Source organism: Schistocerca piceifrons, chromosome X (assembly GCF_021461385.2).
Source record: "Schistocerca piceifrons isolate TAMUIC-IGC-003096 chromosome X, iqSchPice1.1, whole genome shotgun sequence".
Lineage (NCBI taxonomy): Eukaryota > Metazoa > Arthropoda > Insecta > Orthoptera > Acrididae > Schistocerca > Schistocerca piceifrons.
The window spans coordinates 165,580,771-165,652,859 of NC_060149.1; positions in this window are offsets into that span (position 1 = coordinate 165,580,771).

The window sequence follows — 72,089 nt, forward strand, 5'->3', positions numbered from 1 at the left end:
TGTATTGATGACGTCCTACGTGATGTGTCTGACGCGATGTTAGCGCTGCTAGCCTTGCTGTACTGTGCTCATCTGGACCATTTCGCCACCAGCAAGTCCCATGGTGGAGTACGGCCATTGCCTTTGCCATCTGTGATTGCCGTCGAGCTTTGCAACACCTTAAGAGGCACCCATCCGCTGCCAGTCTTCTTACCTTTAAATGCCTTTGCACTAAAGCCCATTACTTAATCAAACAGAGCAAACGGATGTGTTTAGAATGCTTTGTTTCTTCCCTCGGTTCTACTGTCCCTATGTCACGGGTATGGGGTACACTTCGCTCTCTCCAAGGTTGCCATCGGCAGTCCACCCTCCCAGGCCTTCATCTCCCGGATGGCGTTTGCACGGATCCATTGATTCTCGCGGAACATCTTGCGACCCATTTTGCAACAGCATCAGCATCAACCTCCTATCCGGCTGCTTTTCTTCACCAGAAACGGCAAGCCAAAGCTTCCACCTTATGTTTTACCCCTTGTCACTCAGAATCTTAAAACGAACCTTTTACTGAATGGGAACTTCTTTCAGCACTTTCTTCTTCTCATGATATGGCCCCTGGCCCAGACTCCATTCATAACCAACTGCTCCAACATCTCACTGCTCCACAACGGCAACATCTTCTCTGGGTGTTTAACAGTATTTGGCTCCAGGGTGACTTCCCTTCTCAGTGGAGGGATAGCATCGCGGTTCCTGTCCTTAAGCCTGGTAAGAATCCCCTGTTTGTCGAAAGCTATCGGCCAATTAGTCTGACAAATGTTGTTTGCAAGTTACTTGAACGGATGGTAGCCCGTCAGCTCAATTGCGTCCTCGAATCTCGGGATCTATTGTCCCCTTACCAGTGTGGCTTCAGAGATGGAAGGTCTGCGATTGATCATTTACTTTGCTTGGAATCTGCAGTTCGGCAGGCTTTTTCCCAGCGCCGCCATTTGGTTGCGGTATTTTTCGACCTTCACAAGGCCTATGATACGGCTTGGCGATGTCGCATCTTACTTACACTTTATCAGTGGGCCTTCGGGGCCCACTCCCAGTATTTATCCACCAGTTCCTATTCGTTCAGGTTTTGTGTGCCTCTGCATGGACCCTCTCATATGGGTTTCAATTCTCTCCTTTAAAATCGCGGGTGGTCCACTTCTGTCACCGTACTACGATCTGCCCCGATCCGGAGCTCTATCTCGATGCACAACGATTACCTGTGGTCCCACAGTTTTGTTTCCTGTGTCTTCTTATTGACAACAAGCTCACTTGACTGCCTCATATCAGACTTCTGAAGGTAGGATGTTTCCGTAAACTCAATGTCCTTCGCTTCCTTGCCCACACCTCTTGGGGTGTGGATCACTCTATTCTTCTCTGCCTTTATCGGGCCTTAGTGCTGTCTTGCTTGGACTATGGTTGTTAAGTTTATGGCTTGGCTGCTCCTTTCACACTGCACCTGCTGGATCCGGTCCACCATCGTGGTATCCGTTTGGCCACTGGTGCCTTCCCTACTAGCCCTGTTGATAGTCTACTGGTTGAAGCTGGGTCCCCCCCCCCCCTTGTTACCCAGTCCCCAACCCCCTCCCCCCTCCCCCCCCCCCCCCTACTGGTTAGTTCCTCAGCCCCGAATTCGGATGGATCTGTCGAGGTCCGAAAGATTCCATTCCCCCGATGGTGTTCTGTTGTTTCTTCTGCCGAATTTTGTGGGAGTTTCGGGATGCTGTTGTTTTTTACACTGATGGCTCTAAATCTGCTGATCATGTGGGATATGCCTTCACGTCCTCTGTTGGCACGGAAAATCATCTCCTGCCGTCTACATGTGGGATGTTTACTGCGGAACTGATGGCAGTTTCCCAGTCCCTTACGTTTATTAAACAATCCCAACACAACTGCGTTCTATTATGTACGGACTCAGAGTGGCCTTCTGGCTATTGACCGGTGTTCTTCCCGCCATCCCTTGGTCTCGGCCATCCATGACCGTCTCGCTGATCTTCACCGTGCTGCTTGTTCCGTAGGCTTCCTTTGGGTCCCTGGCCATGTGGGTATCCTAGGTAATGAGCTTGCTGATCGTTTGGCTGGGGGAGCAGTCACTTACCCGCTTTCTCTGTAACTCCTCGTGCAGCGAATTTACGGCCTCATGTCAAATCCCACTTTGCACAATCATGGGCCAACTCTTGGGAGGCCAACTCCCTGTCTAATAAACTTTGTGCGATTAAGGTGACACCTGTCCCGTGGCGTTCTTCCTTCTGGCTCTCCTGAAAGGACTCAACCACCGTGTGTCGTCTCCGCATCGGCCATACCAGGCTGACCGATGGTTTTCTTTTGCGTAATAAGCCACCCCTACTTTGTTGTTCGGGAGCCTTCCAGTCAGTAGCCCACATTTTGGTGGAATGCCCCCTTCTTTTGGCTCTGCGTACAAAATACAGACTTCCCCTCCCTTTTCCTTTAATATTGGCTGATGATTCCCTGATGGTCGAACTGGTCCTCAGTTTCCTCCGTGAAAGTGATTTTTATTCTCAGTTGTAAGGTTTTTTAATCTCACTCTTTTGGGGCAGGGTGGTGAGGGTTGGGGTGTCTCCCACTGTAAGCTGTGTCGGGAGATTCCCGACTCCCCTCCCTGGCCAAGATCCTCTTTCCTTTCCCTTGTATTCTGTTTTTATCACTTTTTAGAATTGGTTAGTCTCCTTTTCCCTTATGCACTTCTACATTCTAGCTGTTGAACACTTTTAAATAGCAGGTGGTCTTGCCTCTACTGCTTCATAGGTGGGATATTTCCTGCCTCTAGCATAGCCTTGGGGTTGCTCTCTTGCTGACTTCCCTCATCTTGTTTTTACCATTGACGACACAACTGCACTTTTACGTTTTTTAGCCTTTTCCCTTTTATCGTTCTGACTTTTCTGAGATGTCAAACTGTTTGAATGGACCACATTTGAAACAAGGCACTGATGACCTTGCTGTTTGGTCACTTCAACCAACCAACCAACACATTAGCAAACTAACTTCAGATTCATGCACCACAGAGAAAACAGAACACCCATGAACAAACAGAACTACACACAAGAACTAAACACAATAAAACAAATAGCTGTAGAAAATGGTTGATACCCATATGGTAGACAAGTTAAATCAAAAAATATGTAAACAGTAATAAAAGGAAAATAGTGCGCCCCCCCCCCCCCCACACACACACACAGAACAATACAAAACACATCTCAGAGCTTTAAAATGCAACAGCTCCCATAGCACATTTGCTGACCATCTAATAGCCCACAATCACCACCCAACTACCATAGAAACAGACTTAAGAATACTAAAACCCAGCCACAGCCTATACAGCAAACTGACCATTGAGGAAAACATCTGTGTACACAAGGTAATAGCAGAAGGAAAACAGATTTAAATGAATACACTACACTCTGCAAGGGCACACTATTTAACACAAAAAATAAATTTTACAACAGAGACAACACAAACAGATAAAGTCTCCCCCCCCACACACACACACAGATAAAATGTTAACAAAATTCAAATTTGGTTCCAAAGTCACTGGTGAACAAATGAACACTGACTGGGCTGGGACACACAACAACCACAGTTGCACTGTGTTTTGGTGAAGTGCAAAGTGCTTTTACGACCTTATTTGTGAAAATACGTGTTATATTGATGTGTGCTTCACAACACCTCACCATGATGCTGAGAATAAAATGGCTTGCCACCTGAAAACTTAAGTAAAAACAAATATAAGCATGAAATATCGTGACAAACTAAATCAAGTTTAGTTGATAGGTTAACTCCCAACCAAATTTCTCATCAACATCGTTTGATTGCAGATGACAAGCTACCTGTAATAAATAATACACAAGTGGTCCTGAAAAATCAAAGTGTAAAGGTATTAACAAAAGAAACTCATTATTGTTTGAACTAAATATCCACATAAGTTTGTAATCATTTAGTAAAACTGTTCACATTACAGATTAAATAAAATGGAAACCCACTGATGGCACAGTGGTGCTGAAAAATGTTTGGGAACTTGGGAAAAAAATGGTGTTTTGCATAACTGGTGTACCTTACATCCCACAATATTAACTGCAAACACTGTAAACACAAGGATCTGCAAGTCCAAATGATGAATATTATGCCTAGATATTTGAACAACTTGACCGTGTCGAGCAGAACACTAGTAATACCGTATCTGAACATTACGGGTTTGTACTTCCTAATCATCTGCATTAACTTACATTTTTTCCTCATTTAGAGCTAGCTGCCATTCATCAAACCAGCTAGAAATTTCATCTAAGTTGTCTTGTATCTTTCTACAATCACTCAACGTCGACATCTTACTGGACGCCACAGCATGATCAGCAGACACTTGTAGATTGCTGCCCACCGGTCTGCCAAATCATTTACGTATATGAACAACAGTGATCCTGTCCCACTTCCTTGTCTCCAATGGAGTAACCCATGTTTTCTATTCAACTTTCACCTAATCTTAATTACTTTGAGGGTGAAAAGTTTTCAAATAGATGGAGAAAATTATTAATAAATGTATTGCATATTATTATTATCATCAGCATTTTTAAACATTTCATTTTGTTGAGAAGTTTGACAAATTACAGTACTCAGATCTTGGCTATTAACTGCTATCTTGGATTCCGATTTAGTAAATTTTGTTTCCTGGTCAATATTACCACTTGCTGTAAGTAATTGTATGGCATCTTATTAGTTGGGAGGGGGGGGGGAGGGTTGACTACTGGTCCTGTAATATTATTTTGTTACACTTGGCTATAACAATATCATCAATTGTTGTTTTTGAGAAGTTACAAAGTTTACAGGGGACAGTAAGTTATGATATACTGGTTCTAATAAGTTCTTACAGGAACAGTTTTTTCTTTTTAAGAAAATCTGTAAAATAATTACACTTCCTGGTAAAATTGTTTAAAAGAACAAACATCTCAGTGCAAGTGTGATATCTTTTACTCTTTGTTAAATTCGACAAAAGGACTTAAAGGTGTTTTGATTAATATCGTAAAATTCCCTGCAAATGCCTTGTGTACACTGACTGAAATTTTACTTCCATTTTCCATGCTTATGTATGTATATGCTCTGACCAAAATTTATTTATACTTTCTTAAATCTATCATATTTTGTCCTGAAGGTAGCAACTCTTTTTCTCCAGATCTGTTCTACAGAAGTAACATATCATATCTATAGCTGTGCTCACATGATGATTAAGCATGCAGATTGGCAACTGGATTTGATGGATCTAATTCATGAATGTATATGAGTAGTTCACTAATTTTACTAAGGTTCTACTGCATTGAAAATAATGATACAATGTAGATAGCTGATATTTTACACAGATCATATTACAATATTTGGGGATGGAGGTTGTATTTGCAAATAAAAATGTTCTGCCCACATGAAATATGCTGGAATTATGCTGTTTAGATACTTCCAGAAACTGAGCTTTGATTTCAATCTTCACCTCAACAACAACAACTACTGATAAAACTATATCCAACTCTGGCGGCAGCAATCTTTCCATTCTGCTCCACTGTCTTCGTATCACCAGTGAATGTCTTAGCCAAGTGGCAGAGGATGTAGGATCATTGTGCAAGGGTTTTACAAAGCAGGATCATGTTGTGGTAATGGGTGGAGTGGGAAACAATATTGATAGGGATCAGGGCTACAATATTGAGTGTGACCTGGTAAAAATAGCATCTGCAACAAATTGCATAGAAATTGGCTTGGTTCTTGTTTTCATGCGCTATGATTGGCTCCAATTGAACAGCTCTGTCAGGAGGGTCAATATGGAGCTAGATCAGCTACTTCGGGCAGCTACTTTGTCAGGCATAGGTTTGGTTCCTGTTGCTGGTATTGGTAGGTGGGACTTCACAAGACATGGCCTGCATCTCAGTAGGAAAGGGAAGGGTAAACTGACTGGGATAATAGCAAAATGTTTAAGTTGGGGGGGGGGGCTGAAACTTGTGGGAGTACTTTTTTTAGACTAAGATCAATGTCCAATAACATTGATAGAAATTAAGCTTAATGGGTCAATGCATATGAAGTGGTCCATTGATGGTTGCTTGACCATTTTTAAATATCTTAATTTTTTAAATGTGTGATTGTCCTATATTTGAGAAGTTCAAAACAGTTTTTTAAAATAATTTATCTTGCACCTTTACTGGATGGTGGCCAGTTTTATTTGTAGGTGCGCGACGATTTTTCAGTCTGGAGACATTAGTGAAAATTTGAATATCTCTGCAGTGGGTTAAGTTACAGAATTGCAATTGACATGATTGTTTTCAGAAAAGTGTCGTCTACAACATTGTCTATTACACAAAAGTCAAAATGACCTCCTAATTTTAAAAAATCCACTTTTTAGGCCCAAAAATAACAAACAAGGAGTGATTTATGTGGGTGTATTTTTTTCCTGTAGTTAGATATCGTACACTACTAGCCTCATATAGAGCAAGAACACTTAAAAATGTTTCCTTAATTTTTTATGAATTTTTGAAATTTGAAAATTTTCATTTTTTGTAAAGTTTGGGGTTTAGTTCTCTCAGGTGGGACTGAATAAAAATGATTTTTGTACGGTTTGTACACCTATATGATAGCAATGTACTGTAAAAATTACAACATAGATATCTGACTGTGAACAAAGATATGGGTCCATTGATCATTACCGGGCCAAATATCTCACGAAATAAGCGTCAAACGAAAAAACTACAAAGAACGAAACTTGTCTAGCTTGAAGGGGGGAAACCAGACGGTGCTATGGTTGGCCCGCTATATGGCTCTGCCATACGTAAAACGTATATCAACTGCGTTTTTTAAATAGGAACCCCATTTTTATTTCATGTTCATGTAGTACCGCTATTGGTGAATGATGCTTTGTCGCTAAATAGAATGCTTGCAAAAAATCTGTCATCGTCCCATAATTTCTCTTGTGCCTAGTGGCAGAACTGTACACGACGTTCAGTCGTTGTCATGCAATTCCTGGTGCATAGAAATATGATATTGGTGCAATCGATGTTGATGTAGCATTCTCAATACCACCGTTTTTGAGATTCCCGATTGTCGTGCAGTTTTTCTGCTACTGACGTGCGGATTAGCAGTGACAGCAGCCAAAACACCTACTTGGGCATCATCATTTGTTGCAGGTCGTGGTTGACGTTTCACATGTGGCTGAACACTTCCTGTTTCCTTAAATAACGAAACTATCTGGCGAACGGTCTGGACACTTGGATGAGGTCGTCCAGGATACCAAGCAGCATACATAGCACAAGCCCGTTGGGTATTTTGATCACAATAGCCATACACCAACACGATATCGACCTTTTCTGCAATTGTTAAACGGTCCATTTTAACACAGGTAATGTATCACGAAGCAAATACCGTCTGCACTGGTGGAATGTTACGTGATGACACATACTTATACATTTGTGACTTTTACAGCGCCATCTATCACAAAGCAAAAAAAGTGGTCCAACTAAAACATTCATATTTCTTTACGTGCTACATGAATATGTAATAAAAAATGGGGGTTCCTATTTAAAAAACCGCAGTTGATATCCGTTTGACCTATGGGAACACCATCTAGCGAGCCAACCATAGCGCCATCTGGTTTCCCCCTTCTAGACGAGTTTCATTCTTTGTAGTTTTTTCATTTGATGCTTATTTCATAAATATTCCCATTTACACTTAGGTTTATTGTCAATAAAGTAGTACATTATTGCTGGGTGTGGCATTGTAGAATTACATTATTGCTGGGTGTGGCATTGTTGTAGTCAGTCTGTTCTGAAACCTCTGTTGGAGTGGATGTACATACTTAGAGCATGTAGAATGTGTTATGTGCTTTGTTCTGTGTGTAATTTGTGATTAATTTTGAGAAATTAACTGGAATGCAATAACATGGATGAACAGTGCTCTGTTGGACAGATAGCAAGTGAAGTGTGTCACAAAACAGTTTATGTTTCAGTTTCAAAAAACTTGAAAAATTTCAGTGGCTTCGATGAAGTTAGACAAACTTTGTTTAAATTTCGAGTAAGGTCTTCTGTAACACCAGTGTGTGAGTATCATGAGAAGAAATAATTCGGAAGTAGAACCACATTTTTGGAAGAAAGTGCTGTGATCCACTTAAAGTTCATAAAAAGCCTATTACTAAAGATTTGAATGAAATAAAACTTGAACATTTGTCCTTGTTATGTGAGAGTGGAACAGCTTCCCAAGTGAAACTTAATGTGATTCCTGGAAATTTTCTGTGCCCAAAGTGTTACTCAAAAATATTTGTTGTGAATCCAGAACCAGAATCGTGTAACCTTGTTAATGCCATTTATATTCCTAATGAGGAAGCTATTAGCATATTGGATTTTGCTTGTTCTAAGTTAGACGTAGCAGAAAAAGAAACGCAGCTATTGAAAATAAGGTACATCAAATTTCAGACAAAATTAGAATGGATGTGGAATCATTCTTTAATAATTCAGATACCAACATTATTTCTAAAGAAGAAGAAAACCTACAACCAGCGTCATCTGCCACTGAATATTTGAGCTTAATAGAGAAATCAAATGTTCAGTGACATTTAAAGAGTAAAAAGTTAAAATTTTACGTTTGCTCCCTCACTCACAGTCAAGAAAAGAAATAGTTTATGGATTCAGCATTTCTCATTGTTTGGTTGAACTAACCCAAAAATTACTGAAAGAGCAAGGCATTCTTCTTCCAGTTTTAGGAAAGAAGAAAGGAGTAGGTATGAAGAAACAATTAAAAAGATCCAGCAGTTTTTTGAAGATGATGAAAACAGTAGAATGTTATAAATGGAGTTAAAGTAACAAAGCAGAACGACTAGTGCTGTCAAATTTAAATGAACTTTATGTAGCTTTCAAAAATTCTCATCCTGAATGCAAAATTGGAAGGTCAAGATTTTGTGACCTCTGCCCTAAGTGGTGTATTTTGGCTGGATCCTCAGGGACACACTCCATATGTGTTTGTTTATATAATCAAAATGTCAAACTGATGATTGTGGGTGCAAAACTTAGTGATCTTAACTACAAAGGATTACTAGATTTAATGGTCTGTGACGCCGACTGCATGATGAGTTTGTGTAATAAATGCCCTGGTAATGTTGTTTCACGAAAATGATGAGGAAATGCCAGAAGCCCGCATCTCGTGGTCGTGCGGTAGCGTTCTCGCTTCCCACGCCCGGGTTCCCGGGTTCGATTCCCGGCGGGGTCAGGGATTTTTCTCTGCCTCGTGATGGCTGGGTGTTGTGTGCTGTCCTTAGGTTAGTTAGGTTTAAGTAGTTCTAAGTTCTAGGGGACTTATGACCACAGCAGTTGAGTCCCATAGTGCTCAGAGCCATTTGAACCATTTTTTTTTGAAATGCCAGAAAGTATTAACTTCAAACAGTGGGTCACAACTGACAGTACAGAAATAACAACAGTGGTTAAATCTCAGGAAGAGTACTTCAAATCTTTAATTGATAACTTACAAAAACTCTGAAGTCACCACTATGTTTCTAAAATCCAAAGTAAGTTTTTGAAGGACAAAAAAGCACAACTTCATGAAACTGAATGCATAGTGCGAACTGATTTTGCAGAAAATTTTACATTTGCAATTCAGGATGCAACACAAGGGTACCACTGGATCAATGACCAAGCAACAGTGCATTCATTTATTCTCTACTTTAAAAATGAGAAAGATGAAGTTTTCTGTTCTTCAATTTGCATTCTAAATGACTACTTGGGACGAATTCAATAAGAAGCAGCAGTCAGGAAGAAATTGTGAGATGAGAAACATCATTTTTTTTCAGCCAAAGCATTGTACACAAACTCAATACTGGTTATAAGTGGAATTCTGCACAGAAGGTCAGTAAGCAGTTATTATATAAGCAACATAAACAGTGCTATCAGGGAAGAGTGTGACGAACTCGTCACAATATTCGTTGACCCCAACAAATTTTTAAGTGACAAATGCTCGGGAAAGTATGGCGTGCATTTAAATGGACTAGGCTCAATGAATTTCAGTAAAATGGTTACAGACATCTGTAAAATCATTAAGAACAAGGAAAACTGATACCGTGTGGAGGGGGTAAAAATTCAAAAGTGAAAATTGAAAATAAAAATTATGTTCCAGGCAGAAGTTCCAATATAAATATAAGTACTAAGGATAGTAAGTTTCAGAACTCGTGTTTAACTCCAAACCTGACGGTATTTCATCAAAATGTACACTCACTATCCAACAAAGTAAACGAATTTCAAAGTTTGTTGGAAAGTGACAGGAAAAACACCTCTGTATTATGTTTTACTGAACATTGGCTTGACAAAGAGAAACTTCATATGCTATGCTTTCCAAATTTTGTATTGGGTGGTTATTTTTGTTGGAAATTGTAGAAACATAGTGGTAGTTGCATTTATGTTAAAAATAGCATAAATTTTAAATGTATGCCGTATGTAGAAAAATTATCCATAGAGAAAGATATTGAGGTAAATGGAATTGAAATCGCGGACGAAAAAGTTGCTATAATTTGTCTATACACGGCGCCAACTGGCAATATTAACATCATGTTAAAGAACCTTGAAAATATCCTACACAAGACTACACAAAATAGAAAACTAATTATATGTGGGGATTTCAACATTGACTTTGCATGCGAGTCCAATCAAAAAACTGCTTTACTGAACCTCTTAGCAACTTTCAATTTAAAGGCTACTATAGAAACGCCAACACACATCACAGAAACCTCAGCCACAATCTTTGATCAAATATTTACAAATGTGCCCTTGAAACATAAAACACAAACCCACAATACAGGCTTTGGGGGCCACACAGCCCAAGAAATTAGTATAAGATTAGGAAAACCACTTAGTTCAGCTGAATGTCTAACTAGGAAGTATAATGACCAGAATATACAACATTTCCTTAACAATCTGTGTAAAGAAACTTGGGAAGACATCTATGAATGTAAAAGTACAAATGATAAGTTCAACAAAATCCTAAATAGTTTTAACTATTATTTTGAACTTTGCTTTCCACTCCATAAAAAGACAGTCACAAAAAAGGATCTGAAAATAAAATGGGTCACAACAGGGATACAAATATCTGTGAAGAAAACGAGATTACTTCATGAAATATCTAGACAGCACACCACATCTCCAGAATTTGATTCCTATTTTAAGAATTGCAAAAAGATTTTAACTAAAGTCATAAAAGAAGCAAAAAGGATGGCAAATAGTTCCTTCATAGAAAATGCACAAAATAAAGTGAAAGCCATATGGGACACTGTAAGGCATGAAACAGAGAGAATACCATGGTATCAAACTGAACGAAAACACTTCTGTAATATCTGATTCCCAGCAGATAGCAAATAATTTTAACTCGTATTTCTCTGAGGCAGCTGAGTTTCTGGTGAAGCAAAACTTTCAATATGCTGTCACTGCAAATCAGATTAAAACTGTCCCTAGTAACAAGTATCTCTTCCTATACCCAACAGATGAAAAGGAAATGCTAAAAACAATAGGGGAGCTAAAATCGAAATTTTCCTCTGGTACAGACAACATACCAGACCTCCCCACCCCCCGCCCCGCCTCCCTTTACGCTTTACGTGCTTGTCTACGTGCTTTACGCGCCTTTAAACGCCACCCTACGATGGCGAATTGTATTAATTATAAACGATTATGTGCGCAGTGTCGCCGTGTTATTAAAGAAAGCAAGAAAGCCAGCTGGGCTGCTTTCACAAGCTCCTTCAACAGTTTTACTCCCTCTTCGGTTGTCTGGGGTAGCCTGCTATCTGGCACTAAGGTCCACTCACCAGTTTCTGGCTTGACAGTCGCGAATGGCGTCCTTGTGGCCCCTGAGGATGTCTCCAATGCCTTCGGCCGATTTTTCGCAGAGGTTTCGAGCTCCGCTCATTACCACCCTGCCTTCCTCCCTCGAAAACAGACAGAGGAGGCAAGGCCACCTAACTTCCACTGCTCGAATCATGAAAGTTATAATGCCCCATTCACCATGCGGGAACTCGAAAATGCACTTGCCTGGTCATGGTCCTCCTCTCCGGGGCCTGATTCTATTGATATTCAGATACTGAAGAACCTTTCTCCTGCGGGTAAAGGTTTTCTTCTTCGTACTTATAATTGCATCTGGATTGAGGGTCATGTTCCCACATGCTGGCGCGAATCTATTGTTGTCCCAATTCCTAACCCAGGGAAGGGCAAGCACTTGCCTTCCAGTTATCGACCCATTTCCCTTACCAGCTGTGTCTGGAAGGTGATGGAACGAATGGTTAACTCTTGTTTGGTTTGGCTGCTCGAATCTCGACGCCTACTTACCAATGTACAATGTGGATTTCATAGGCACCACTCTACTGTTGACCATCTGGTTACCTTGTTAACCTTCATTATGAATAACTTCTTGCGGAAGTGCCACAGTGGATGTTATCTTTGATTTGGAGAAGGCGTAAGACACCTGTTGAAGGGTGGGCATTCCCCACACCATGCATACATGGGGCCTTTGCGGTCGCCTCCCTCTTTTTATTCGTGCATTTTTAATGGATCGAAAGTTCAGGGTACGTGTGGGTTCTGTCCTGTCAGACGCCTTTCGCCAGCAGAATGGGGTGCCACAGGGCTCAGTTTTGAGCGTCGCTCTCTTCTCCATAGCGATCAATCCAATAATGAATTGCCTCACAGCTGATGTATCAGGCTCCCTTTTTGTGGACGATTTTACCATCTACTGCAGCGTGCAGCATACATGTTTCCTGGAGCGCTGTCTTCAGCATTGACTTGACCGTTTTTACTCCTGGAGTGTTGCCATTGTCTTGCGTTTTTCTGCCGAGAAGATGGTCTGTATTAACTTCTGGTGCTACAAAGAGTTTCTCCCACCGTTCTTACGACTCGGTCCTGTTGCTCTCCCATTCGTGGAGACAACAAAATTTTTAGGACTTACATTTGACAGAAAACTTAGCTGGTCTCCACATGTGTCATATTTGGCTGCCCATTGTACCTGTTCCCTAAATGTCCTCCGTGTTCTCAGCGGTACGTCGTGGGGAGCGGATCGAACCATCTTACTTTGCCTATATCGGTTGATCGTCCGTTCAAAGCTGGATTATGGGAGCTTTGCATACTCCTCTGCACGGCCGTCCATCTTACGCCGCCTCAACTATATACAACATCGGGGGTTTCGTCTTGCAATCGGAGCGTTCTATACTAGTCCCATCGAGAGTCTTCATGGTGAAGCCGGTGAATTGCGACTAACCTACCGGCGCGATATACTACTTTGTCGGTATGCTTGTTGGCTGTTATCAATGCCCGACCACCCGTCTTATCGTTCCTTTTTTGATGACTCTCTCGACCGTCAATACGGGTTGTATGTATCTGCCCTGCTATCCCCTGGAGTTGGCTTTTGTCGCCTCCTTCAGCACCTTGATTTTTCACTCCCTGCAACCTTTATAGTGGGAGAGAGACAAATGCCACCTTGGCTCCAGGCTCAGGTTCGCGTTCACCTTGACCTCAGCTCGCTCCCAAAGGAGGTTACCCCAGCTTCGGTATACTGCTCGCGGTTTGTTGAACTTCATTCAAAGTTCATTAAAACGATCTTCATTTATACAGATGGCTCTAAGACCAATGACAGTGTCAGATGTTCTTTTATTGTTGGGGCACACAGTTCGAAATACCGGCTCCATGGCCATTGTTCAGTCTTCACAGCTGAGCTATTTGCCCTCTATCAGGCTGTTCTTTACATCCACCGCCACCGACTTCTGCTTATGTCATCTGCTCTGATTCCCTGAGCGCCATCCAGAGCCTCAGTGATCCGTATCCAGTTCACCCTCTCGTGCACCGGATCCAATGCTCTCTTCAGCAGCTGGAGGACGACGCTTCTCCAGTTACCTTTATGTGGGTTCCTGGCCATGTCGGTATCCCTGGGAACGAAGCTGCAGATGCTGCAGCCAAGGCTGTGGTCCTCCAGCGTTGGACAGCTTCCTGTTGTGTGCCTTCATCTGAATTTAGCAGGGTCATTTGTCAGCTCATTTTATCGCTGTCGCATGCCGATTGGTCTGCTCTTACTGAAAACAAGCTTCAGGCCTTGAAACCTCTCTCCATGTCCTGGATGACCTCTTCATGCCCTTCTTTGCGGGAGGAGGTTGTTTGGGCGCGGTTACAGATTGGACACTGCCGGTTCAGCCACCGCCATCTGTTGACTGCTGCGCCAGCACATTTCTGCCCATGTAGGCAAGTGCTGGCTGTATGCCACATTTTAACGTCCTCTCCGAATTTTAATACACTGCGCATTAATCTTGGCCTGCCATGTACTCTGGATAAAATTTTAGCGGATGACCCAGGAGCAGCTGCTCGCATACTTAGTTTTATCCGCTTGACAAACCTGTCTAAGGATATTTGATCATGCTGTCTTATTTTAATCCCTTACCTGTTAATGTGCCTTTTATAGTGTTGTCCTTTTTAGTTGCTGTTTTAACATTGTGCTTCGCATTACATTCATAATTTAGTCTGGGCGCTAATGACCACTGTAGTTGTGCATCCGGAAAAAAAAAAACACCCGGACCATATCATTAAAAAAATGTGCACCCTTAGTAGTTAGGCCCATGGCAGATATATGCAAAAGTTCACTTTCTCAGGGAATCTTTCCAGAAAGGTTAAAAATTGCTAAAGTGAAGCCATTGTACAAAAAGGGTGAAAAAACAGATGTAACAAATTATTGGCCAGTCTCTCTACTATCTGTTTTTTCTAAAATAATTGAAAAAATCTTTTATAAAAGACTCACAGATTTCATTGAAAAAAATAAACTTTTCTCATCTACACAGCATGGTTTCCGAAAATGTAAATCCGCTGAGACAACTATTATCGATTTCTTAAATGAAGCTTTAAATGCATTAGATAAAAAAGAACACACAGCAGCAATATTCCTAGATCTTTCAAAAGCATTTGACATCATTAACCATGGTATATTGCTTAGAAAGCTAGAAAATGTTGGTGTCAGAGGCCCAGCGTATGAGGGGGTAAAGTCATATCTACAAAACAGACACCAAATAGTTGAAGTCTTGTACAAAGAAGGAAAAAAATTAACTTCCTATCAATCAGAAAACTGTGTGTTAAATACAGTGTGCCGCAGGGTTCTGTACTGGGACCATCTTGTTCTTGCTGTTTGTAAATGACCTGGAACCATCCAGCCCTAACTATAAGTACATTAAATATGCTGATGATACAAATATACTTATCAAAGGAAAGACCCCAGAAGAGCTCCAAAATGAAATGGAAAAAAAGAGCACTTCACATGTATCAGAATGGTTCGCAATGAACAACTTAATAATAAACACACACAAAACAAACACTATGCATCTACACACAGTGCAAAATAAACAGCCTTTAACTGCAACCATAGAACTGTTAGGCAAAAGACGTGAAATTGTAAATAGCGCAAAATTTTTGGGAGTTTGTATCCAAGATGACCTAAGATGGCAGAAACACACACACAACACCTATGTAGTAAATTAAATACCATTTGTTATAGTATAAAAATTCTTGCTGGATGCGCATCAATGCCAGCCATAAAAAATGTGTACTATGCCCAAGCAGAATCACTACTAGCCGGCCGCAGTGGTCTAGCAGTTCTAGGCGCTCAGTCCAGAACTGTGCGACTGCTACGGTCGCAGGTTCGAATACTGCCTCGGGCATGGATGTGTGTGATGTCCTTAGGTTAGTTAGGTTTAAGTAGTTCTAAGTTCTAGGGGACTGATGACCACAGATGTTAAGTCCCATAGTGCTCAGAGCCATTTGAACCATTTTTGAATCATTACTAAGATATGGTTTAATTTTCTGGGGAAATTCACCACCCAGGAAAAGCTGTTTTATTGCACAAAAAAGATTTATAAGAGCCATGGAATGCTCAGCACCTTGATCTTCATGCAAACCCTCATTTAAAAAGCTTCATATTCTTCCATTACCATGCCTATATATCCTAGAAAAAATGTTTGTAAGGAAAATCGTAGATGAAAATAGCAAGATTGCTCCAAAAAACCAAAATATCCATTCATACAACACAAGGAATGATCAAGATTTACATATGCAGTTTTCACATACAACATTAAAACAAAAAGGACACTTGCAAGCAGGAAAAAAAAACTGTATAACAAACTACCTAAAAAAATTAAGGCAATAACTGGCATGCACAAATTCAAAACTGCAGTGAGTGACTACTTGCTACAGAATTGCTACTATAGTGTTGATGAATATTTATCTACAATGTAAATATGTGAAAAATTTAAATAGTTTACACAATTAAGGCCAAAATAAGAAATGTGTACATGTAGATTTATCTGTGTATTATATGTGGTCTATTACATACATGTGTGTGTTTGTATAATCAAGGCCGAAAGTATGAAATGTGTGCGAGTAAAATTTATTTGTGTATTTGTGAAATGTTATTCCTGTGTGTTAGTTATATTGCTATATACTGAAAACCATACAACAGTTTTTCTGTTAAACTTTATTGCAAATTACACTCCTGGAAATGGAAAAAAGAACACATTGACACCGGTGTGTCAGACCCACCATACTTGCTCCGGACACTGCGAGAGGACTGTACAAGCAATTATCACGCGCACGGCACAGCGGACACACCATGAACCGCGGTGTTGGCCGTCGAATGGCGCTAGCTGCGCAGCATTTGTGCACCGCCGCCGTCAGTGTCAGCCAGTTTGCCGTGGCATACGGAGCTAAATCGCAGTCTTTAACAATGGTAGCATGCCGCGACAGCGTGGACGTGAACCATATGTGCAGTTGACGGACTTTGAGCGAGGGCGTATAGTGGGCATGCGGGAGGCCGGGTGGACGTACTGCCGAATTGCTCAACACGTGGGGCGTGAGGTCTCCACAGTACATCGATGTTGTCGCCAGTGGTCGGCGGAAGGTGCACGTGCCCGTCGACCTGGGACCGGACCGCAGCGACACACGGATGCACGCCAAGACCGTAGGATCCTACGCAGTGCCGTAGGGGACCGCACCGCCACTTCCCAGCAAATTAGGGACACTGTTGCTCCTGGGGTATCAGCGAGGACCATTCGCAACCGTCTCCATGAAGCTGGGCTACGGTCCCGCACACCGTTAGGCCGTCTTCCGCTCACGCCCCAACATCGTGCAGCCCGCTTCCAGTGGTGTCGCGACAGGCGTGAATGGAGGGACGAATGGAGACGTGTCATCTTCAGCGATGAGAGTCGCTTCTGCCTTGGTGCCAATGATGGTCGTGTGCGTGTTTGGCGCCGTGCAGGTGAGCGCCACAATCAGGACTGCATACGACCGAGGCACACAGGGCCAACACCCGGCATCATGGTGTGGGGAGCGATCTCCTACACTGGCCGTACACCACTGGTGATCATCGAGGGGACACTGAATAGTGCACGGTACATCCAAACCGTCATCGAACCCATCGTTCTACCATTCCTAGACCGGCAAGGGAACTTGCTGTTCCAACAGGACAATGCACGTCCGCATGTATCCCGTGCCACCCAACGTGCTCTAGAAGGTGTAAGTCAACTACCCTGGCCAGCAAGATCTCCGGATCTGTCCCCCATTGAGCATGTTTGGGACTGGATGAAGCGTCGTCTCACGCGGTCTGCACGTCCAGCACGAACGCTGGTCGAACTGAGGCGCCAGGTGGAAATGGCCTGGCAAGCCGTTCCACAGGACTACATCCAGCATCTCTATGATCGTCTCCATGGGAGAATAGCAGCCTGCATTGCTGCGAAAGGTGGATATACACTGTACTAGTGCCGACATTGTGCATGCTCTGTTGCCTGTGTCTATGTGCCTGTGGTTCTGTCAGTGTGATCATGTGATGTATCTGACCCCAGGAATGTGTCAATAAAGTTTCCCCTTCCTGGGACAATGAATTCACGGTGTTGTTATTTCAATTTCCAGGAGTGTATTTGACTTGTCCTATATCATTATGTACCCCTGTACAGTGTGAGATTCACAGGACCAATAAATATACAATACGGTACAATACAATACAATAACACTTTGGCTGTACATGTGTTTCAAAAGTATGTAATAAATTACATAAAAGAAAAATTTCCCAAGGTAGAGAAGCTGATATACTTTACAGATGGAAGTGGTAGTCAGTAGAACAACAAAAAGAATTTTTAAAATCTGTGGAACCACAAAGTAGACTTTGTGTTGGATATTGAATGGTTCCTTTTTTGCGTCTTGCCACGGTAAAAATGCATGTGATGGAGTAGGAGGTATAACAAAATGTGAAGTAAAGCCAACCCACAAAGACCAACCACAGACCAAATTCTCACAGTACAGGACATATATGTCTTTTGCGAGGATAATATTAAAGGCATTACCTATTTTTTGATCAAGAAAGAAGTGGTTTTGCATATGAAAACAACACTTCAAACCAGATTTGAAAACTGTATAGCAATAAAAGGAACAAGACATTTCCACAAGTTCCTTGGCAGTGCAGAAAACTTAGTTCGATGCTATGCAACATCAGAAACCAAAATTTATGAGGGTTATTGTGTCAGTGTAATTACATATGTCTTTAATGTTGAATGACATAGTGGCATGTGTGTATGATGGACAGTTGTGGCTTGCAGAGATTGAAAGAATAAGATTGGAAAATGATGTTTTTGTGTATTTTTACCACCCTTCTGGTCCAACATCATTCAAGAAATCTACTAGTGACTGAGCTTGGATACCAGTGGAAAAATGTTTTAAGGAAACTTTCAGTGCTTGAACTTACCACAGCAACTGGGAGCTCGTATTCTGTGTCACAGAAGCTGTCTGAAGAAATAAGTGTTTTTTAACATTCACCACCGGGTTTAGGAACAGTTGCATATCAAAGGATGTTAATTGAAAATATTTATTTTAAGTATGTCAGCATAATATAATTGTTAATTTCAGTGATGTTTCCACTTCTTGTATGTAATTCAGTACCTTACTTCAATAATAATAATTGATTATATCCTGCCAATATCACACATGAATAGGCAACAGCCATAAGATCAGCTGTAGAGTAATGTGAATTGTCCCCTCATTTTCAAAAATTCCTATCTTTGTTCAGTCAGATATCAGTGTTGTAATTTTTACAGTACGTTGCTATCATATAGGTGTACAAACTGTGCAAAAATCATATTTTTATATTCAGTCCCACCTAAGATAACTAACCCCAAACTTTACAATAACTGAAAATTTTCAGATTTCAAAAAGTCATAAAAAATTAAGGAAACATTTGTAAGTGTTCTTGCTCTTTATGAGGATAGTAGTGTATGATATCTAACTATAGGAAAAAAATAGCCCATCATAAATCACTCCTTGTTTATTTTTGGGCCTAAAAAGTGGATTTTTGAAAACTTTGATACCAAACTTTGGAGGTCATTTTGACTGGTTATTTTTGAATTTAGGGTATTTTGTGTAACAGACAATGTTGTAGATGACACTTTTCTAAAAATAATCATGTCAATTGCAATGTTGTAACTTAACCCAGTGCAGAGATATTCATATTTTTGCTAATGTCTCGAAAGTGAAACAACAATGCATGCCAACAAACGAAAATGACTACCATTCAGTAAAGGTGAAAGGTAAAATTTTTTAAAAAACTGTTTTGAACTTCTCAATTATAGGGCAATCACATATAAAACAATTAAAATATATAAAAATTGTCAAGCAACCAACCAACCAACTTAATTTTTATTGGACAGCTTCATTTAGATTGACCTTAATGAGAAGTTCAGACAGGCAGGTATTAGAGATGTTAAAATATCACAAGATTTACATAAAAGCACATTGAAAAATAATGTTAGTATATTGCATAAGAATATCAGGAGATTAAAAAACAAAGTAGATGAGCTTCTTGTTTGTTCAGAAGATATAGAAACTGAGGGTGGAATATATGTACTATGCCTGTCTGAACATCGTATAGTCACAGGTATGAAAATTGTAAATGTAGGTGGATATAAGCTTTCAGCACATGTAAGTAGAGACACTATGGAGAGAGGAGGAGTTGCCATATATGTTAAAATCTGTCAGAGTGAGAACAATTTGGAAACTAAAAAATTTTGCATAGAGCAACATATAGAAGCATGAGAGTGGTGAGCTTAAACTAAATAATGGCACTTTTATATTATAGCTGTGTATAGGTCCCCATTGGGAAATTTTGAACTATTTTTGAAAAAAAACTTGGATTCTTTGTTGTGCTATCTATCAGACAAAGGAAAGCAAATTATTGTTTGTGGGGATTTCAATGTAGATTTTCTAAAAGAGTAAAATAGAAAGCTTGACCTTGAAGTATTACATGGTTCTTTCAATTTGACATCAGTTATTGATTTTCCTACTTGAGTTGTGCAGGAAAGCAGCACACTGATAGATATTGTTTTAATAGACCAAGATAAATTTAATAAAATAAAAACTTTTCCAGTTAAGAATGGTCTATCTGATAATGATGCACAGCCAGTTACAATATATGATATAGCTCCATACAGTAATGCAAAACAGTCCTCCAAAAATAGTGCATTCAATTAACATTTTAACAATTCAGAAATTTTAGGGAAAGCTTTCAACAGTTAGACTGGGATTGAGGTGTACAGGGAACATGATGCTAATTTAAAATTTAACCTATTTCATGATACCTTTGTGAGTATATTTGAAAACTGTATCCCTAAGAATACAGTGAAATATAATTCTACGAAACCATGTAAAAAGCCATGGCTTACTAAAGGGATAAAAATATCTTGTAAACAGAAGAGGGAAACGTATCTTGGAGCTGGGAGTAGTACTGACCCAGAAACAGTGAAACATTATAAAAACTACTGCACTGTATTACGAAAAGTTATTACAAAGACTAAAAGTATGTGCATTAGGTCCGAGATTAGCACATCTGATAATAAAATTAAAACAATTTGGAATGTTGTTAAAAGGGAAACAGGGCAACTGAGAGCACAGAAAGACTGTATTTCTATCAAACACAATGAAAAGTTCAACAAGAAGTCAGAATAAGAAAACATTTTTAATAATAATGTAAGTGTTGTAGAGAAAATATGATCCAGCTATTCATTAGAAAAGCAAGGCAGTAAATGGAAGAGTCAGTACCTATTGAATTTGATAAAACTGAAATTCAACCCACCTCTCCTAATCAAATTAGGAAAATAATAAATTTACTCAAAAGTAAATGCTCACATGGAATTGATGTCATTTCCAACAGAGTACTAAAAGCTTGCTCCCAATAGGTAAGCAGGATTCTCGGCCACATATGTAGTAGCTCACTGAAACAGGGTATTTTTCCAGATAGACTGAAATATGCTATTGTTAAATCATTGCATGAGAAAGAGGATAGGTCTGATGTTAACAACTACTGCCCAGTCTCACTTCCAACAGCTTTATCCAAAATTCTTGAAAAAGTAATGTATCCAAGATTAGCATCACATATTTGTAAAAATGAAATACTAACAAAACGTGAATTTGGTTTTCAGGAAGGCTTTTCAACAGAAAACGCTATATATGCTTTAACTGATAAAATATTAAATGCATTGAATAACCGAACATAGCCCATTAGAATATTTTGTGATATCTCAAAGGCTTTTGATTGTGTGAATCATGAAATTCTTCTAGATAAGCTTAAGTCTTGTGATATGAGTGGGACACTGCACAAATGGTTTAATTCATACTTAACTGGAAGAATGCAGAAGGTTGAAGTTAACAGTACAGATAGTCTGCAAAAATCAGCAGAGTCTTCTAACTGGAGAGGTATCAAGAATAGTGTCCCTTAGTGTTCTTAATATACACATAAAAAAAAAAGTTTTGCATCATCCCGATTCCTAAACCTCCTGAAGATAGACGTTGACTGTGGATATTGTATCACAGACACAGTCCCTTTGACTGTTCAGAGATGTCATTAAACATGCGCAAAGATGTAAACAACCATGCATCAGCTGCGCCTATAAGACGGATGGGGTCCGACAGCCTATCAGTTCCAGTCATTCCACTAGGAAGGAGGTACATGGCTCGTGTTGTCTGTAGTTTGACCATGCCTAGATGGTCAATACCGTGGTTCGATCGCATCCACATTGTTACTTTGTGCCAGGAAGGTCTCTCAACAACAGAAGTGTCCAGGCGTCTCAGAGTGAACCAAAGCGTTGTTGTCCGGACATGGAGGAGATACAGAGAGACAGGAACTGTCGATGTCACACCTCGCTCAGGCCGCCCAAAGGCTACTACTGCAGTGGATGACCGCTTTGTACTGATCATGGGTCAGAGGAACCCTGACAGCAACGCCACCATGTTGAGTAAAGCTTTTCGTGCAGCCACAGGACATCATGTTATGACTCAAACTGTGCGCAGTAGGCTGCATGATGCGCAACTTCACTCCCGACGACCATGGTGAGGTCCATCTTTGCAACTGTGACACCATGCAGCGCAGTACAGATGGGCCCAACAATGTGCTGAATGGACCACTCAGGACTGGCATCACATTATCTTCACTGATGAGTGTCGCATGTGCCTTTAACCTGACAATTGTCGGAGACGTGTCTGGAGGCAACCCGGTCAGGCCGAACGCCTTAGACACACTGTCCAGTGAGTGCAGCAAGGTGGAGGTTCTCTGCTGTTTTGGGGTGGCATTATGTTGGGCCTACGTACACTGCTGGTGGTCATGGAAGGTGACATAATGGCTGTACGATACATGAATGCCATCCTCCGACCAATAGTGCAAACATATCGGCAGCGTATTGGTGAGGCATTCGTCTTCATGGATGACAATTCGAGTCCACTTCATGCACATCTTGTGAATGACTTCCTTCAGGATAACAATATCGTTCGACCAGAGTGGCCAGCATGTTCTCCAGGCATGAACCCTATCGAACATGCCTGGGATAGATTGAAAGGGCTGTTGATGGACGACGTGACCCACCAACCCTGCTGAGGGATCTACACTGAAACGCTGTTCAGGAGTGGGACAATCTGGACCAACAGTGGCTTAATGAACTTGTGGATAGTATGCCACAATGATCACATGCATGCATGATTGCAAGAGGACATGCTACTGGGTATTAGAGGTACTGGTGTGTACAGCAATCTGGACCACTACCTCTGAAGGTCTTTCTGTAGGGTGGTACAACATGCAGTGTGTGGTTTTCATGTGCAATAAAAAGGGTGGAAATGATGTTTATGTTGATCTCTGTTCCAGACAGTAAATGGCATAAAACTATTGATAAATATAGACCATGAACAGAGGTTTGTTGTTAAGGCAGAATACTCAAAATTTCTGGGTGTGTGCATTGATGAGAAATTGAATTGGAAGAAACATGTCAATAATCTGCTGAAACAGTTAAGTTTAGATACTTATGCTCGTAGGGTTTTTGTAAATTTTGGTGATAAACAAATCAGTAAATTAGCCTACTTTGCCTATTTTCAGTCACTGTTTTCATATGGCATCATATTTTGGGGCAATTCGCCATTAAGAGAGAAAATATTCATTACACGAAAGTGTGTAATCAGAATAATAGTTGGAGCCGGCCCAAGGTCACCTTGCAGACATTTATTAAGGAACTCTGGATGTTCACAGTACCTTCACAATACATATATTCACTTACGAACCCATCCCAATTCAAAAATAACAGCAAACTGCATAGCTACAACACTAGAAGAAAGGATGATCTTCACTATTCTGGATTCACTTTGGCACAGAAAAGAGTGAATTATGCTGCCACAAAAATCTTCGGTCATTTGCCATATAGTATTAAAAGTATGACAGATAGCCAACCAACATATAAAAACAAATTAAAACAATTTCTGAATGACAACTCCTCCTACTCAATAGATGAATTCTTAGATATTCTTAGATATGAAGTAGTAGCTGTAAAAAAAAAAAAATAAAAAGAAAAAAGAAAAATTACTATTTTGTGTAAAGAAAACTTATGTTAAAGTGACACATTCCACATCATCATGAAATGTTGTATTCGTGATCTGTGGAACAAGGATTTATGTATGTATGTAAAATCTTCATGCAAATTTTTCTCACTTCTTTCCTTGTAGCTCCATATAGCATAATTGGCTTGGAACTTGGGTATACACCTTGCGCCAATAAAATTTTGGTTCAGCTTTCTAACTATTGAAATGAAGTGGTCATGTAATATTGTTCTGAACTCTCATAGTTCAGTTAATTCTTCCTCACAAAAGCAGTATGTTGAGTGCCCACCTTCTGCCCTGATACTTAATTTATAACTGACAATAGGAAAAAATTAAAACAAAGAGATCTCTCTTACCATGGTATATTGAATCATTTAACATGTCTGATGACATTCTTCAGCAGTTTGGAGTATTCTCTGCAGCAAAATTCTGTAACTGGTGTGACACTCTTTCATGTTGAGATACGGCTCGTGTTTTCTCCTGCATGATATTATAATGCCATTAGTTACCTAAACTGATTGTTTATTTAATGTTGCATGTTTGCTTTCAGTGTTTTAGTGGAAAGTAACTGTCAGTCTTTGAAGGAGTTGTTCACAAACATATTTGTTGTTAAATTTGTCTCTGTTATAGACTTTCTGCCAAATGTGCCAGCAGAGATTGGCCTTAAACGCTATGGTTGTTCCACTTATTCCCATTGTATTTTGATGAAATAAGCTTCCTGAGCCTTCTGATCAGTTTTTTATCCATGAACCATGGAACTTGCCGTTGGTGGGGAGGCTTGCGTGCCTCAGCAATACAGATAGGTGTACCGTAGGTGCAATTACAACAGAAGGGTATCTGTTGAGAGGCCAGGCAAACGTGTGGTTCCTGAAGAGGCGAAGCAGCCTTTTCAGTAGTTACAGGCGCAACAGTCTGGATGATTGACTGATCTGGCCTTGTAACACTAACCAAAACGGCCTTCCTGTGCTGGTACTGCGGACAGCTGAAAGCAAGGGGAAACTACAGCCATAATTTTTCCCGAGGGCATGCAGCTTTACTGTATGGTTAAATGATGATGGCATCCTCTTGGGGTAGAATATTCCGGAGGTAAAATAGTCCCTCATTCGGATCTCTGGGCGGGGACTACTCAGGAGGACATTGTTATCAGGAGAAAGTAAACTGGCGTTCTACGGGTCAGAGTGTGGAATGTCAGATCCCTTAATCGGTCAGGTAGGTTAGAAAATTTAAAAAGGGAAATGGATAAGTTAAAGTTAGATATAGTGGGAATTAGTGAAGTTCGGTCGGAGGAGGAACAAGACTTCTGGTCAGGTGACTACAGGGTTATAAATACAAAATCAAATGGGGGTAATGCAGGAGTAGGTTTAATAATGAATAAAAAAAAATAGGAGTGCCGGTAAGCTACTACAAACAGTGTAGTGAACGCATTATTGTGGCCAAGATAGATACAAAGCCCATGCCTACCACAGCAGTACCAGTTTATATGCCAACAGGCCCTGCAGATGACAAAGAGATTGATGAAATGTATGATGAGATAAAAGAAATTATTCAGATAGTGAAGGGAGATGAAAAGTTAATAGTCATGGGTGACTGGAATCCGATAGTAAGAAAAGGAAGAGAAGGAAACGTAGTAGGTGAATATGGATTGGGGGTAAGAAATGAAAGAGGAAGCCGCTGGTAGAATTATGCACACAGCACAACTTAATCATAGCTAACACTTGGTTCAAGAATCATAAAAGAAGGTTGAATACATGGAAGGGGCCTGGAGATACTGGAAGGTATCAGAGAGATTATATAATGGTAAGACAGAGTCAGGAACCAGATTTTAAATTGTAAGACATTTCCAGGGGCAGATGTGGACTCTGACCACAATCTATTGGTTATGACCTGTAGATTAAAACTGAAGAAACTGCAAAAATGTGGGAATTTAAGGAGATGGGACCTGGATAAACTGAAAGAACCAGAGGTTGTACAGAGTTTCAGGGAGAGCATAAGGGAACAATTGACAGGAATGGGGGAAAAAAATTACAGCAGAAGAAGAATGGGTAGCTTTGAGAGACAAAATAGTGAAGGTAGCAGAGGATCAAATAGGTAAAAAGATGAGGGCTAACAGAAATCCTTGGGTAACAGAAGAGATATTGAATTTAATTGATGAAAGGAGAAAATATAAAAATGCAGTAAATGACGCAGGCAAAAAGGAATACAAACGTCTCAAAAATGAGATCGACAGGAAGCGCAAAATGGCTAAGCAGGGATGGCTAGAGGTCAAATGTAAGGATTTAGAGGCGCATATCGCTAGCGGTAAGATAGATTCTGCCTACAGGAAAAGTAGAGATCTTTGGAGAAAAGAGAACCACTTGCATGAATATCAAGAGCTCAGGTGGAAATCCAGTTCTAAGCAAAGGAGGGAAAGCAGAAAGGTGGAAGGAGTATATAGAGGGTCTATACAAGGGCGATGTTCTTGAGGACAATATTATGGAAATGGAAGAGGAGGTAGATGAAGATCAAATGTGACAATGTTGACTGGAATACTCTTTCAAATTCTGAAGGTGGCAGGGGTAAAATACAGGGAGCGAAAGGCTATTTAAAATTTGTACAGAAACCAGGTGTCAGTTAAAAGAGTCAAGGGGCACGAAAGTGAAGCAGTCGTTGGGAAGGGAGTGAGACAGGGTTGTAACCTCTCCCCGATGTTATTCAATCTGTATATTGAGCAAGCAGTAAAGGAAACAAAAGAAAAATTCGCAGTAAGTATTAAAATCCGTGGAGAAGAAATAAAAACTTTGAGGTTTGCCGGTGACATTGTAATTCTGTCAGAGACAGCAAAGGACCTGAAGAGCAGCTGAACGAAATGGACAGTGTCTTGAAAGGAGGATATAAGATGAACATCAACAAAAGCAAAATGAGTATAATGGAATGTAGTCGAATTAAACCGGGTGATGCTGTGGGAATTAGATTAGGAAATGAGACACTTAAAGCAGTAAAGGAGTTTTGCTATTCGGGAAGCAAAATAACTGATGATGGTCGAAGTAGAGGATATAAAATGTAGACTGGCAATGGCAAGGAAAGCATTTCTGAAGAAGAGAAATTTGTTAACATCGAGTATTGATTTAAGTGTCAGGAAGTCGTTTCTGAAAGTATTTGTATGGAGTGTAGCCATGTATGGAAGTGAAACATGAGCGATAATTAGTTTAGGCAAGAAGAGAATAGAAGCTTTGGAAGTGTGGTGCTACAGAAGAATGCTGAAGATTAGATGGGTAGATCACATAACTAATGAGGAGGGATGCAATAGAATTGGAGAGAAGAGAAATTTATGGCACAATTTGACTAGAAGGAGGGAACGGTTGGTAGGGCATATTCTGAGGCATCAGGGGGTCACCAATTTAGTACTGGAGGGCAGCGCGGAGGGTAAAAATCATAGAGGGAGGCAGAGATGAATACACTAAGCAGATTCAGAGGGATGTAGGTTGCAGTAGGTACTGGGAGGTGAAGAAGCTTGCACAGGATAGAGTAGTGTGCAGAGCTGCATCAAACCAGTCTCTGGACTGAAGACCACAACAACAACAACAACAACAACAACAACGACAACAACTGAAATACTGCCACTGTGCAGGGAATTGTTCTAGGGAAGAATTACCTTGTTATTAACTTATCCTCAGGAAATCCTGCTCCTATGGAAAGGGCTTCCTAGCATAATTTCTCAGCTGTGAAGAGGATTTCAGGAGGCGGTATATAATAAACTGCCGTGTGGGCAGGATCAGCCATGTTTTACAATGCAGACCAGAATCTTTCTTACCTCAAGTGTCCAATGGTGTCCCACTTGCACTGGCTATAGATCTCATGCCAGACACTTATATCACAAATCTTCCATCAGAATGTGTGTAGTCACCTTTTAGAATTTATTCTCAATGTTTCATTTAACGTATTTCTGCTGAACAAAGGTGTTGTGTGGCTCGGAGAATGTAGTGTCATGCACTAGACATGAATCAAAGAACAGTGGGATAGTTTCATGTAAACAGGTAAGTTGGTTTTTAATCAGGAATGATTCGCCCTAACTGTTAGACTGGTCTGTGGAACAACCGTGCCAGTGTTGTGGAAAATGGACTGACAGGGCAACACCAGTGTCCTTGTTGGGGCTAAATTATTTTAAGAGCTGATATGCCACTGCATCTGTTTTACAGAAGAATACAGAGCACTGACATCCTGCAGTGGTTTTTGTGTGTTGTTAGAGATGGTTTAAGGACAGAAGATTTGTCAGTTTCTTTTTGAGAGTATTGATAAAATGCCATTTTCCATTGCTTGATAGCTTAGTGTATCAGGGGGCAGGGGAAGGGGAGAGGGATGGGATTAAAAATACATTTCGTCAACTCACCCTATAGGAAATAACATCCAGTCTATTTTATTGCAGATCATGGCACGTCGTAAGTTCTGTGCAAAGAATTCTGATCCAATGGACCAGTGGCTGGAGTCACATGGATTTTATCGCAAGCACACAGCAAGAGATGGATCTTGTTTATTTAGAGCAGTTTCAGAACAGGTAGGTGGTGGTGGTGGTGGTGGTGGTGGTGGTGGTGGTGGTGGTGGTGGTGGTGGTGGTGGTAATAATATAAGTACAGTCAGCTGGCTGGCTGTGGAGCGTGTGACCATTGAAAAGTTTTGTGACCTCCTACAAAGAATACCTGTTCCCTGGTGTATTGTATATCACTCTGCACCCCAAGCGTGATGGTCAGGTCTGTGACGGTTCAGATGCCAAGCAACTGCAAAGAATATTACAGTCCTTTGGGCAGTAAAGGCCAAATGCCTGTGAGTTAAAAAGGGGAGCAAGAAAAGTAGTTCTGCTCCAGGGGGCTCACATCACTTTTGTGACTACATGCTTGGCCAAGACAGGGTCCCAGCTCTTGTAGTACTACTTTCCTTTCCGTGTTGCAAGTCTATTTCTCCTGTTCTTTTTTTTCCCCTCTCTTTCTTTCTGCTAGATGGTCTTCTTGGTGGAGATTGTGCTTTTGTGCTTTTGTGCTTGAATCTGGTCTGAGTTTTGGACACTAGCTTCCATACCCTCCTGACTTCTGCAACTTTCATTATTAATTGTATAGTCCCCTTTTTGGGATTGACTTGGTAGTTTATAACACTACTGTCCGCTACTGCTATACCATAACCTCAGAGCTGGAGGAAGTTCGTATCATGAAATTATTTTTATTCAAGTAATTATAGTATGAATAAGCAGAGCAGTGTTACCCTCTGAAAGGATTTTAGTTGTGTTGACCGTGATATACCTAATGGAGGTGGCTTATCGAAAATAAAAATCGGAAGTACGTAAATATTTAAACAGTGTTGAACAATATTTAACCTATCCACACTGTTCAAAGGATAAAGGAAAACAGTTGCTAGCCTAATTAGGCAAGAGAATGATTGACATTCTTGTTCAAGAAAATAGGTATGATTAACTTTAAAGGACAAACACAACCTATACTTTGCCACATGAGTGCAATGAACTCTGGCACCTGAATGCAGTATGTTCACGTTAAGGTTGGAGCTAACAGATTAGAACTAACTGTTTACGTAAATATAACAGATAACAAAACACACTATTGCCTTGAGCCAAAACACACTATTGCCTTGAGGACTTAGTAAAAGTAAATGGTCTCAATAACGTTTCTATTAATATTCACTGTAGAATCTTAAATTGGACATAGGTTTAATATTACTTTTCAAACAAATTCCTATCTGACATGAAATATCTATATGGTCCATAGCAAATTTAGTTACTATGCATATATTAAGTCTTTCACAACTGAACACCTTTCTACTTAGAATGAAAATTAAATGGAATTCACTAACAGATTACTTCTCACTGACTTTTGAATAAAGAAGTTACTGTTTTCATAGATAGTTGTTCTTCTATTAATCGTACCTGCACAGTGGTATGAAGGCCACTCTATACTTTTGCATTTCTACAAAAGTCTGATCGCATCTTGACTATGGGAGCCTGGCATGTGGCACCGCATTGTCTTCAGCATTGCAGATGCTGGACCCGATACACCATTGTGCAGTCAGGCTTGTGACTGGAGCCTTTCGGACCAGCCCTGTGAACAGCCTACTTCAGGAGGCTAGTGTACCTCCCCTGCAGATCAGGTGCTAAAAACTGCTGCTCAGCTATGCAATACACATTCATCCTTGGATCAGCCTTGACTTCTCCTTTGGACCAAAATACTCAATAGAACCTGTGGTTTTCTGCCGCCTGTTCCTGGGTGTGTTTGACACATTTCTGGAATGAGATGTGGTGTACCCTGACATCTCTATGGTTTTGCCTGCTACGTTCCCTGCTGAACAGATTTAGAATTGGTGGCCATTGCTAGAGCCCTCAGCCACTTTTATTGCTCTTGAGTCATTCTTTATTGGCAGTGACTCCTTGAGTAGCCTTCAGGCTGTTGACCAGTACTACCCTTGACATTAATTGGTTGTGACTATTCAGTATATCCTGTATAACCTTGACCATGCCCTGATCACGTTGGGATCTCAGTGAATGAACTTGCTGACTTTTTATCCAAGTTGGCATGTGAACCTCGGTATAAAGTGCTTTCACGAAATCATTTTATTCCGTGTCGTAATTTATGTCATAGCTACTAATCAAATGTGCGTATGGAGCATGAATGACTAAAAGTTGGCAGCCTTCCGAGCTGATACGTCCCTTTTGTTCACGGTACTTTATCTGCCCGCACTGTTGTTAGAACATGGTTGACGCTCCCACAGGGGGCAAATTTGAACTCCCAATGCAGAATGGAGGTGTATATGTTTGACCGGTAACTCTGTCTGTCTGCCCCAACATAGTTCTCAAACGAAAGTTCAGATTTTAAAGCTGTTTTTTTATTTGAAAGCTGGTTTAATCGGGATGATTCTTAGCTATATTTCTGAAAGTCTGTTCAGCCGTTTAAATTTCATCAGTTATATGAAGTAAAAATGTTTTCCAACAGCGTGCTCTCTTGAAATACGTTACATAGTCCATAAGAACTACATCAAGTTACGTAGTACCAGATCGTAGAGCTCAAAAAGATGTACCTAAATGAAAGGTTACGGTTGAACGAAAATGATGATTTTTTTTTTTAAGTCGCCTGTTTCAGCACCTACAAATTAGAAAAAGTGTGATTGTGACTCAACTGTGAAAGACAAACACATCCTCTCGCCAACTTTTTGTGGTTCTTTTTGAGGTCTACAATTCATTACTAAAGCAAATGATTTTGCTCTAATAGTTTAAGCAGCATACTGCAAGAGAGCATGACGGCAGCCCACTTTCTTGCGACTTGACTTACAATTATAGCCACAGCTTATTTCTTGTGCTACCTAAAGTAGCTAAATATATACTGATAGATAGTAAATGCCTATATCTGTGAGTTAAACAAAGAAACATGTAAATCGCATAAGTGGTTCTCTAGTTATAATTGCGTATCTGTATGTCTGTCTGTGAATTCAGTCTTCATAGTCCATGATTCAGACAGGTCATGTCTATGTCTTTTTCAATTTGTATCAAATTACGTTTTTAGCCATCGCTGGCTCACAGAGAGGCAAACAAACAATCCAACAGGCACTTTCGGAATTCTCATTCAACAATATTACTCACTCACTCTATGTACGTCAGTCGCTTGCAGTTCAGTTGTTGTTCTGCTCAGAACCAACAGCATTGTTTTGGTTTGTTCATAGTGTTTATTTACATATTGTGACTGTGAGTGGACACGAGAGTTTAATGGTTATGTATACCTCTACAAAAATTAGTGACGTCTTTAAACCTAAAAGACAAAAAGTTGGTGAGCAACTGCAGGTGGAGAAGAAGATGCAAACAACAAGGCAGATGATCTTTCTCCTAAGACGTCATCGCTAAATGAAAATATCTGTAAGTTGGCTGATATGGATACGGACAAAACATCTATAGACAGTAATGATAATTGTAATGATGATGAAAAGCCAGATTGTTGGTCTATCGAACAATGTACAGATTATAAAGCTAAAAACCCATGGTTAATTATTAAAAAAAAAAGCTAGGTTACCAAGTTTGTAGAAGTGTATCTACACTAGGTGCTGAAAAAAGGAAAGGTTTAAAACTGAGTGAGCAATGGGTTTTAGGAACTGTAAGCTCATATGGGACAAATAAAAAAGATCAACTAACGTCTCTTAAGAAAAAACTATTTGATCACCACAAGTCTCAAGCTCATGGTTTAGTGAACAAAATCCAGACTAACGCAGAAAAACATCATATTCAGAACTCAGTTGCTTCCATGGTAAAGGAACAAGAAGTTGTTACTGAGCGTGTATTTCGCACAGCTTATAAGCAAGCAAAGTTAAATAAACGATTTTATGAGTTTGAGACAGAAATTGATCTCCAAATTAAAAATGGTTTGGATATGGCCTGGATACTACATTCAGATGTTCTTTGCTCTAATATAGCGCTTGATATTTCTGACCAGATCTAATAAATAATTTAATAAAGAGTGACTCCAAATTTTCACTTCTTTTGGATGAAGCCACTTCTCTTTCAAACAAAAACGCTTTGATTGTATACTTTAGAACCTTGTTAAAGGGAATGGAAAACCCCATGACAATTTTTTGACGCTTTTTGAGCTAAATGACACAACACTATCTGGTATCTTGAAAGAACTTTTAAAGCAGTTAGAATCACTAGGTCTAGGCTATGACTTTTTGAAAGACCATTTAATCGCTTTGACTTGCGATGGAACTTATGTCATGTTAGGAAAAAAATCTGGCCTCGCAAAGCAGGTGATGGAAATGTTTCCAAACTTATTCATCTGGCATTGTTTGAATCATCATTTAGAACTCGTCGTGCGTGACACGATAGAAGAAGTGGCGAGAATTAATCACTTTAAAATATTCATGGGTAAAGTTAGAAATATCTTCAGCTGCTCTACGAAAAACAGCAGGGAGCTGGCGGTTGTTGCTAAAGGTTTGGAGCAAGAAATTTTAAAAATCGGTTGTGTGCTTGACTCTCATTGGGTGGCCTCCAGTTTATTGGCAGTAAAAGCTGTATGGAAAGATTTTTGGCTCTGTACAGTCATTTTTTAGAAGCATCAGAGGACACAAAATGGGACTCAAAACAGTCTACTTACAAAGGGCTTTGTAATATATTGTCATCTACATCTTTTGTCTCCAACCTAGCTGTAATGTATGATGCCTTAGAAGAGTTGGCCGATCTATTCCTACAGCTTCAAATATCAAGTGTAAACCTTGTTCAAGCTTACGATGACATTAGACTTCTAATAAAAGTGTTTGAAAGTCAGGTTGATGCAATGGGACAACATGCAAATGTAGCTAACATTGCACTGGAAAATATGAACTTTCAATGTGTCAAATTTTCTGAAAGAACAAATATTTCTAAGACTTCTGATAAAAAAGTTTTTCACAACTTGGCAAATAATTTGTCATCCAGGCTGTTGTTGTTGTTGTTGTTGTTGTTGTTGTGGTCTTCAGTCCTGAGACTGGTTTGATGCAGCTCTCCATGCTACTTCATCCTGCGCAAGCTTCATCATCTCCCACTACCTACTACAACCTACATTCTTCTGAAGCTGTTTAGTGTATTCATATCAACAGTCAATGCATCTGATAGCTACAATGTTGTTATGAATGACAGGAAGGTCATTCACCCCAATTCTGGCCTAAAAACGTATTTATCACTTAAGGAGAAAATGAGAATTTTTGGAATGTGTGAAAGATTTAAAATTAATAGCCCTCGTGAAATAATAAGACTTCAAGGAGTACAATCAGGGTCTGAAACCAGTACTAAGCGGAGAAACTCCAACTATTCTTGTACAGCCACCAATGTTCAAAAAATTCTTATCGGTAATAAACAGGATTGCAGTGTCAAATGTGGAGTGTGAACGTGACTTTTCTGCAATGAACTTAATTCTGACACCACTGAGTTCTTCATTCTACATCAGCACTGTTTGTAGTTTATTATGCATCAGACTTCTGGGACCACCTGTAGCTAGATATGAACCTGGGCATCACGTCTTGGCTGGTGAAGGGATATCATTCTGCACTTGCTACTCAGTCAAAAGCACGAAATGATAGTGTATAATGAAGACAATACTGTATTATGGAAATGTTTTTCTTAATCCATCTCAAACTGTTTGTGATTGTGTTTGAAATAATTTCACACTGCTTACTTTTTCTTCCTTTGTTTGAGCCACAGAGTATGAACTTAGTTAAAACTGTGAGCTCAGTTAAAATTCAATATGTCCTAAAAAGGTACTTTTTAACAATAAATATAAAACGTATATTCTGTATAAACTGACTGGTCATATGCCACTGACTTCTGTCAGAATAACAAAATGGCTCTGAGCACTATGGGACTTAACTTCTGAGGTCATCAGTCCCCTAGGACTTTAGAACTACTGAGACCTAACACACATCCATGCCTGAGGCAGGATTCGAACCTGTGACCGTAGCAGTCATGTGGTTCCGTTAGAATAACAGATGTTTGTCATTTTAAGTACCGAGCGAGGTGGCGCAGTGGTTAGCACACTGGACTTGCATTTGGGAGGACGACAGTTCAATCCCGCGTCTGGCCATCCTGATTTAGGTTTTCCATGATTTCTCTAAATTGCACCAGGCAAATGCTGGGATGGTTCCTTTGAAAGGGCATGGCTGACTTCCTTCCCCGTCCTTCCTTAATCCGATGAGACCGATGACCTCGCTGTTTGGTCTCTTTCCCCAAACAATCCAATCCAATCATTTTAAGTTAATATGCTATGTTGAAAGTGTAATAAAATTTAAAGTGAAGTATTTAAACAAAGTTGTATACCCTTAGGTCACAGATATATACTGTATGTTGACAGGACTCATTATTTTATGACTGAAGGGAAATTAAATTCATACATCGGATTACAAAATTGTAATCTCAAAATTAGCGCTGAATATGATTTATTATTAATGTGGCATTCTTGATTTGGAATCATTTGTAATTTTATCATAAATGAGTTAACAGGTCGATATTCAATCCAACCAATTCAGTTTATTAGTCATTAGCGTTTTAATTGTTGAATGGCAAATCGAGCCAAAAATCTGCTAACAAGGGAACCTCAGTGGATAGGCCTTGTAAAACTAAACACAGATCAATCGAGAAAACAGGAAGAAATTGTGTGGAAATATGAAAAAAATATGCAAAATATACAAACTGAGTAGTCCATGCGCAAGATAACCAACAACAAGGAAATAGCAAGCTCAGGAGTGCCGTGGTCATGTGGTTAGCGTGAACAGCTGCGGACAGAGAGGTCCTGGGTTCAAACCTTCCCTTGGGTGAAAAGTTTAACTTTTTTTTTCAGTTTATGTGACAAACGCTTATGTTTTCATCACTTTTTTGGGAGTGATTATCATATCCACAAGAAAACCTAAATCTGGCAAGGTAGAAGAATCTTTTTACCCATTCGCAAAGTGTACAAGTTAGGTGGGTTGACAACATATTCCTGTCATGTGACGCACATGCTGTCACCAGTGTTGTATAGAATATATCGGACGTGTTTTCCTGTGGAGGAATCGGTTGACCTATGACCTTGCGATCAAATGTTTTCGGTTCCCATTGGAGAGGCACGTCCTTTCGTCTACTATTCGCACAGTTTTGCGGTGCGGTCGCAAAACACAGACACAGTGAACTGAGACGTCAATGAACAATCGGACAGATCGTAACTTTGCAAAAATAAAGAAAGTAAACTTTTCACCTGAGGGAAGAATTGAACCAATGACCTCTCATTCCGCAGCTGCTCACGCTAACCACGGGACCACGGCGCTCCTGAGTTCACACTCTCCTTGATGTTGTATATCTTGCACATGGACTACTCAGTTTCTATATTTTGCTTATTTTTTCATAGTTCCACACAACTCCTTCCTGTTTTCTCGATTGATCTGTGTTTAGTTTTTCAAGGGCTATCCACTGTGCCAACTTATAACTAAATCTGAGGGGGGTGCGATGGGGAGGTTCCCTTGTAAGATGCGGGATACTTAAAGTTCTGAACTGGTGCTTGAAAGAGTGTAACATCTTTGTCCAGCCCACTTGAATAAAATTGTTTAAATAATGGTGTAATGTACAAACCAATTTTTTTTATATACACAGTATGTTATTGGAAATGAAAAAGTAATTTTAACAGAGCTATAATGGAAGTCAAGAAGCTTTGATATTTTTGTAAAATGTTCTCCGAAGATGGATGATTATTGTGTGTGCGACCTTGATTGAAATGGTTGACTCTGCTGTGAAACTGATTTTCATTTAAGTGAATGTTTATTTTTGTAATAGTTTTCTCCAATGCCAAATGCGTCGATTGCATTTCATACAAGACGTATTCTACGTGTAAAACCTTTTTTCAGTCAGATTGCAGCAAATGTGTTAACATTTATGATAACAGGTCCCTTTTGATTGTTTGTAGTTTAATAAATAAATATTCAGTTCGCAGCGGCTACTCATGAAATACGTTTTTCTTAGTTAAAAGACAGTATGGGCTTATAGCAAAGAACAAATCTGTCATCTCTATGAAGAGTTTCTCATTTTCTGACTATTGTAATGTAATGTATATAGTCACAGAATTTCCCAGTTTAATAGTTAGTTCTGAATAAAATTGGTCATTTTTTATCAGATCTCTCTTTAATTGCTGTTGCTAACAACAAAATCCCACGATCCTTGAATTTTCATAATCGTTTTCCAGCAATTAATTTCTGTATATATTTGAGTAAATTATTTTTGTGTGAATCTGTGCTATAGACAGAAAAAGCGTTTCTTCGGTAATGCTCACTGCAGGAAGCAAGATATTGAAATATTTAAATTACATGGCATTTTCCACAACTATTGTTTCGTTTAGAAACAATACCCGTTGGTGCGTGTTTTATGGTCAGGCATATTGTAACTTAACTGCATTACAGTTTTGTTATAGAAGTAATCTTATTTAAACTAATTTCTGTGGGGTCATAATAGCCTGTGTTCTGTGTTTACAATCGTGAGCAGAACAAAAGGTAATGTTCATTGAGCGATTTGGTAGACAGTACTGACAATAGTTGAATCCAATGTTTTGGCATCGTGCAGTGTCACAACAGCAGTTAGGCTTACATTCCGTATAGATTCAGAATTACTTCCCAAATTACAATGCTTAATAAGTTTCACTGGCATTTTCAAGCACGCTTCATGTTTTAGTTTGATTACAGAGAAATAATCAGTAGATGCAGAAAGAAAGAAAGAGATGAAACTGACTTTATGAGTTAAGTGCAAAAGATCTCTCATGATACCACTGAGAAGCGGTTCTCTGCATACCCAATCATTCAAGCCGGCCGAATTGGCCGAGTGGTTCTAGGCGCTTCAGTCTGGAGGAGTGGTAGAAGGGGGCACGTTCCGGCACCTAAAAGTTTAGAAATTAAGCACTGCTCCTCTCTGTGTCTTAGAGCACATTAGCCTCGTTGGCCACTTGATAGACTGGAGGGGAGTCTCATTGGTTGCTCAGACCCAAGGGGCCCACGGATGCCGTTGATCAGTGGTCTAGCCTGGATCCTATCTTCCCACATTTTTTTAAATTCTTCTTATCTTTCGTGAGATTTTTATCCTGTCTGTGTAACCAGTTTCCTTCTGCTACTGGAGGGTGTGGAAGTACTGGATGGATGCAGATGGTGCGCTTTTGTTTGGCCGCTATTTGGGAATGAGGCTCACTCTGTAGCTATCAATCTTCAGAAGATGCTGAGTTACCATTAACTATCTTGTGGCAGATTGTGTAGGTGCTTCAGGCATAGAGGTTCTTGTCTGATCAGCAGTCACTAGTATTCTACAGCTACCTATGAAAATGGCATTTGTAAATAACTTGCAAACAATAAAGTCACTTTGGATGTGTATGAAAGCAGACTTAGGGGCACTTTGGGTACAAAAATTATGTCTCCAGGATGTGAGTTTTCAAGTGACATCTTTGCTAACGAAGCTCAGAATTGTTAAAAGTTCAACGAGTACAGGAGAGACTATTCCAGATTGGATTTTGATATCAGTTAATTTAATGGTATTAAAATGTATTACATTATATACTATATTAATATTGAAAATTGCTGCTGCAGCTAATGCCAGTCTTCATTGATGGATCTGAACAATACTAAAAGGTTGACACCTGGGGTTCCCCTGTTAGTGTCCTGTAAATCCACTTGCAAAAGTAGTGCTCTGGCTGTGATGGAGCAATATGGGGCATTACACTGGAGGAGTTAGCCATGAAATGTGTCATATGCATAGAATGTTTAAGTGTACTGTTAGCCATCTCATGCATGGACTTGGCAGAGAATTTCATCCAGTCCATTCAGGAGACCCCACTTCAGCTAAAACTTCCGTGGAAATTGGTGGTGTTCTGCTGGGTAACAGGATATGTGGGAATTAAAGGCAACAAAGGTGATACAGCAGCTGTGGAGACGTGCGATATCTGCAGTTCCACATTGTTGGGTCCCTCAGGTATCTTAACTCGTAGAGGCCCCTCAGGGACTCACTGTTCTTTCATGAATTAGTGTATGGCGCTCTTGGGGACCCGAGCTGTTGCAGCTCATTCTTCCTTCCCAGGCTGCATTTCCTTCATTGTGCCCCTCCCTCCTCATCCTCACTCCTTCCCCACTGCCCTCTCCTTCGACTCTCTCTGTTTTCTTATTTATGTCGACCTGGTTATCCATCCGATTCCCTGTATTCCTTGTGGTTTTGTGCTTCTTGCCTGTTCTCTTTCGTCCTTTTTTGCTGTTTCTGGTCCACCCTTGGGGTTTGATCTTGTTAGGGGAAGAGCTCCCTCCCTAGCATCTACGTTGGGGTAGGGGATCCCCCCCCCCATTCTTCCCGTCTTCCTTCGCTGCTCTTGCTGCCCTCCGCCAGGCTAGGTCACCAACATGTGTACATGTGTAGCTGTTATGCACCCATATGGTTGAGCCCCCTGACAACACAAGGATCACATTACTGATACCTGAGCTGTTCCCTCCCCATATATGCCAGAGTGGTTGCTTCTCATCCTGGAGCATCAGAACTCCCAGCAATGGCGCCATGCATGGCTTTCCTTGCTGTGGCTGGGTGTCATCCATAGGGACAGCCCCTGATCGGAGTGCGTGGTATCAGGGCAGATGCTTGGCACATGAAGTGCATCAAGCTGCAAGAATCTGGCCGTCTTTGCATGTGGTAAAAGATAATTGAATGCTACTTCATATGACCCTGCGGCCTTCCCTTCTGTGGCTACACCCTGGAAGGAGGGCCATGCTCGCCATCTTGGGATGAAACACTTTCCTCACTATCTGGTCTGTACTAGTACAGACGGGGACACATTCTTCACCACAAAGCTGCTGTTTCTTGCAGAAATATCAAGGAGAAGTTTGGCGAAGTGGTGTCTTTCAGTAAGATGTGGTTCGGCTCTCTGTTGATCAAAGCTGCTGCTGCCCAATCTGCACATCTTTGTACTTGTGATCATCTTGGTGCTGTCCCAGTGTCTATTACCCCTCACCAATCACTGAATATGGTCCAGGAAGTGCTTTTTCATTGGGATCTCATCCTGCAAACTGATGAACTCCAGGGTAATCCGGAGTGACGTGACATACGTGATGTGTGCAGATGGGTCGTAAAGATAACCTCACCAATACCAGCGCCTTTATTCTGTCTTTGAACGGAGATAGTCTGGTACCACATGCTGTGGGATTTGAATCCCCACCAGATGTCATGCACGTCGAAGACCCCTAGAGGTGTCTGTACCATCGCGCCGTAAGCTGTGGCGGCACGCACCTCCTGGTCCGCATTTAGTGTGAGGGTGCCACAGTGGAACACGTAATAAAGTGGCCAATAGCGGCACTCCCGATAGAGTACTTAAGCGTCTGCCTCTCGCTCAGCCAGCCAGTCTCATCTTGCGTACGTCTCTGGACACATCGCCTCATGTTAGACAGCTTACGTACTTTCTTGTTCTGCGTATGAGTGGACGTGGTTGTTAGGTTCCTTGTGACTCCATTGTTTCGACCTTGTTGTTGTTCGTTCTGTCCTTTGTTGGTCATGTCCATCCTATCCTGTTGTATTGTTGTTCGCGGGCTGCTCCGCGGGTCCCACCACGCCTTCCGTCACTTCAACGCCGCGACCATTCCAGTCGCAGTTACAATAGATAGCCTCCCAGAGAACGTAACAGTCATCTGTTACTGATGTATGTAAATCCGTACATCCTGCCACCAATGAGGTGCTGTTGGTGCTGGTTTTGGGCATATATCAGTGTTGGTTAGAATGTCAGTGACAGAGCACCTTGAGTTCCTGCTGCCAATAAGGCGAGTACACTGTTTGTTTGTTGCATGTTTTTACGAGCTCCAAACAGGAGCAACTTGTTTCAGTTATCTGTGTAGCTACTAGTTTATTTTTGTAATTTATTGTGTGTTTGAGTCATCCACCCTGTTCCAGAGGAAGCTCTTTGTCCTACAAGATCTGGGCATTCACATAGGGTGGGTTTGCTGGTAGTTGGAAGCTCCAATGTTAGGCATGTAATGCGGCCCTGTAAGAACATGGCTGCCAAGGAGGTGAAGGAAGCCAGTGTGCACTCTTTGTGCATACTGGGAGGGAGTCATTCTGGATGTGGAAAGGGTGCTTCTGGGTGCCATAAAGAGTACAGGGTGCAACCAACTGGAGGCTGATGTTGGTACCAGGGACGTGCGTCACACTGGATCAGAGGAGATTCTCTCGGGTTTTGGGCGGCTAGCAGAAATGGTAAAGACTGCCAGTCTTGCTTGTGAGATTAAGGTGGGGCTCACCATCTTCAGCATTGTTGATAAAACTGATTGTGGTCCTTCGGTGCGGAGACGAGTGGAGGGTCTGAATCAGAGGCTCAGGTGGCTCTGTGAGCGTGTAGGCTGCAGGTTCTTTGATTTGCACCATCGGGTGGTGGGTTTTCTGGTTCTGCTTAATAGGTCAGGAGTCCCCTGCGCATGGAAAGCAGCTACATGGATAGTGGGGGCTGTGTGGAAGAGACTGGGCAGTTTTTAGGGTAGATGGTCTCAGGAAACGACAGAATAGGCAGGCGTCTGTCTAAAAGGGAGCAGGTAAAACACAGAAAGTTAGTTGTAGAAACAATCGGTATTGTAGTTGTAAATTATTGTATTTGTGTTGGGTAAGAACCACAGATACAAGCCCTAATAGAAAGCACTGAAGCTTAAATAGTTAATGGTACAGAAAGCTGGCTAAAGCTGGAAATAATTTCAGTTGAAATTTTTTCAAATGACCAGTCTTCAGAAAGGATAGATTAAATACAGTTGGTGGTGGAGTATTTATTGCTGTCAGAAATAGTTTACCTTGTGTAGTATTGAATTTAATTGATGAAAGCAGAAAATATAAAAATGCAGTAAATGAAGCAGGCAAAAAGGAATACAGACGTCTCAAAAATGAGATCGACAGGAAGTGCAAAATGGCTAAGCAGGGATGGCTAGAGGACAAATGTAAGGATGTAGAGGCCTATCTCACTAGGGGTAAGATAGCTACTGCTTACAGGAAAATTAAAGAGACCTTTGGAGATAAGAGAACGACTTGTATGAATATCAAGAGCTCAGATGGAAACCCAGTTCTAAGCAAAGAAGGGAAAGCAGAGAGGTGGAAGGAGTATATAGAGGATCTATACAAGGGCGATGTACTTGAGGACAATATTATGGAAATGGAAGAGGATGTAGATGAAGATGAAATGGGAGATACGATACTGCGTGAAGAGTTTGACAGAGCACTGAAAGACCTGAGTCGAAACAAGGCCCCCGGAGTAGACAACATTACATTGGAACTACTGACGGCCTTGGGAGAGCCAGTCCTGACAAAACTCTACCATCTGGTGAGCAAGACGTATGAAACAGGCGAAATACCCTCAGACTTCAAGAAGAATATAATAATTCCAATCCCAAAGAAAGCAGGTGTTGACAGATGTGAAAATTACCGAACTATCAGTTTAATAAGTCACAGCTGCAAAATACTAACACGAATTCTTTACAGACGAATGGAAAAACTAGTAGAAGCCAACCTCGGGGAAGATCAGTTTGGATTCCGTAGAAACACTGGAACACGTGAGGCAATACTGGACCTTACGACTTATCCTAGAAGAAAGATTAAGGAAAGGCAAACCTATGTTTCTAGCATTTGTAGACTTAGAGAAAGCTTTTGACAATGTTGACTGGAATACTCTCTTTCAAATTCTGAAGATGGCAGGGGTAAAATACTGTGAGTGAAAGGCTATTTACAATTTGTACAGAAACCAGATGGCAGTTACAAGAGTCGAGGGACATGAAAGGGAAGCAGTGGTTGGGAAGGGAGTAAGACAGGGTTGTAGCCCCTCCCCGATGTTGTTCAATCTGTATATTGAGCAAGCAGTAAAGGAAACAAAAGAAAAATTTGGAGTAGGTATTAAAATTCATGGAGAAGAAATAAAAACTTTGAGGTTCACCGGTGACATTGTAATTCTGTCAGAGACAGCAAAGGACTTGGAAGAGCAGTTGAATGGAATGGACAGTGTCTTGAAAGGAGGATATAAGATGAACATCAACAAAAGCAAAACGAGGATAATGGAATGTAGTCAAATTAAATCGGGTGATGCTGAGGGGATTAGATTAGGAAATGAGACACTTAAAGTAGTAAAGGAGTTTTGCTATTTGGGGAGCAAAATAACTGATGATGGTCGAAGTAGAGAGGATATAAAATGTAGACTGGCAACGGCAAGGAAAGCGTTTCTGAAGAAGAGAAATTTGTTAACATCAAGTATAGATTTAAGTGTCAGGCAGTCGTTTCTGAAAGTATTTGTATGGAGTGTAGCCATGTATGGAAGTGAAACATGGACGATAAATAGTTTGGACAAGAAGAGAATAAAAGCTCTCGAAATGTGGTGCTACAGAAGAATGCTGAAGATTAGATGGGTAGATCACATAACTAATGAGGAAGTATTGAATAGGATTGGGGAGAAGAGAAGTTTGTGGCACAACTTGACCAGAAGAAGGGATCGGTTGGTAGGTCATGTTCTGAGGCATCAAGGGATCACCAATTTAGTATTGGAGGGCAGCGTGGAGGGTAAAAATTGTAGAGGGAGACAAAGAGATGAATACACTAAGCAGATTCAGAAGGATGTAGGTTGCAGTAGGTACTGGGAGATGAAAAAGCTTGCACAGGATAGAGTAGCATGGAGAGCTGCATCAAACCAGTCTCAGGACTGAAGACAACAACAACAACAACAACAACAACAACAACAGTATTGGTAGAGGTTATACTTGGCAATCTGACTAAACTATTAATTGGATTGTTTTACTGACCCTCCAACTCAAAGATATAGTTGCTAAACAGTTCAAAAGAAACTTGAGTCTCATTTCAAATAGGTACCTCACTCATATAATTATAGTCGGTGGTGACTTCAATCTACCCGCGATATGCTGGAAAAATTATATATTTAAAGCCGGCAGCAGGCATAAAATGTCGTCTGAAATTGTACTGAATGGTTTCTCAGAAAATTATTTTGAACAATTAGTTCATGAGCCCACTTGAAGCATAAATGGTTGCTAAAGTGTACTTGACCTCTTAGCAACAAATAATCCTGGACAAAGTAGGGAGCATCATGACAGTTACAGGGATTAGCTACCACTAGGCAGTTTCTGCTAGGCTGAATACTGTAACACTCATAACCATCAAAAAAGCTATTTAAAAAATCTGATAAAAATGCTCTTAATACCTTTTTAAGAGACAGTCTCCACTCCTTCCAATCTGATCATGTAAGTGTAGAAAAGATGTGGAATGATTTCAAAGTGTGTCGATGGCAGTTGAGAGATATATATATCACATAAATTAATAAGTGATGGTACTGATCCCCCATGGTACACAAAGCGGGTCAGATGACTGTTGCAGAAGTAACAAAAAAAGCATGCCAAATTTAAAAGAACTCAAAATCCCCAAGATTGGCAAAGTTTTACAGAAGTTCGAAATATAGTGTGTACTTCAATGCGAGATACTTACAATAATTTCCACAACAAAACTCTGTCACGGAATCTGGCAGAAAACCCAGAGAGATTCTGGTCGTACATAAAGCACACCAGTGGCAAGACGTAATCAATACCTTCACTGCGCGCAAGCAACGGTGAATTCACTGATGACAGTGCCATTAAAGCAGAGTTATTAAACACAGTTTTCCAAAACTCCTTCACCAATGAAGACGAAGTAAATATTCCTGAATTCCAATCGAGAACAACTCCCAGAATGAGGAGAAACGTAGAAGTGGATGTCCTCGATGTAGCGAAGCAGCTTAAATCGCTTAATAAAGGCAAGGCCTCTGGTCCAGATTGTATACCAGTCAGGTTCCTTTCAGAGTATGCTGATAGAATAACTCCATAATTAGCAATTACATACAACCGCTTGCTCATAGAAAGATCCATACCTGATGACTGGAAAATTGCTCAAGTCACACCAATACCCAAAAAGTGAAATAGGTGTAATCTTCTGAATTACAGACCCATATCACTAACATTGATTTGCAGTGGGGTTTTGGAACATATACAGTGTTCGAACATTATGAAGTACCTCAAAGATAACGATTGATTGGCACATAGTCCACACGAATTCAGAAAGTATCATTCTTGTGAAACACAACTAGCTCTTCATACACACCGAGCGAGGTGGCGCAGTGGTTAGATACTGGACTCGCATTCGGAAGGACGACGGTTCAATCCCGCGTCCGGCCATCCTGATTTTGGTTTTCCGTGATTTCCCTAAATCAGTCCAGGCAAATGCCGGGATGGTTCCTCTGAAAGGGCACGGCCGCCTTCCTTCCCCATCCTTCCCTAATCCGATGAGACCGATGACCACGCTGTCTGGTCTCCTTCCCCAAAAAACCAACCAACCTTCATACACATGAAGTAATGAGTGCTATTGACAGGGCATGTCAAATTGATTCCATATTTTTAGATTTCCAGAAGGCTTTTGACACTATTCCTCACCAGTGTCTTCTAACCAAACTACGTGCCTATGGAATATCACCTCAGTTGTGCGACTGTATTTGTGACTTCCTGTCTGAAAGGTCACAATTTTTAGTAATAGATGGAAAGTCATAGAATAAAACAGTAGTAGTATTCAATGTTCCCCCAAGGAAGTGTTATAGGCTCTATATTGTTAATGATCTATATTAACGACATAAGAGACAATCTGAGTAACCCTCTTAGATTGTTTGAAGACGATGCTTTCATGTACCACCTTGTAAAGTTATCCGATGACCTAAATGAATCGCAACATGATTTAGATAAGATATCTGTATGGTGCGAAAAGTGGCAATTGACCCTGCATAAAGAAAAGTTTGAAGTTATTCACATGAGTTCTAAAAGAAATCCATTAAATTTAGATTATGCAGTAAGTCGTACAAATCTGAAGGCTGTAAATTAAACTAAATACTTAGGGATTACAATGACAAATAATCTAAACTGGAACGACCACATAGATATCGTTTTGGGTAGAGCAAACCAATGACTGCAATTCATTGGCAGAACATTTAAAAGGCACAACAGGTCTACTAAAGAGACTGCTTACACCACGCTTGTCTGCGTTATTCTGGAGAACTGCTGTGCGGTGTGGGATCAGCATCAGGTGGGACTGACAGATGACATTGAAAAAGTTAAAAGAAAGGCAGCTTTTTTGTATTACCCGAAATATGGGAGATAGTGCCACAGACATGATACCTGAATTGGAGTAGCAATCATTAAAACAAAGACGTTTTTCATTCGTTGGGATCTTTTCATGACATTTCAATTGCCAGTTTTCTCGTCAGATTGCAAATACATTCTGTTGGTACCCACTTACATAGGGAGAAATGATCATCACGATAAAACAAGAGAAATCAGGGCCCGCACAGAAAAATTTAAGTGCTCGGCAGGGTAATCGCGTAGATGTAGATCTTTCCACTGTACAGGGGACCGTCTGTGTGGTGACTGTGAACACCCACTCCATGAGGGAAGCCCCTGTGTTCTGCCACTTGGGTGTTTAAATCATCATGATCACTACTCTCCATGATAGCTAGACTGCTCAGTTTACAAAATAGAAAAGAAGATCCAAGAGTAAAAGTTCTTCAATCGTCTAACTTATGCTGAGGCTCGCCAAAAATGTGACAGACTCCACCCAGTGTAGATTTCTTCTACTTTTGCCTCTGTTACATCCTTTCTCCTCCCACCTCTTCCTTACCCTGGTCCCATCCCCATCCCCAGCCCATTCTCTTCTCCCCCTCCCTCTTCTCTGCAGTTTCCCCTGCTAGGAATGGTAAGTTTCCTCCCTGGGAATGTACACCTCTTCATCCCAGGTTTTGTCAAAGTTCCATAGCCCTCTAGGCTGCCATTGACAAACAACAGTCCAGGGTCTTACGCTGCGGGGTGCTCTTTGTACTGATTCATTCGTCCTTGCAGAACATCTCGCGACACACTTTGCGATAGCATTGACTTCCTCTTCCTGTCGTTGAAGAAACCCCCTCTGTTTCAACACCCACCGAGCTGAAGCCTATAATGAACTCTTCACCGAATGGGAATTCGTGCAGCTTCTTGCCTCTTCACATCACACGGCCCCAGGCCCGGATTCCATCCACAACCAGATGATCCAGAACTTTGACATTATTCAGAGGGAACATCTACTCAGGGTCTTAAATCGCATTTGGGTCAAGGGTGCCTTCCTCTTGCAGTGGCAAGACAGCATGTTATCCACATCCTTAAGCTTGGCAAGAACCCAGTGTCTCGACAGTTACTGATTGAATAGCCTGATCAGGAAGGATGATCTAAAACTGACCATTTACTCTGATTGGAAACGGCAATCTGACAGGCATTTACTATACGCCAACACCTTTTCACAGTCTTCTTTGACATCACTTCACTTCACGTAGTTCCTGTCGTTCCCTCTGCAGCTTCTCTCTCGATTGTCCTTTTCCGGGTCTATTTGGGGTGACCATGTTTTCGAACTCCTTGAGAGTTCCAGTCCCATGCCACCCTTTCAGCAGCACCATCTGGTTTCCTAAATGTATGCTCATTCCAGTTCCATTTTCTTTCCTTGATTTGCATATTGAGTGGTTGCTGATTTGTCTCTATCCAATGATCTTCATTTTCCATTATATCTGGCCATCTCACATTTAAAATACACCAGAGACAGCAGTTGATAAAACTTGGAGCTGTCTTTTTTTTTCTTTTTTTTTATTTTATTTTTTATTTTTATGTGGTTAGTCATTTTCCAAGTTTCGCAATCATACAACAGAACAGCCTTCACATTGCTATTGAAAAGCCAGAGTTTGGTCTTGTTTGAGATGTTCCTACATCTCCAAATGGGGTACAGTTACACCATTTGCTTTGCGGATGCGACTACGGGCATTGACCTTGGTGCCTCCTGTAGTCATGACTATAATTCTGAGATAGAGGAAAGATTTGACATGTTCTACGTCCTCTTCATTAATGCCCAGCTTAGTCATGATGGTTGAATTTATCCAAATTTCTTTGGTTTTGCGAACATTGATCTTGAGGCCTGCAGCTTCTGCCTCTCTCTGTAACCTGGCCAGTTTCTCTGATGTCTCGATATCATTGTGCCATTAAGCAGAGGTTGTCTGGGAAATAGATCTTTGAGCCTATCCTGCATCCCCCATTGCACACCTGTCTTCTGTCCCCTCATCACGCTCTTCATTACATGGTCCAACACCAAAAGAAATAGTGTTGGTGAAAGAATACACTCTTGTTGTAATCTTACTTTTAAAGGCTCTGTTAGTTCTCCATTATGTAGTTCTTGGCATTTGTAGTCTTCATACATTTCCTTGATGGTGTTAATAATCTTTGTTGGAATGCCATATTTTGCAAGTTTTCAAAGTCAATAAAGGTAAGGTAGAGAGTGTTTTGCCAGTCAACGGTTTGTTCCACAATAATTCTGAAAGTATTGATTAGGTCCACACAGCTTCGATGTTTTATAAAACCCACGTGCTCTCTCCTCAGTTGTGCTTCCTCGAAAGTACCTTACTTGGTATTGCAATAGGGTAATGCCCCGCCAGTTGTTACAGTTAGTAACATCTCCTTTTTTGGGTATTTTCACGATAATACCTTGTTTCCAGTCTGTTGGCAGTTTCTCTTCTCTCCATATCTCCTCTAAGAGGATGTACAATAACTCACAATAGTGTACAACTCTGTTTTCAGCATCTCAGATGTTATACAGGGTGATTCAAAAAGAATACCACAACTTTAGGAATTTAAAACTCTGCAACGACAAAAGGCAGAGCTAAGCACTATCTGTCGGCGAATTAAGGGAGCTATAAAGTTTCATTTAGTTGTACATTTGTTCGCCATTTCAGCCAATAAAGTTTTTGGTCCCTTTTTCTTCGAAGGTGCTACTGTAACTGGACTACAGTATCTGGAGATGTTAGAGAATTGGCTGTTCCCTCACCTCGAACAAGAAGCACAACAATTCATATTTCAGCAGGATGGAGCGCCACCACATTGGCACTTATCTGTCTGTAACTACCTGAACGTCAACTACCCGAGGCGATGGATCGGCCGCCAGGCAGCCCGTGACAGAGCACGTCATCACTGGCCTCCAAGAAGCCCTGATCTTACCCCCTGCGATTTTTTCTTATGGGGGTATGTTAAGGATATGGTGTTCCGGCCACCTCTCCCAGCCACCATTGATGATTTGAAACGAGAAATAACAGCAGCTATCCAAACTGTTACGCCTGATATGCTACAGAGAGTGTGGAACGAGTTGGAGTATCGGGTTGATATTGCTCGTGTGTCTGGAGGGGGCCATATTGAACATCTCTGAACTTGTTTTTGAGTGGAAAAAAAACCTTTTTAAATACTTTTTGTAATGATGTATAACAGAAGGTTAGATTATGTTTCTTTCATTAAATACACATTTTTAAACTTGTGGTATTCTTTTTGAATCACCCTGTATTATCTGGTCCTGGTGCCTTCCCATTCTTGATCTGCGTCAGCGCTATATGAATTTCTGATTTTGTAGGTGCATTTACACCAATGCTGGAACTAGGATCATTGTATTAAGTTTCTTTTTGTTGTTCTACCTCACTGCCAAGATCTCTATTTAGAACTTTGCTAAAATGTTCCTTTTACCTACGTGTTAGTTCTTCATGTGTAGTTAGCATCTCACCTTTCTTATTCCTTACTGCTCAGTTCCTCTGGAAGCTTTTCATTGAGAGCATCTTAGTGATACCATATAGTTCTTTCACATCCTCCCTCCACACTGCCTGTTCTGCTCTATCAGCCTGTTCATCTATCCATCATCTGTGGTCTCTTCTCACACGCCTTTTCACTTCCTTATCTGCTGCTCTATAATCAGCTTGTGCCTGTGCTTTTTGTTGTCTGGTCCTGCTTTGGTTTACTCTTCCCTTGGCCTCCTTTCTATGGGTGATCTTCCTCCAGGTATGTTCGGTCACCCAATCTCTCAACAGACAGCCGCTGTGGCCAAGCGGTTCTAGGCGCTTCAGTCCAGAACCGCGCTGCTGCTACAGTCACAAGTTCGAATCTTGCCTCAGGCATAGATGTGAGATGTCCTTAGGTTAGTTAGGTTTAAGTAGTACTAAGTTCTAGGGGACTGATGACCTCGGATGTTAAGTCCCATAGTGCTTAGAGCCATTTTTTTCTCAACAGACGATTTTTAAAGCCAAGTTGTCTCTCACTTACTTGCACAAAAGTATTCTTAACTTCTATCCACTTTTTCTCCATGTCCTTATGCTTTGTCATCTCCAGTTCCAGCGTGTGGAATCTATTCAGGAGTTCCAGCTGGAACCCCTCAGCTATCTGTGGATCTTTCAGTTTACCTATGTCGAATCTTCTATTTATTGGCTCGAATTTCTTTCTGAAAACCACAATCTGCATTCGAAAACTGGAAGTACCAAGATGGTGGTTGCTTTTTGCATCTTGTCCTCTTCTATTCCGTACATCTTCCAGGCTCTTCCTGAACTTCCTGGATACTGTGATGTGGTCAATTTGATTTTCTGTAATACGCTCTAGGGATACCCATGTTATCTTATTATTATGATATCTCTGATGAGGAAACAAGGTCCCCCCCCTCCTATTCCAAGGTCATGGTTTGAGCAGAAGTCACTAAATCTTTCCCCATTATACATTTTACCCAAGCTGTGTACCCTCATTATCTGTTCCAATGCATCATTGTCATCTCCCTCCTTGGCCTTTGTCTCCCATAACAATGAGGATATCTTTCTTGCTCACTTTCCTTACAGTCTCTTGTAGCAGATAATAGAACTCTTCCTCCTTCTCGATATCTGATGTCTCTGTGGGGGCATAACATTGGATGAGGGTCACTTTCAGATCTTAGTCTTAAATCTGGTGGCCATGATCCTACTAGACATAGGTCTCCATACTAGAAGGCTCTTCTTTGCTGCCTCGGTCAACAATAGCCCAACTCCATCCCAGTGTTCCTCTTCCTCTACACATCCTGAGTATAAAAACTTAATTCCATCCAGTGTCTGTATTTCACGAAACTCTGGCCACCTCACTTCACTCAATCCCAGGATATCAAGATTATAGTTATTCATTTCCCTGGTCATTTGTTTCAGCTTGCTACTCTCTCTCAAGGTTTGTATATTTTAAAAGGCAATATTATTTTTCATACCAAAGGTTGTCATTGGTTTATCCATCCGGTTTTGTATTCTCATCTCGGTTTCAGTAATGGGGTAACTTAAGAAGGGTGCGGGTGATTGGCCCACTGCTTCCAATTGCCTTGGTGAGGCTGCCACCTTATCGCCCAGGCACTGACGATTTACCCTACATTTGGTATATGGGCTTGGCATTTCCTCCCCACCCCTATATGTGGTTTAACCGCCACCATTGATTAAGTGGGGGAAATGGAAAGGAAATGGAAAAAAGATGGGCTAGGGATAGGAAAAGGATAGGAGACAGGTTTTCGATAAGTCGTTTTGGGACACAGTTGGTCTGGCTCCTCCCCTTCAGCCTGTCTGGCACGGGTGACCCTGCTGGCAGCTACGCTACAGCCGGCTTAGCCCTCCAGATCCAGAGTACGCGAACCTCCATGCCCGCACAGACAGTGCTACATTAAGGTGGTTTCTCCTGAAGAGCTTTCTTTGACATACATACGGCATAAGACCCGGCTTGGTGCTGTCCCTCCATGTTGCTCCTGCACCACCTACTTCAACAAACCCCCGCCCCTCCATCCCCCCCCCCCCCCCCCCACCCCAACCAACAGGGACGTCCGTCCCCACTTCTAAGCTTACAACTTCTTCGGTGGGGTCCCTTGGGTCACTCCCTTCCCAGGTTTCTGCTAGTGGGAAAGATGACACTCGCCAGTGGCTGAAGAGACCAAAAGTAGATGGTCATAGTGCTTCACGCTCATCCTCAGTCCCGAAGACTGAATCAGTGAAGTCCTCCCAGCCAGGGAAACCAAAGGAACAGCAGGAGAAACCAGAAAAGAAGGTCCCCAAGACCAAGGGAATTTCAGTGGCACCAATACCACTGCTACCTCCAAGCTCTGCGTCTGCAAATCGGGAGATTCTGGTGTCTGTGGAGGACCTAGATCCCACAGGACCCTCAGACAAAATGGATATAGACTGCCCAGGCAAAAAGTTGGTGGCAGCAGGTGACCCTGAGGCATAAACTGCCTCATTGAATGTGCCATGCTTTCCCAGTCTCACAATCACATCATCCTCCAGTGGAATTGTGGCAATTTTTTTTTCCACTGCCTGGCTGAGCTACGGCAACTGTTAAGCTTTACACCTGCTTTCTGCGTTGCCCTCCAGGAGACCTGGTTCCCACCAATGTGCACCTCTGCTCTCCGCAGCTATAAGGGATACTGCAGGAACTGTTGTGACTGTAGTCGGGTGTCAGGGGGAGTTTGCATTTGTCCTAAACCCAGTCTGCAGAGTACCTGTGCCCCTTCAAACCCCTCTTGAAGCTGTGGCTGTCAGAATAAGAATGATGTAGGAAATAACTACCTACAATGTATACCTTCCTCTGGATGGTGCAGTATGCCTGACTGTATTTGCTGCACAGATCGATCAACTCCCTAAACCTTTCCTACTTCCGGGAGATTTTAATGCCCATAACCCCTTGTGGGGTGGCACTGTGCTTACTGGCTGAGGCAGAGATATCGAAACTTTACTGTCTTAGTTCAGTCTCTGCCTCTCAAATACTGGGGCTGCCACACATTTCATTGTGGTTCATGGTAGTTTCTCGGCCATTGATTTATCAGTCTGCAGCGTAGGACCTCTTCCATCTATCCACTGGCAAGCACATGATGACCTGTGTGGTGTGACCATTTCCTCATCTTTCTGTCACTGCCCCAGTGTCAGGCTCATGGACAACTGCCCAGATGGGCTTTAAACAAGGCGGACTGGAAAACTTTCACAGTTGAATCTCCCCCACAGGGGAACATCAATGCGATGGTTGAGCAGGTGACTACAGCAATCCTTTCTGTGACAGTAAACAATATCCCTCACTCTTTAGGTAGCCCCCAGCGAAAGACAGTACCTTGGTGGTGGCCGGAAGCCACTGAAGCAATTGAGGAGTGTCGGTGAGCTTTAGAGCGGCATAAGCGGCACCCTTCCCTGTAGCACATCATAGCCTTTAAACGGCTCCATGCCCGCGTTTGTCAACTTATCAAACGACGGAAGCAGGAGTGTTGGGAGAGAGAGATGTCTCAACCATTGGGTGCCATATGTCACCTTCCCAAGTCTGGGCCAAGATCAAACATGTTTTTGGGTACCAGGCCTCAACAGGTGTTCCCGGTGTTAACGTAACTGGTGTGATATCTACCAACGCAAAGCCTATGCTCGAGCCTGTGCATCGGAAAATTACCCCCCCCCCTCCCCCCCCCCCTCCACCTGCCTTTCGCACTCTCAAATGGCAGCTGGAAGGGAAAGTCCTCTCATTCACTACATGCCACAGTGAATCCTATAATGGCCCATTTACAGGGTGGGAGCTCCTCAGTGCCCTTGCACGTTACCCCGACACAACTCATGGGCCAGATCGTATCCACAGTCAGATGATTAAACATCTCTCACCTTACTAAAAGTGATATCTCCACGTCATCTTCAATTGAATCTGGTGCGATGGCTTATTTCCATCGCAATGGTGGGAGAACATCATCATTCCGGTGCTCAAGCCTGGTAAAAACCCACTTGATGCGGATAGCTATTGGCCCATCAGCCTCACCAATGTTCTTTGTAAGCTGCTGGAATGTATAGTGTGTCGGTTGTTGGGTCGGGTCCTGGAGTCACATAGCCTATTGGCTCCATGTCAGGTCGGCTTCCGACAGGGACGCTGTATACAAACACCTGGTTGCCGTCTCTTATGATATACGAAAAGTATACGACACGACCTGGTGACATCATATCCTTGCCACATTATACGAGAGGGGTCTCAAAGGCCTACTCCGATTTTTTTTTAAATCCAGAATTTCCTTTCACTTCCAACTTTCCATGCTCAAGTTGGTGCCTCCCATAATTCTCCCCCGCCCCCTCCCCCCCTATATCCAGGAGCGTTGGTTCTCGCAGGGCTCTGTATTTGAGTGTCTCTTTATTTTTAGTGGCCATTAATGGTCTAGCAGCAGCTGTAGGGCCATCTGTCTCACCTTCCCTGTATGTAGATGACTTCTGGATTTCATACTGCTCGACCAGTACTGGTGTTGCTGAGCGGTGCCTACAGGGAGCCATCCACAAGGCACAGTCATGGGCTATAGTCCACAGTTTCCAGTTTTCGGCCACAGTCATGTGTTATGCACGCCTGTCGGTGTTGTAACATTCATCCAGAACCAGAACTTCACCTTAATGACGATCCACTCACTGTAGTGGAGACACGTCGATTCTTAGGACTGGTTTTAAATGCCAGGTTGCTTTGGCTTCCTCACATTTGTGTGCTTAAGCAGAAGTGCTGGCAGCACCTCAATACCCTCCACTGCCTGAGTAACACCAACTGGGGTGCAGTTAGCTCTACGCTGCTGCAGCTCTACAGAGCCCTTGTTCAATCCCGCCTTGACTATAGGAGTCTGGTTTATGGTTCGGCGGCGCCTGCAGCATTGCATCTACTTGACACAGTGCACCACTGTGGCGTTCGCCTAGCGACAGGAGCTGTTAGGACGAGTCCGGTGTCCATCGTCCTTGTGGAAGCTGGCGTCCCTCCATTGCAGGTTAGACACGCACAACTGCTGGCCAGTTACGTAGCACACATTCGTAGTTCTCCTGCCTATTCGAATCACAGTCTACTTTTCCCACCCACGGCAGCTCATGTGCCGCATCTGCGGCCCAGGTTAGGGCTTCCAATTGCAGTTAGTGTCCGATCCCTTCGGAACTGGGGTCCGTGCCTTTACCACCTATACTTGAGGTCCATTCATCTACACCACCATGGTGTAGACCTAGGCTGCAGCTTCACCTAGACCTTGCACTTGGCCCTAAGGACTCGGTTAACCCCGCAGGTCTCTGCTGCCAGTTCCTCTCTATTCTTGACAAGTACCGATGCCACGAAGTGGTTTACACAGATAGCTTGATGGCTGATGCTCATGTCGGCTTTGCATATGTCCATGGAGGACATATTGAACAGCATTCCTTGCCTGATGCAGTGTTCTCACTGCTTAGTTGGTGGCTATATCTCATGCTCTGGAGCCCATCTGTTCATGCCCTGTGGAGTTGTTCCTTCTGTGTACTAACTCCTTGAGCAGCCTACAAGTTACTGACCAGTGCTACCCTTGTCATCCTTTGGTAGCAACCATCCAGGAGTCCATCTATGCCCTTGAACGGTCAAGTCGTTCAGTGTTGTTTGTCTGGACCCCAGGTCACTTTGGAATCCCAGGCAACAATTTTGCCGACAGGCTGGCCAAACAGGCTACACGGAAACCACTTATGGAGATAGGCTTCTCTGCAACTGACTTGCGTTCAGTACTACACCACAAGGTTTTGCGGCTTTCAGAGGCGAAATGGCATAATCTCAGCACGCAGAACAAACTGCATGCCATTAAGGAGGCTACAAATGTGTAGCAGTCCTCCATGTGGGCCTCTCGCAGGGACTCTGTGGTTCTCTGCCAGCTCCGCATTGGTCATGCTTGGGTGACACATGGCTACTTCCTGCGCCGTGATGACCCATCTCAGTATTGGTGCGGCGCCTGGCTGACAGTGGCCCATATCTTGGTGAGCTGTCCTTCTTTGGCTGCCCTGCAATGAACTCTTCAGTTACCAGACTCTTTGCCATTAATTTTAGCTGACAACGCCTCATCGGCTAATTTAGTTTTACGTTTTATATGCCATGGTGGGTTTTATCATTCTGTAAAAGTTTTCACGCATGTCCTTTGTCCCTTTGTGTTCTCCACTCTAATGCTTTTAGGGTGGATGTTTTAATGTGGTACAGAGTGGCCAGCTTTTCCTTTTTATTCTCATGATTGGCCAGCCACGGTCATCTGCTCTGTTGTTTTTACCCTTTCTACCTGTTTCTTGCTTCTCTCTGTGGTTTTCTGTTCCTGTTTTTGTACATAGTAGTGTTGGTTGTCCTCATGTCGTTCTTCTGGTTCCTCCTTTCTCTTGCTCTTGTGCTGTACATCTCCTTTCTTTTCTTCTTTCTGTTGTGTAATTTTTTTACCGGGAACAAGGGTCTGATGACCTCACAGTTTGGTTCCTTCCCCCCCCCCCCCCCCCCCCCCCCTCTCTCTCATTAAACCAACCAACCAACCAACTACCCATGTGTGGGATTGCTGGTTGGAATGTGCCCTGTATAGTTCCTTCCACACCCCCTCTTAGATGGTGCGTAGACCACAGATTATGATCAACCTACTCCTGGGTCCTAAGGTCTTTGCTGCCCCTATGATTTTCCAGCATCTTGTGTGTTCCATTCTTGAAGAGTTCGAGGATGGTCCCTTCTTCTACACAGTTGATTCTAAAATGAAGATGGGATATGCTTTTACATCTCCTACTGACTTGGAACACCATTTACTGCTGGAATAGTGTAGTGTGTTCACAGCAGAGTTGTTGGTCATTAACAGGGCCCTACATTTTGTTATTCAGGCCTCCCTCCACAGTGTTTTAGTATGTACTGACTCAATGAGCAACTTGCAGGCTATATAGACTGATGTTACTCTTGTCACCCTTTAGTCTCTACTATCCGTGACCTTCTCTCTGCCCCTGGCTGTTGTGCCTTCTCAGTTGTCTTTCTCTGGGTCCTGAGTCATTGGGTACCCCAGGGAATGAACTGACTGACCATTTGGCTCGAGACTCTGATACTTACCCCATCCCCAGTTCCCTTTCATGAGTTCAGGTGCAGATATGTGGACATACATCTATTCACCAAATCTCTCTTTGCCCAAATGTGGAGCGACATTTGTTGCTCTACTGCTCTTAGTAATAAACCCTGCACAATCGAGGAGACTACTGCACTTTGGTGCTCTTCCTTCCACTCCTCTCGGTAGGAGTCCACTGTTCTCCTGCCGTCTACGCATCAATCATATTAAGCTCACCCATTGTTTTCTCTTGCACTATAAGCCACCTCCACGATGTGGTTGAAGAAACAAACTGACGGTATCCCAGATATATGTGGAATATCCCCTTGTTTTGGCCCTTCATACTAAGTATAACATTCCACATTCCATGTCTTCAGTATTAAAATGATTCGGGTATTTTTGAACTGGTCCTCAGTTTCCTTTATGAAAGTGGTTTTATATTTTTAGTTATAAGTTTTTGCTCTCCCTCTGGAGCTGGGGCAGGGTGGTTGTTGTTTGGGCCTCTCCTTGCAATTGCTGGGTCTGGGACCCATGACCACTCCCCCTTACAAAGACTGCTCTTTTATCCCCCTGTTTTTCCAGTTTTTAGATTTGGCTTACCCTTTTATGTGTCCTACTGTGTGTGCTTTTAGCTTCCTTGCTTTGTACTGTGACACCTCTGACTGGATGTACCCACTTTTATGGGACACCTCTATCTTACAAAAGTAATTTTTGAATTGTGGGACTGATGTTTGTGCTGTTTAGTCCCATAACCCCCATCAATCAGTCATTCATTTAACTCTTAGAGGTGCAGGTAAATGCCATAAAAATTTATCCTAGAGGAGCGTGAACAATAATTTACATATTTCACATATTTACATATAACACTTTAGTTTTGTTATTGTGATGTTTTTTTACAGCAGGGTCGTAAAACTTCACCTCAACAACTAAATATTGGCATTAAATGGGGCACTGCAGCTAACCATCACCCCATTGTAGTATAAAAGTTTGATTGTTGGTGGTTCAGGTTTGCTATAACTTCCTTTTAATTTTCATGGTATCTCTTCAGGTCTTGCCTGCTCTCATGCAGAAAGGCACTTTGCATGCTGGACACATCCACACAGTTCAAACAAGGGTTTTTCTTGAACTGCAAACTGCACATCATTCGGATGATGAGTGAATAGGCTGATGTTTACTGCTTTCGTGGTGAATACTTTTGTGTACGTATAGTTGATGTGCCTTGATCTGAGATGATAAAAGTATTTTTGTATACAGAGGATGAAGCAGCATTAAACTTTTTTACACCTCTCAACAGAAGTAAATGCTGGGTCATAATCATCACTTTCATCACTGTCCACACTGTTGTCACTGGAAGAAATTTCATCAAATAGTATTAAGTAACATGCTTGCTCTGCGCCACCTCCCCCATGACATACTGGATGGAAGACGGGGGCGAGGGTTAGTGCCACTCTCACACAGAAATCCATCTGTGAAGTACAGAAAATTCTGTTTGAATAAAAAGTAATATTACATGTAGATTTATGGAAGGTCAACACCCAAATTTAAACATTAATATGAAAAATAGTGATTTAAAGAAGAGCTGAAGAGAGAAATGCACGATGCTTCCACTGACACCACCAGCAGTGCTTGAAATATCGGCTCGCATCGTAAATACAGGGCAGAAGTACTGCACTGTGGTTCTCTGGCCATCTAATGAAACTTAACGTTGATTAATTGGAACAACTACCACCCCTGAGCGGTAAACTGAGAAAAAAAAATGTTGTTAGCCACAATAACGACCACCATTTCAAAGGGTCTACATATGTGGTAGGTTACAATGATACCTGCCCTTCAAGGAGTTAAAGAAGGAAGCCTTGCACCAGTAAGAGGGCAGTGGCTAGACTTGAGGAATAAGCAGCTGAGGTTGTGAAACAAACTATTGAGTATAGTTCCTCCCAGCTGCAGAGGTATGCTGAAGTGCTACTTACTCGTTTCCAAATAGGTTCTGCCATATTACACAGGGATTTCTTCTTTGGAGAGAGGACTTACCTGTGTGTGGTGCTTGTGACGTACAAATTTTGATACACAATGCTTCAGTTTAAAATATTTTGTATCGTGACACGATGGAGTAGCAACCTGATGTATCTTCTGTATTTTACAGGTAGTTGGTCAAGAGATAAGTCGCCCTCCCCTCCCATCTGGATACATTACAGTTGTTTTGTTAGGGTGTGTTTGCAAATGTGGGCCCCAAGCCGTAGAAGTACTATTTCCTCTTACTTGTTGCAAGTCACTCAGGGAATTAGCCACTGATAGCTGGGGAGTATAGGCATAGCAAGCCTGGATTTCTGAAATGTAAGCTGATCAGCACCTCCTACTCTTTGTTACTGTAAACTTTTAACTTTTTCTAACATTGTTTATTTCACAGGGCTGGGGGCTTGACCTAACTGCCTGTATTGTGAAGATGGTACAGACTCCATATTTTAAAAATGTAGATTGATGGCTGTTCAGGCAAAACAGTTTGTAGCAGGCACTCTGTTGAATATACTCACATTAGCTCTAGAAGGCTGACCCAGGCAAATGGGCTCTTCATGTGTGATTTAAATGAATTCCTAAGAGTTCATAAGAACATAGATCCTCACAAATCTCTCAGCAGTACATATGGGCTGTTAGACCATCAACGTCTGTACAACTAAAAGTCTGCTTGAAATATATTAAGGAAATCAGACATAGATCATTGTAATGGGGCCAAAGTGTCAGGGTGTCTTTGCTATGATAAAATGGAGGGCTCTCAAGTAAGTATTCCCCTTCCACATCTACTAAACATTGGAAAGTATTGGTGCAACTACAAAATTTATAGAACACTTCACAATGAAATGCTCTTGGTGAGTTAACTGAAGCATTTGGTACTGGACTTTGGAAAAGGGAGATGGGGGCCAACTAGTATGGCTTTGTAATTTTAGTTTGGTATTTGGACATTGTTTAGTTTTGTGCTGGTTGGTTGGAAGGGTGGAGAGGAGTTACTGGGACAGTTGGAAGGAGAAGAGCAGACAGTTTCATCCTTCAGTGAATTTTCTATTTGCTACTGTTAATTTTGAAAGGAATGTTTATTTTTTGATTTAATTTTAGTTTGCAAGGTGTTTGGTGTAGAAAAATAGGTACCGGTTAGAGGTAGGTGGCTTTCTGCTGTTTAGGGTGGCTGGAGGGCGTATAGGGATGCTTGTTTAGGGAAGATTAGGCAAGGTATATTTTATTTAGTTAGATTTATTTGGAGTTAAAGAATGAAATTTTCACTCTATAGTGGAGTGTGCGCTGACATGAAACTTCCTGGCAGATTAAAACTGTGTGCCGGACCGAGACTCGAACTCGGGAGTGAGTACATAAATTCCAGCATTTATTTAAATTATTTATTTATTTTTATAAGTTTACAGAATGGTTGTTCTGTGGTCGGTATCATGGAGTTCAGTTTAGTTATATTGGTTACTTAATGGTAAAAATCCTCTTTTGTGTCATATCAGTTTATTTCTTTAATATTGGATTGTCCCCTCCCAACATTCCATGGGTGTCCCATTAGTTGGTTTTTAGCTATTTTCAAAAATATTTCTTTTATTTTATATGGATACACAAGTGACACCATAGTTGACATATTAGATTTAGAAGAGTTGCTTATGTCTGTCATTTTGATGTTGTAGTTTGAAGCTGAGACACAGTTCTGAATCTTTGATATCTTCCTCTTGAGTGAAACGTCTTTCTTCAAAAAATTATAAAGAATGTAGCAACCAGTCGAGGAAACATAATTTATTTATCTTGTTGCAAATCAATTTCCACTGATATCAGTCATCAGTGCATTTTTCTAACCGATACATGCCATAAGTAGAGGGGGAATGAATGGTGAACTGCAGGAGATAGCTGCCTTCAACCTAACAATCAGTTTTTCTATTTGCCTGTAGCACATAAAGCTGAATTTACTCGGTTGAAGGTAAAACACTGTGTAACCAATCCAGTGTGGTGCTATAAATTCTCGAAGGTATTGTCGCACCAGAGTAGGTTGTAAAGACAAGAGAACATGTGACAAACGTGGGATGGACACTCACTAAACAGGGTAATCGTGTTCAATGCCAAACTTATCTGTGAATTGTTCAGATGCCCGCTCCATTTAGGTCAGGAATTTCCCAATGTTTTTAGAAAAAAGAAAATTCTAGAAATCAAAGTGATCTAGATAATTTTGTGTGCTGAGGCCTTGCGACCTTGTTTTCTTGACTTCTTGCTGCCACTCTGAGAAAATTTGTTAAAAGAAAATTGCATTGCCATGAAAAAACACTACAGAAATCCAAATCTGTGATGCGAAAAAGACAAAATCTGAAGAAACTGAACACAAAAGCTGGGAGGATGAGGTAACTATTAATTGAGGAAGATTATTCTGAAACAGAACTGGAAATACATGTTGACAAAATGCCATGTTATCTTACTTCCCTAATCACTGTCCAACAAGTGTCACCATTAAACAGGCAGGGTGGAAGAAAATTCTCCTGGTAATGGTTTCTGCATGCCTTGCGTGCTGAATGATCTATCCACTGTGTGCTGTGACTGCACGCACCTGCTATTTAATTTCACACCCAAAACGTAGTGCCGTAGCCAATACATCTCTGGGGGGTGCTGTTGTCATGCGTTCCATGGCAATTCAATCTTTGGCCATGTTCGCCCAGTCCATGGTATGCTCCAGAACCAACGCAGAATGTTTTACAACAATGAAGCCACTGTTTTTTGTCTACTGTTTTTCGTTGAAAATACTAAATCTGAGTTTGTAGCAACTGCTGCAATAGAGAGACTGAGAAATGGATCTCTCTTGAGAAAAACTTGTGATGATGACCAATCGTAGGCCCTTTAGGCTTGACAAGCTTGGGAGAGGGGGAGGGATTTACCAGAGTACATTTTGTGTACATTGCATTCATAGAGGAAGTAAAGATAATAAGGTAAAAACTGGAACTTTCATCCTTGCCTTTTATGGAAATGTTTTACCAGAAAAGGTTAGTCAGTTCATGTGCCTCGTGTTTGGACACATGTTCTCATACTGTATTAATGAACCTGCCTGTGGGGCATGTCGAAGGACAATTCTTGAGGGCAGACCTTATGAACCATTTGCTTCATGGGTAAACTGCCCAGAACACCAATTCCCTTGTTTGTCAACATGCCCAGGGAGAAACAATATAAAGTGCTTCACTGCCCATCTTGTAAAGATGCTTAGGAAAAGTTAGTCAGTCCACCTAATGAACATGACATCAAACCATACGAACACTGTGACAGAATCCACATTTAGCATAACAATGATAAGGTCGGCACCAACCACTAGCCCTAGACACACATCGAAGCCTGTTTTTTAGTTGAGGAAGAGAACATCAGCTTCCTTGACCCCCAAACCCAATGCACCGGCACAACTTCAGATGGATCATTTTCCTCCAGCGTTACCAGGGAAGAGGACACCTGCCCAGGTGCCTCTCCCAGAATGAGAGAGACCAGCAGTCTAAAACAAACCAGTAGCTGAAAGAGCCACAGGCTGTGGGTTGTAGAAAAAAGCAATCGTCTTCTATTCTTGGAAATCCAAACAGGAAAATCCCAAAGAAACTAAAAACAGACATAATCTACAGCTATGTACATATTCCACAAACCACTGTAAAGTATATGGTGGGGAGGGTACCACATACCACTACTAAATACATGCTTTCCTTTTCTTGCAAATACAGGGAGAGAAAAAGCCTCTCAATCTTATCTTCGTGGTCTTTATGTGAAATCTACTTTCGCGACAGTAGAATCACTCTGCAGTCGGCCTCAAATTCCAGTTTTCTAAATTTCTGCAATAGTGCCTTGTGAAAAGCATCATTTTTCTCCAGTGGTTCCCGAAGCATCTCCATAATACTTTCTGCTCATTGAACCTACAGGTAACAGGGCTAGTAGCACACCTCTGAATTGATTCAGTGCCTTCATTTAATCAGACCTGATGGGGACCACAAACACTCTAGCAGTACTCAAAAATGGGTCACACTAGTGTCCTATATGCCGTCTCCTTTATGAATGAGCTGCACTTTCTCAAAATTTTACCAATAAAATGAAGTCGAGCATTCGCCTTTCCTACTGCCAACCTGACTTACTCATTCCATTTCGTATTGCTGTGCAGTGTTACATCCAGATAGTTAATTGATGTGACTGTCGAGCAACACACTACTAATGCCATGTTCGAAAGGTACAGAATTGTTTTTCCCATTCATTCACGTTGACTTAGAAGTTTATAAATTTAAAGCAAGCTGCCATTTGTCACACCAACCAGAAATGCTGCCTAAGTCATGTTGTATCCTCCTACATTAAGTCAACAATGACACCTCATACACCACAGCATCATCAGCAAACAGCCGCACATTGCTGCTTACTGTGTCCATCAGATCATTTATGTATATTTGTTGTATCCCACTTCCTTGGCCTTCCCCCCTCCCCCCCCCCCCCCCCCACCACCCCCTGCAGGTCCGGGGGTTGAATAGGCTCAAGGTATTCTTGCCTGTCGTAAGAGGTGACAAAAAGGAGTCTCATACGTTTCGGCCTTTACAAGATGATCCATTGTCAGGTTTGACCTCCATCTTTCTAAATTTTCCCGAGAATGAGCCAGTTGGAGAAGGGCGTCTTACATGGTGCATCATGTCCATCGTGCATCGAGATCTTTAGCCCACTTTCTCATCACCGCATTGCAGTTCCACTCATTCCCCATCTTTTGGGTGAGGACACTTTCATGGGTGCGTTTTCCACCATGCACTATGCAGTGTCACTTTCTGCACTGACAATGACCATGGACTTCTCAGCACCTCATATCCAGCACAGTAGCCAGTCCGTTGGGGTGGGGCTGCCATGTACCCTGTTGGTTGTAGTCCTCTGACCACACAGGGATCGCTCTTCATATGCCTGCGCTGTTAACTCCCCACATATGCCAAGGGGTAGGTGCCCATCCTCCTGGGGCATCGGGACTCCCGGCAATGTCCATCCTGCCAGGTGGCCTTTGCTGCGGCTGGGTGGCGCCCATGGGTTAGGGCCACTGGTCAAAGTGGGTGGCAACTGTTAAGCTTTACACCTGCTTTCTGCATTGCCCTCCAGGAAACCTGGTTCCCACCAATGCGCACCCCTGCCCTCCACGGCTGTAAGGGATACTACAGGGACTGTTGTGACTATAACAGTGTCAGGCAGAGTTTGTGTTTGTCCTAAACTCAGTCTGTAGTGAACCTGTGCCCCTTCAAACCCCTCTTGAAGCTGTGGCTGTCAGAATAAAGACAATGGAGGAAATAACTATCTGCAATGTATATCTTCCTCCAGATGGTGAAGTATTCCTGACTGTATTAGCTGCACTAATTGATCAACTCCCTAAACCTTTCCTACTTCCGGGAGATTTTAATGCCCATAACACCTTGTGGGATAGTACTGCTCTTACTGGCAGGGGCAGAGATGTCAAAAACCTTACTCTCTCAGTTCAACCTCTGCTTCTCAAATACTGGGCTGCCACACATTTCAGTGTGGTTCATGGTAGTTACTCAACCATTGATTTATCAGTTTGCACTGCAGGACTTCTTCCATCTATCCAATGGAGAGCACATGATAACCTGTGTGGTACTGACCATTTCCTCATCTTTTTGTCACTGCCCCAGTGTCAGGCCCATGGACGCCTGCCCAGATGGGTTTTAAACAAGGCGCACTGGCAAACTTTCACCTCTGCTGTCACTGTTGAATCTCCCCCACACAGGAACATTGATGTGATGGTTGAACAGGTGACTACAACAATCGTTTCTGTGACAGAAAACATAAACTCTCACTCTTTAGGGTGCCCCCGGCGAAAGGAAGTCCCTTGGTGGTCACCAGAAGTCAGTGAAGCAATTAAGGAGCGTTGGCGAGCTCTAGAGCAGCACAAGTGGCACCCTTCCCTGGAGCACCTCATAGCTTTTAAACGGCTCTGTGCCCATCATTATTCCAGTGCTCAAACCCAGTAGAAACCTGCTTGATGATGATAGCTATTGGGCCATCAGACTCACCAACGTTCTTTGTAAGCTGCTGGAACGTATGGTGTCTCGGTGGTTGGGTCGGGTCCTGGAGTCACATAGCCTACTGGCTCCATGTCAGGGCAGCTTACACCAGGGTCGCTCTACCACTGATAATCTTGTGTCCCTTGAATCTGCCATCCAAACAGCCTTTTCCAGACACCAACACCTGGACTGGATGCCATCTTTTTTGATTTACGAAAAGCGTATGACACGACCTGGTGACATCATATCCTTGCCACATTATATGAGTGGGGTCTCAGAGGCCCACCTCCCAATTTTTATTCAAAATTCCCTGTCTCTTCGTACTTTCCGTGTCCAAGTTTGGTCCCCCCCACCGCCCTTCCATATCTTGGATTTTGGGGTCCCGCAGGGCTCTGTATTGGGTCTCTCTCTATTTTTTACTGGTCATTAATGGTCTAGAATTAGCTGTAGGGCCGTCTGTCTCACCTTCCCTGTATACAGACAACTTCTGCATTTCATACTGCTCCACTTTGGCTGCAAAGTCATGTGTTATGTACTTCTGTCGGCGTCGTACTGTTCCTCCGGAACCTCGGAACCTGAACTTCATCTTAATGACAATCCACTCACTGTAATGGAGACATATTGATTCTTAGGACTGATTTTTGATGCCAGATTGTTTTGGCTTCCTCACCTTCGTCAGCTTAAGTGGAAGTGCTGGCAGCACCTCAATGCCCTCGGCTGCCTGAGCAACACCAACTGGGGTGCTGATTGCTCTACGCTGCTGCAGCTCTACAGAGCCGTTGTTCAATCCCGCCTTGACTATGGGAGTCTTGTTTATGGTTCGGTGGCACCATTAGCATTGCGTTTACTCAGCCCAGTGCACCACTGTGGTGTCCACATGGTGATAGGAACTTTTAGGACGAGTCCGGTGAACAACATCTTTGTGGAGGCTGGAGTCCCTCCATTGCAGGTTAGGCGTGTAAAACTGCTGGCCAATTATGTTGCACATGTTCATAGTTCTCCTGCACATCCGAATAACCACCTCCTTTTCCCACCCACGGCTTTTCATTTCTTGCATCAGCAGCCTAGGTCACCCTTGTAATCTTTTGGTAGCGACCATCCAAGAGTCCATCTGTGCCCTGAAATGATCCAGTCGTTCAGTGGTGTTTGTTTGTACCCCAGGTCACATCGGAATCCCAGTCAACGAACTTGCTGAAAGGCTATGCGGAAACCGCTTATGGAGATAGGCTTCTCTGCAACTATCATACGTTCAGTACTACGCTGCACCTCCTGTGGTTTCGGGGGTTAGGATAGGCCCAAGGTATTCCTGCCAGTCATAAGAGGCGACTAATAGGAGTCTCATGTGTTTCGGCCTTTATGTGATGGTCCCAGTAGGGTTTGATCTCCATACTTCAAAATTTTTCCGAAGAGCGAGCCAACTGGGGAAGGGCACCTTACATGGTGCATCATGTCCATCATGCATTGAGATCTTTAGCCCACTTACTTGTCGGTGCATTGCAGTTCCACTCATTCTCCATCTCTTTAGCAAGGACACCTTCGTGGGTGCGTTTTCCTCTATCCACTATGCAGTGTTGTTTTCTATGCCGATGATTACCATGGACTTCTTTGCACCCAGTATCCAGCACGGTAGCCAGTACATTGTGGTGGGGCTGCCATGTACCCTATTGGTTGTAGCCCCCTGACAACACAGGGATCGCTCTCCTGATGCCTGTGCCGTTAACACCCGATATATGCCAAGGAGTAGGTGCCTATTTCCCTGGGGCATTGTAACTCCCGGTAATGGCCATTCTGCCAGGTGGTCCTTCCTGCAGCTGGGTGGCAGCCTTGGCGAGGGCGCTTGGTCGGAGTGGGTGGCATCAGTGCGGATGACATGCAATGAAGCGTGGTACGTCATCTCTTGCTGATGGTCCGTCACCAACAGTCTTTAAGATGTTGAGGTCTTCTTTTAATGCTAAGAAATAAAACCCTAAATCGTTCCCTTCCCTGGTCACACTATGGGAGGAACACTGGGCTAAGGATGGTGGCGAATCTTACTCTCCCCGGTTCCTGGTATGTATGAGAACTGATGGGGAATCCTTGGTGCCCATGAAGCCTCAGTTCTTGTAGAGCATTTAGAGGACAAGTTTGAGGAGGTGGAGGGCTTGTCCAAAATGAAATCTGGGTTAGTCTTGATAAAAATAGCATCCTCTGCCTAGTCACAGGCATTACTTGCTTGTGACAAGCTGGGGGATGTTTCTGAAACCATCACGCTTCATAAGAGCTTAAATATGGTCCAGGGTGCTGCACGTCAACTTTCAACGATGAGCTGTCCATTTCATCTGGCATGTCCACCGGTGCCTTCATTTCAACCTTCGAGGTTGGCACATTACCTGAGAAGGTGAAGGTGATGGTCTGCCGCTGTGATGTCAAGCCATATATTCCTCCCCCAATGTGGTGCTTTGAGTGTTGTAAGTTCTTCCGTATGTCTTCCCACTGTACTTCCAGCCTCATATATTGAGATTGTGGTCGTCCATCCCATCCGAATACTCCGTGTGACCTGCCTCCCATCTGTGTCAACTGCAGAGAGCACTATTCCTCTTGCTTGCCAGACTGTAGAATTCTGCAGAAGGAAAGGAAAATAATGGAGTAAAAGACCCTGGAGAGACTGACCTACACTGAGGCTAAAAGGAAATTTGAAAGGCTCCACCCCGTGCGCATGACAACATCTTACACCGCCGCTGCTATCACTACTGTTACAGCCCTGCTGCCACAGACTTATTGCCTGGGCAGTCTATGTCTATTGTGTCTGAGGATCTGCCGAGATCTAGGTCCTCAGTGGACGCCAGAATCTCCACCTTATCCCCAGATGCAGAGCTTGTAGTTAGCAGTGGTGTGGGTTCCACCACAATTTCCTTGTTCCAGGGGGTCTTTGGTTTTGATTACGCACATCTGTTGTACCAATTCCAGCCAGCTCTTGGAGCCATAAGACTACACCTGCCCCCTTGATGGTGGGGGGCACTTCCCTCCCTGTTGCTCCCACACCACCTACCTCGGGAGCAGCACCCCCCAACCATTGTCAGAGAAGCTTAAGTCTTCTTCGGCTTCTCTCGCTAGGATGGGGTCCCTTGGGTCACTCCCTTCCCAAGTTCCTACCAGTGGCAAAGTAGACACCCGCCAGTGGCTGAAGCAGCCACAGGGAGCTGGTCGTAGGGCTTCGCGGTCCTCCTCCATCCCAGAGACTGCCTCAAAGAAGCCCTCCCAGCTAGAGCAACCCAAGGAATGGTGTGCGTAGTGAAACTAAAGACCCGCAGGAACAAGGAAATTGTGGTGGGACCCACACCACCGCTAGCTACAAGCTCTGCGTCTGAGGATGAGGTGGAGAGTCTGGCATCCGCTGAAGACCTAGATCTCGATGGACCCTCAGACACAATAGATAGACTGCTCAGGCAATAACAGTGTGTATACGACCTGGGAGATCCGGGAAAAACCCGGGAATTTTTTAGAATTATCGTAATTTTTCGTTGTTTTAGTTTTCAGTTAAATTTTTGTAGTTTTGACTGGTATGAATGGATACTCTAACAAAGGATATTACTGTATCCCGCAACTGCAGAATAATACTGCAACAATGAAATGTGAACGTGGAGAGAGAAAAACGAAAATAAAACATAAATCGCAAAGGAAATGTGCCATATACAACAACAAAACACTGTGCTCACATAAGCTGTTTGCCAGCAGCAAAAAGTGTCATAGGCTTTAGGAAGACTATGCAATGCTTCATAACAACAAATTGCCTCTGATGAGCGTGACATCACAACTGTTTAGATTCGTTTTAGCAGTTACGAGCGGGCTCATGCGTATGCGCAGTTGAGTGACATATGAGTAGTACCTTCTCCCGTTTCTGGCTACAGAAATGGGGCTGTTGGCTGTGTAAACAGTCTCAGCAAGCAGCTAGAAGCATTGGAGAAAAATTTTACTGCCGTGCTCAAGCTGCCAGATTCACGCATGCGCAGCTGGCCCGGATCTATGAGGGAGGGGGATGGGGACGCCAAATTCGTATTCTTTTTTTTATTCATTATTAAACCTACTCCTGCGTTACCCCTATTTGATTTGGTATTTATAACCTTGTAGTCACCTGACCAAAAGTCTTGTTCCTCCTGCCACCGAACTTCACTAATTCCCACTATATCTAACTTTAACCTATCCATTTCCCTTTTTAAATTTTCTAACCTACCTGACTGATTAAGGGATCTGACATTCCACACTCCGACCCGTAGAACGCCAGTTTTCTTTCTCCTGATAACGACGTCCTCTCGAGTAGTCCCCGCCCGGAGATCTGAATGGGGGGACTATTTTTACCTCTGGAATATTTTACTCAAGAGGACGCCATCATTTAATCATACAGTAAAGCTGCATGCCCGCGGGAAAAATTACGGCTGTAGTTTCCCCTTGCTTTCAACCGTTTTATTTATGTATGTATGTATGTGTATATATTTATGTATTTATTTAACTGGGGACCTAGAAACGATGGAGAGGCTTTGTCCCTGCTGCAGCCCTGAGTGGTACACAACAGGCTACTGCTGTCTACTCACCCTACCACCGCCTTACATCGAACCCAGGGTTACTGTGCAGTTCAGCCCCCCGTGGCCCTCCTCCCCTCCTGCCCTCCTGCCCTCCTGCCCTCCTGCCCTCCTGCCCTCCTGCCCTCCTGCCCTCCTGCCCTCCTGCCCTCCTGCCCTCCTGCCCTCCTGCCCTCCTGCCCTCCTGCCCTCCTGCCCTCCTGCCCTCCTGCCCTCCTGCCCTCCTGCCCTCCTGCCCTCCTGCCCTCCTGCCCTCCTGCCCTCCTGCCCTCCTGCCCTCCTGCCCTCCTGCCCTCCTGCCCTCCTGCCTTCCACACACACATACACACCCCTCGAGCTTTAAGTGCACTGCAATGTGTCTAGCTTCTCCTTTGTTGTCCATCTGCTATATTGTTTTAGCTCCTTATATCACTTTCTTCCTGTATCGTTAATGTTGTACTACTGACGCAATACTTCGTTCTGTGTTTCTGTACAGGTAAGCACGTAATTTTTTAGCTTTCGTTACCTGTGTTTTAAGTGCTGTTTTGTCTTCCTGTTTTGTGCATTTTACTGACACTCGTCTGTTTTCGCATGGGCACTAAAGACATTGCTCTGTCGTGTGATGGCTGGGCAATGGCTGTATTGTATGGTTTTTCTCAACTAACCTATTCAGACAGGGTTCTCTCTCTTACTGTCCCTAGTTAGTTGTGTGGCCAATGCTGTTTTTAAATTTAATAAAGTACAATAAATCTTATATGCCTGACTTTAAACAGATTCGTCTCAATTTTTTAGATTAGCCTCAAAATTGGTCATTTACAGTGACGTATCTAAGCAGGTCCATACTGTCATCTACTAAGAAGTATACCCAGCAGTATGTTTAGGATTAGATGTACTGACAAATGTACATTCTGCAGTGTAGAGCTCTGTTATCTTACAGGCACTGAAACAGATAGAGGTGCAGCTGACAGAATAATTTTGTCTGCTCTGATTCCCTAAAGGTGTTTACACCTGTGCAATTGTCCATGTAGACTAGGTGCATGCAGCTGTTGCACAAAGAAAGAAGGAGGCGCACACACCTGTGTGAAGTCACACATGCCTCTAGGTTGTGCACACAGATCACCGTGCACAGGTAGAGGTGGAGGTGCAGTTACAGGCACAGGAGTGTCCCCATCTAAGATGGAGACACGTACAGCATTTGTGACCCTCCCGTGGTTCTGTCCATTTTGTGCTTTCTTTTACTAAGGCTCACTATTTAAATTATTGTCAAAAACAATCTTTCAATTTGTCATTTTATGAGCACTTTGGCTGAGTGGTCTAATGATAAACACACGGAATTTGAAAAGTATTATCATGCATTTCATTTTTTCTGGCTGGTAAATTCCACAGTTTGTAAAGACAGAGTGAAATGAAGTGACTGTGTACAGTTCCTCACAAGTAACAACAACCTGGAAACAACAAAATTAAATTTGGACAAAAGAAAGACAGAGCAGCCATTGCTCGTAGGGGAAACAGTTACTGTTGAAATCAAGTTTATAGGACAGCCACGAGTTGCAATATTATTGTTATCGATTTCACTCTATTTAACAAAAGCATAATCATAAACTGTGGAATTTGCTGTCCAAATTAGTAAATTCCACAGTTTCTGACAAAACTATTGTTAAATTGAGTGAAACTGGTCTATTAAAATTGATGGTGAATTGTAGCTGTCCTAAAAACTTAAAATAAAAAGCTTTCATTCATACCTCAGACATATACATGTTGCAGAAGAGTGATTGTGAGGCCCTGATGTGCGAAAGCTGTAATGGTTCATTTATGAGCCGCTTCAGTTCACAAATAGTTTGCATCAGCATGAGTGTATAAAAGAACATGGAAATAGTGTTTATAATTAAAATAGCTGCTTCCACAGTTGTCAGAGTACAGTAGAACCACATGTTTGCCTGCCAAATTCCCTAAACAGTGGAAGAAACTTCACTTAAAAATCTTATGTTACATCAAATTAATCTTCTCTAGAATTAGCAAGTTGACGGTAAAAAGAAAATAATGTAATTAAACACTTATGACAAAACAAAATAAGACCCGCCACTGCATGCACGCGTGCGTGCCCATATGGGCACGTCTACAATTCTGAGGAAATAAAAGATGAGAGTTAAATGTGAAAAAGTGTGGGAAATTTTGTACACAATTTCAGTAGGAAGAGAGATCCACTACAGATGCACAACAGGACAGCAAATGTAAGTACAATGCCATATACAACCACTACCCACAAAAAAGTACTTAAAAATAAGAAATTTTCTTCATGACTACTTTCCAGATGACATTTTGTCAAAATGATGAGGGGCCACAAAAAACTGTCCTGTAAAAATACATTCTCTCTAGCAGTGTAATTTTCATGTGGGCAATCAAAACAAACTAAATGAAATGAATATGTTATAGTTTTTAGGGCTAAAATAGATAAATGACCATCAACTTTATATGATATTTTATGAAAATAAATTTGTCCCACAGAGGTGTTGAGACAGGTCTCTGTAATAAAAAGAAAGTCATTGTATTTTGCATAAGGCAAAGTTAAAAACTAAACAAAAATGAGATAAGTCTTTCATTTTCCAGAGAAAGAAACTTTAATCAGTCATCAACCTACCTTAGTGTAGCCTTCCAGGGATTTCGCCAGAGCTTCACAAAATTCTGGGGCGAGGATAGCTTTATGCAGTAGATACCTTGAACTGGATTTTCAAGGAGGAGTAATTGTCCCCAGTAGCAATAATTCGAAGTGTCAGTGCTAATCTCGTCACCACTGGTATAGCATCTCTGTATTTTCCTTCCGCGTAAGTGGTCCGATGTAGCAGAGGGAGGAAAGCAAAGGAATCGGACCTTATATGTTCAATGACAACAGTTCAAGGTTTTAGAAAAGCTGCTATGAAAAATAGTGCTACATCTACATCTACATCTACATCTACATCGATACTCCGCAAGCCACCCAACGGTGTGTGGCGGAGGGCACTTTACGTGCCACTGTCATTACCTCCCTTTCCTGTTCCAGTCGCGTATGGTTCGCGGGAAGAACGACTGTCTGAAAGCCTCCGTGCGCGCTCTAATCTCTCTAATTTTACATTCGTGATCTCCTCGGGAAGTATAAGTAGGGGGAAGCAATATATTCGATACCTCATCCAGAAACGCACCCTCTCGAAACCTGGCGAGCAAGCTACACCGCGATGCAGAGCGCCTCTCTTGCAGAGTCTGCCACTTGAGTTTATTAAACATCTCCGTAACGCTATCACGGTTACCAAATAACCCAGTGACGAAACGCGCCGCTCTTCTTTGGATCTTCTCTATCTCCTCCGTCAACCCGACCTGGTACGGATCCCACACTGATGAGCAATACTGAAGTATAGGTCGAACGAGTGTTTTGTAA